Source organism: Megalobrama amblycephala, linkage group LG2 (genome assembly GCF_018812025.1).
Source record: "Megalobrama amblycephala isolate DHTTF-2021 linkage group LG2, ASM1881202v1, whole genome shotgun sequence".
Lineage (NCBI taxonomy): Eukaryota > Metazoa > Chordata > Actinopteri > Cypriniformes > Xenocyprididae > Megalobrama > Megalobrama amblycephala.
This window is the reverse complement of record NC_063045.1, coordinates 44,575,172-44,647,133: the sequence shown is the minus strand read 5'-3', so window position 1 is coordinate 44,647,133 and position 71,962 is coordinate 44,575,172. Positions and strand designations below refer to the sequence as shown.

The following is a 71,962-nucleotide window of genomic DNA, read 5'->3' as shown; positions in this document are numbered from 1 at the left end:
ATTGTCTATTAGTTGTGCTAGTTCTTAAAATACATTTCATTTCAACAAATCATTAGACAAAAACATTGACTTGTAAATAAAAATAAAAAAGCCCAAGAAGATTTTAATGATGCACTTCATCAACACTTAAATGATACTTAAAAAGTAAGTAAATATATAGGTAAATTCAAACATTTGAAGAGTCTAAAAACATCCAGGGGTCACTATAATTTTGAATGTTATTTTAAAGTTACCATCATCATATTCTGCAAGAATCAAGTCATTTGCATGTGGAAAGACCCTTTTCCCTCTTGCATGTAATTACATTGCTTGTAGCACTAAATGACAGCTCTTTGAATCCTTAGTGCAAAGCATGGTGGGTTGGGACTGCAATTTTAGAAGAAGTAAGCGACTAATTTGACATAACGTAGCTCTTTTGCACAAACCATTAGGGAATGTCTCCTTTTTTTGCAGGTCAGCACAGGCTCGTGGTAAGTTACTGCCATCTATGGTCTGAACGGCTCTATTCAATCAAACATGTTCTTTTAGAAGAGTAGTGAAGGTATGAGATTCATGCCTCAAAAAATGCAATATGCATAATAGTACACTTTAAAAATAAAAGACAGGAGATTGTAGAGAGACCACAATGTTTCACCACATCTATAGATTCTATAAATAAAGCATAATGTTGCACCACATTGTTAAGTCATGATGTAAGGAATACCTTTTCTGGGTCTAAGCCTCAACAGCCGTTTATGAGCATTATTTATTCATATCACACCTTTAAGCAAAGCTTTTAAAAACTCATTGTAGTCTCCAGGCTCATGGTGTCCCAGACACCAATTTTTTAATTGATTCATAAAAGATGAATCACAGTCTGAAATTTTGGTATGGAGATAAAGGTTAGGTTATCAAGATTTTTTGGAGTAGAATTACAGCAAACCGTGAATGTATATTAGCACCGTTTGTTGTTTTGCTTTTGGCATCTGATAACGTATTTGGACCTGGAAGCGCTGACACATTGCATCGGACTTAACAAGTGGACGCAGTAGATTCTAAAGAGAAACTTTTTGTTTGCTGTACCACATCTATACAGTCAATCTTAAAAAGAAACCATAACGTTGCACTACATGTTCTAAATCTAGGATGGTCTGTAGGTTTTGTCATATTTCCTCCCTTCTCAAGTGTCTGCAACAGTTATCTGAATTAGAATGACTGGCACACAATTGAGATCCACTCCATTCTAAATTCTCTGTGTCCACCTGCCTAATTTCAGAGGCAGGGGTATCTATCACGCTCCGATAGCATCTACATCCAGCAGGCGTTTATTCTGTCGCTACCACTCTGCAAGCTAATGAATCAGGGGTGGACCAAACTCTACAAAGAGATCCTATCAGGGCCTGCCACAGTGAACACAAGAAAAATGTATGCAGCCTTTTATTATGAGACAACTCAGCGGGGTGATGGATGGTCCAAATTTAGCCTCAGCAAACTTCACTGAGCTTCTGTTGATACTGGCTGATTAATGACTGTGTGATCCGTTCAACAAAGGGAGGAAGGTGGAGGAAGAGGAGGAGGGATGAGATTGAAGGAAATGTCTCCGATATTAAGTTTTATTGACTGAAGCACGCTGCTCGACATGAGGTCTGGAATGCAAACAAGTTGGCTGCTTAGTTAAAATAATTTGCCATTGACATCTGTTGTGTTGCGAGAAGTAGCCTGTCCAGGACAAAAAAGGCAGCCAGGATGATTCTCCAAATGGTGCATTTGGAGCAGGAATGGAGAATAAAAGATCTCCCATGGAAGTGGTCATCTGGAAACTTTTTAAAAATGCTTGGCTGCCCACATCAATCCAAAGAGGTCTATAATACCTGGAGAAAGCCATCCATTAGCATTCCCATTCATCTCAGTGGCAGTCGTTTGGCTGCCGTATGCAGCCCTGGAAGAATCTTTGTTCATTGGTACTAAGTGATGAAATAAAATATACAGTATGATGTGATTAATACATTTTTGTCAGCATAATGGTGTAGTTTTACCAAGGGCTGTCGAGCTAAACACAGACCCATTGAATCAATCATGCTGCATGCTAGTGTGCACTGTCCAACAAATGTCCATTATTTTTCATGGTCTACTAACTATTCAGATTCATATCAAGAGGGATTTTCAAAGGGCATTGAAGTCATCTGAAAGTAATGTTTCGGTAATAGCCTCCCGATGGCCTTTGTAAATATTTATAGAAGATGTCCTATTAAGATCATGAATGGGGGTCCCTAGACCCAGATAATCTGTAAACAGCTCTTGTTTATCCTCAGTAATTTGGTTTCAAAGGTAAAGCCTAAGAGCCTGGAGTGCAACTAGTTAATCTGAGATCTGGTGCACGAATCTCTTCATGGACCAATCAATTCGGTTTCATTGCATCTGATCCAATCAAAGTCTAGACTATTTTACCTAAAGTGCCCATCAAATATCAGCTGACGGTGGTTTTCTGAAAGTCATAGGTAAGCTTATTTCAGCTGCAAAGTTCATAATTGAAAAGCCCTGAATCTTTTACAATTTGATTGTTATGCTGATGTTCTCCATCGTGCCATCGTTTCTTTTGCCATCGCATTTCCATCACCCCCATGTCTCTGATTTATTGCCACTGCTTTATTAATTTCAAGTGCCACCGAACTTCCTGAATGGTGATGGATGTTCTTGATGCATTGTATTGATCTACCCAGAGCTCAAAGACAAAATTGGGCTCTTGGATGTCTTGCAAAGATTGAAAAAATGAATGTCACCAATCTTTTCATCTGTTGCTTATACCTTAATGTATTAAAAAGGAATGGAGAGGATGTATTTTTTTCTGTAAACACATAGTAATCTTGAAAGTCTAAATGATGATCATTTAGAACCTGCTGCTGCGACATAAATTAAGGTTCCTAATGCATGCCAAAGCAGTTGTTAGAGAAATTAGAACAATATAAATGAGGTGCATATAATAATAAAGGGATCTAATAAAAAAAAAAACACTAGCCAAGCACTAATAAATATCCATAGATAAAACACACAGCGAGTTATTAGCACCTTCAGCCATGGATGTACTTGATCAGGTTTCAAGGGGTATTTGGAAAGATTTAAATTTTGTACAACTTATAAAACGGTAAGTATGACTTTAATGTATTATATATTAAACACTATAAAATGCTTAGTTCCTGTCCTTGATTCTGATTGGTCAATAGCTGTGTTTTATTCACAATAAGGGACTATTTTTTCCAGCAGAAGGAAGGCTTTAGTGAAAGTTTACTTCATGAAAGTTGCATTGATGCATATTTTTGGCTTTAATATTTGTATTGTGTGGTAACCGTTTTATAAAAGCAATAAGGTCACGGCTAAAGGGGTTGCAGGGACTCCGCTTCACGCACAGCCTCTCGTACCTTATTGCTTACTTATACACATACTCATATTTTAAATTAGATTTCATGATGATCAAGTTTGTATTACTTCTCAAAGCAACTCCCATTTTACATTTAATGACAGTTGCTTAAAGAATTATAGCAATGTAGTTCAGTATAAAGTTGTGTAAGCTTGTTCTTACAGTCATACTGATCTTCACTTATACACTGCTTGTGCATGCAGTGTGAATGAATAGAAATGAATCATAAAAATACCACTTTTGTCACTTTTTTGCCCTCCAAGCTGTGCGCATATTTTAAGAGATGCCTTACAAAGCATGAAGAGACAGAAATGAAAAATAACTTACAAATGGGTAAAATCTGATGAAAGCATTAGACTTTTCTTACATAATCATCACTTTAAAAGCTTAAAAAGGAGACGAAAGAGTTCGAAGGAATCAAAATCAGGAGAAACTGCAAAATCTAATCCACTTCTTGAAGCTAAGCTGTCAAGTAAGTTCCAGCACAGCACTCCGAACATGCACCGCTCAGCTTTCATAAAGTCCGTTCTCAACCGCGTGCCCATTCGGAGTCAATTAGCATGGGTTTGACTTAACCACCACGGTTGGCCGTCACCGCCACGACAAGTACAACAACCAGGTCTTCCGATGACTGTCGACAATTTTCTCGAACAATTAAAGTACACTGAGTTTCATGTTCTCTTTTCTGGGTTACTGAGCGGGCTGTGTTGCTACTGAAGCCTCTCCCTCCAGGTGTGCTCAAACCTGCCACGGAGCGTGTCAGAGAAAGGAAGCCCATGGGAGACCATTAAGCTGCAGCCTTTCTCCCCACCGAGTGTAACAGCAGGTGGGGGTAAAAATAGTGCACCATCTGTTAAAGCAAGAGAGTCTGAATATCTTTCCCGAGACTCAGCAGGGACTCAATTAAAATGTGCATTTTCCACAGTGGCTAAGGGGAGAAGCGTGGCCACCCCGGTCCGTGCAGGCGCGGAAACGGCTAAAGGCCCCCCAGGCGGAGCGGGGTACACATTTACTGCTCGGGTGACAGAATCACAGAGAACTGGGCCATTTGCTCCTTCAAGCCAATGTCTTTCTGTTTGACTTCCCAGTCCGTCAGACCTCTGAAAAAGGATATGGCTTTTTGCAAAATGGTTAAGTGAAAGTGTTTTAAGGCTCATGACACCTGCGGTTTAACCTCATGTGCATTCTAACTTTATTCCAACTGCCTGAGGAAATCAAATTACATAGCAGCTTGGAAAATCTGGGAAATGGTGTTTGCACACCCTACTTTGCCATGGATAAGGATGTGGATTCATCATAATATAGTTATTAATCACATTTGAATGTGTTGGGAATCGTAGCAGGTGCGGATGTCTGCTCATGCGCATTCACAGTTGCCCCGCAAGGGTCTAACCATTACCCACTCCAAATTCTGAGCCAAATTAGTATGAATGTTCTGGGTACAGGCACAAGTACCACCTGGCATATGGAACAATCAAAGTAGTTAGATGTTTATTCAACAGGCCAACTGCCAGCCAACCATCTCCAGACTCAATTCTTCAACATTTAGTCAAATAATCAAAAAGTCATTGACCTGAACAAGAGCTGAAGCGGGAGTTCAAAATGTTGCCATCACAGTCAATCAGGAACAAAGACATGTTGATGTTAATTGATAGTAAAGTGATCCTTCTTCAGTTCTGGAGAACCGACATTATATATAAGAAGATTCAAGTTTCAGAATTCCTTCTGACTAATTGAATCATTAATGAAATCATTAATGAACTAGAGTTGTTAATCCCCTTGTAATGTCTGGGGTCAACCTGACCCCAAAGCAACTTTGACATATCTGAAAAATATGCTAATTGTATTTATTAGAAGAATTCATAAACATGCACATCTTGTTACAGAGTTTTCAATATGCCTGTACACATTTTCACCCAATCGGTGATGTCTGGGGGCATTTTGACTCCACATAAAAACATTGCTTAAATTTACACATAACAGGAGGGCAAATCTGTATATTTAATCGTGTCAAACCTCTCTAAAGCAGGTAACTGTGTGTTTTATTTATGGATTCTAATCTGTTTAAGAGATTGTATCCATATGATTCTTAAAAACACAAACACTGTCTGCAGTTACAGAACTGACATTGACCAGTGTGGAGTGACACATTAATACAGCTGCTAAACACATCAAAACTTTAATAAAATAATGATAAAATGATTAAAAAAACATTTAGTAACATGCAAAACACCATATTAAATCTAAGAATGTAAAGAAGTTTGGGGGTTTGGGAGAGAAAATCCTCCATTCATGTTAAAAAAGTGCTGAATAAACTTTTTTTTTCATTATACGAGATACTTTACAAAGCCCTTCTCACAGATCCATCTATATTTATAATTACATTGATAATCATACCACCCTGATGAATGAGACACAGCACAGTTCTTTGCTGTACCTCCATTTGGCTTTCGAGGACTCCAGAACCTGAAACTACAGATCAGCATTAGATTTTCAGTGCTGCTTTGATATGATACAGACTATGAGAATCATTTATTAAAGGTGCCCTAGAATTGACATTTTACAAGATGTAATATAAGGTGTCCCCAGAATGTGTCTGTGAAGTTTCAGCACAAAATACCCCATAGATTTTTATTATACCATGTTTTAACTGCCTATTTTGGGGTGGCACATGCTCTGATTTGGGGTGTGTACACTTGAGCCCTGCGCGGGACTGATTTCCTTAACCCGCACCCGCCCGCTCCCGCTGAATGTCTGACCAGGACCGCCCGCTCCCGCAACCCGCGTGTTCCACTCCCGCCCGCGCCCGCAATGTTTGTGTCCAAACCCGCCCGCTCCCGCGGACTTTCTCTCAGAGCTTGTGAAAACAGGCCTAAACAAATACTCTCAGACTAAATTCGTTCAAGTTAACATCCAGAATAACAGACTTTAAACATGATTGCGTTTATAAGAAAGTAGCCGCAAAAACAAAGCACCACACGTGATAAAAACATTGGGAATTTTTCTTTATTAGCGTTATAAAACATTAACCGTTAAAACAAAACCACAACTAGCGGCACCTCAGTTTTTGAACGCAGGCTTAGGCTACTGCATACACACTCACCGAACGATTAACTAAGCAGTTTAAATAACAGTTTAAGTAAATAAGCCAAAGCACAAAACTAAATAACTTTAACTTATTAAATAAACACCTGTACATAGGACTTACAAAGTAGACTAGATGTAGCCTACTTTAAACAAATTAAATATAAAACGAAGTAAATAAAATAAATAGAATGCCTTAACAGGCTATTGCAAAAAAGAAAATAAATAATACTAATAAATAAATAAAAATAACGTAGCCTACTTAAACTAATGATCACTGGGCCTTGCATTAGGCTACTTACTCCAGGAAAAGTATATTGCTGACTGACTGCGGTCGCAGACTTGTGCGTCTTTCTTCCATGATCCGCCCACACACACTGAATGCCCTCTCTGACGGTGCACTAGATCATGCGAGAATGCTCAAAATAAAACGCGCGAATTTTAAGAATTGTTTCCAAGTGTCTGACTTGTCTTGCTTTGCTTTTGTCATTAAAGAGCCGCTTTAATTTTCCTCTCAACTTCATTTGTTGACCGTTTCTATTACTCGCCAAATTCCACCATTCCCCGCGGGTCTCCCGCAAAGTTTTCTGACCGCCCACTCCCGCCCGCAACAAAGGTAAAACCGCCCGCTCCCGCAAGATTTGCGTTGGGTCCCGCGGGAGCCCAAACCCAATGCAGCCCTCTAGTGTACACCTTTAAATGCTTGTGCTCCCCACCCCCAAGCTCATGACGCCATTAAACATTGCATAAACATTACTGAAGTTCACAATATAACTCTCAAAATGGATCTTTACAAACTGTTTGTGATGCAGCATATCAGAACACGTAAGTATGGCATGTATTTTGTGGATGTTTGAAAACATTTGATTCTGAATGAGTTTGATAGTGGCTAACGAGACTCAACAAGAATTAAGATGTGTTTATGAATTATACAGACAACAAGCGTTTTCGGGTTAAAAATGAAAATAACGACGTGGCTCTGTCTCTGTGAATACAGTAAGAAACATGATGAAACATAAATGTGGTAACTTTAACCACATTTAACAGTACATTAGCAACATGCTAACTAAACATTTAGAAAGACAGTTTACAAATATCACTAAATATATCATGATATCATGGATCATGAACATTTATTATGGATCCATCTGCCATTTTCACCATTGTCATTGCTTGCATGCTTCACAATACCTGCAGAACATCTGATGATTCGGCTATGCAGCTCCTCGATGTTAAAGGTGCCTTGAATGAAAAATTGAATTTACCTTGGCATAGATGAATAACAAGAGTTCGGTACATGGAAATGACATACAGTGAGTCTCAAACACCATTGTTTCCTCCTTCTTATGTAAATCTCATTTGTTTAAAAGACCTCTGAGGAACAGGCGAATCTCAACATAACACCGACTGTTACGTAACAGTCGGGATCATTAATATGCACGCCAATATTTGCATATTTGCATATGTCAGCTCATGTTCAAGGCATTACACAAGGGCAGCCAGTATTAACGTCTGGAGCTGCATAGCTGAATCATCAGACTAGGTAAGCAAGCAAGGACAATAGCGAAAAATGGCAGATGGAGCAATAATAACTGACATGATCCATGATATCATGAAATTTTTAGTGATATTTGTAAATTGTCTTTCTAAATGTTTTGTTAGCATGCTGCTAATGTACTGTTAATGTGGTTAAAGTTACAATCGTTTATTACTGTATTGATGGAGACAAGAGCCGCCGCTATTTTCATTTTTAAACACTTGCAGTCTGTATAATGCATAATCACAACTTCATTCTTTATAAATCTCTCCAACAGTGTAGCATTAGCCGTTAGCCACGGAGCACTATCAAACTCATTCAGAATCAAATGTAAACATCCAAATAAATACAATACTCACATGATCCAATGCATGAATGCAGTATGCATGACAAACATTTGGTAAAGATCCATTTGAGGGTTATATTAGCTGTGTGAACTTTGTAAATTCACTGTATTATAGTAGAGAGCTCGGGGGGCAGAGAGCGCGAGGATTTAAAGGGGCCGCACACGCTTAATCGGAGCATATTTAATGATGCTTCAAAATAGGCAGTTAAAAAAATTAATTTAAAAAATCTATGGGGTATTTTGAGCTGAAACTTCACAGACACATTCAGGGGACACCTTAGACTTATATTACATCTTGTAAAAACTGGTTCTAGGGCACCTTTAATACTGCCTTGCCTTGAACATGGGCTGGTATATGCAAATATTGGGGTCGTACATATTAATGATCCCGACTGTTGCGTCACAGTCGGTGTTATGTTGAGATTCGCCTGTTTTTCCATGGTGATTTTCACGCACAAAATTTACATGTGAAGGAGGAAACAACGGTGTTTCAGGTTCACTGTATGTCATTTCCATGTACAGAACTCTTATTATTCAACTATGCCAAGGTAAATTCAATTTTTAATTCTAGGGCACCTTTAAATAATCAGTTCAGTTCTCACCCAGAGATCATGTTGGTGTCATCAACCCATTTCCATTTGTCCTCTTCATTTAGACCAATCCAGAATTCTGTATGACTAGAAATCTCCTAACTGGATGAATCAGGAAGACAGACATTGTTTAATCTCCTAACTTATGCACATACATGTGAACAATATACTTTGTTAGTCCTTTCTCCCTTTTTCTCCACTTTTTTCACTCACTTGTTCCTCTTTGTTGTTTATGATGATCAGATCTGCTCCTCTCTCTGTACAGTATCTTCTGCTCTCAGCCCAGCTCTTCTTCTCATAGGAAATGAAGTAAAAACTGAATTTGTAGTATAACCATCCATCTGTAAACACAGTCAGTTGAACTATTACTTCAATATTCCTACCAACACTGAATGAAGTCTTATTTTTAGTTAGTGTATTGTTTTAGTTGCAGTTCAAGATTACCTGTTTCATTAAGCGTCTTCACCAGTTCATTTCTCTCTTGATTTAACTGATCTCTTTGTTTAGTGAGGTTGTCGTTCTTGGATAATAATCCATCCCTTTTATTTGTCAAGTTTTTGTTCTTGCTGAGTAGCTTGTCTCTCTCTTCTGTCAGGTTAGTAATCTTGGTTAGAAGCTCTCTTTCTTCCATGATGTTTTTGCTCTTGAATTGAAACAGGTCGATGTTTGTAAAGAGTTGGACACACAGCACTATGACTGCAGTCAGCAGAAGAACAAAGAGCAGCATCAAACACACTGCAGCTGCTCTGGAGCTTCTGATCTTCACACAATCACTTCCTGAACACCACAGACATGAATATGTTTAAAAGTACTGGTATGACTAAAATGTTTTTTTAGTTGTTGTAATAAGTCTAAGTCTAAGTCACTGTATGTTGAGGTGTTTGGTTCTTTGTTCTTCTCCTGACATCATGACTCTTTATAGTATCTGCATTGGCATTGCTAGTCATCTCTTCTCTGTCTTCTCCGTCCATTTCATATATTCCATCAGTGTTTACATTGCCATAAATACTCTCTGACATTTTCAGTCTCTTTGAATCAGTCGTGTAAATGATAGAAGCCGTCTGTGTGTGTTTCTGCTCTGTAGACGTCTGCTTTTTGAGACTTTGTTTTCAGCCGATGAGTCCAAGGTGTGACAGTATGTGTGAAGTCAGCCTGTTCATACTAATTAATATGCATAGCTTAGTCAAAAGCGTAAGTCTCGATAAAGGTCAAAGTGGTGATCATGTGATGTGGCGTTGCTCAGTTCAGCACTTCATTGCTCTGTTCCTAGAACTTAAGAGCAATGGAAATTGCTGCCATGTTCAAATTTGCAAAGCAAAATTATATGTGACAGAAAAAAAAAGTCTGAATTCAATTAATTTAAAATTGCTCAGAAAAACATTTAAACTAATCTGCAATACTGTGTCAGTCATTGATTTTGACCAACTTCTTGACATACATGGTGTTAAAGGGATAGAAAAATTCGAATTACCCTCATGTGATTCCAAACCCGTAAGGCTCGCTCATCTTCAGATATTTTTGATGAAATCGGAGAGCTCTCTGACTTCTCCATAGACAGCAACTTGATTACCATACTCAAGGTCCAGAAAAGTAGTAAAAACATAGTTAAAATAGTCCACAAGACTACAGCAGTTCAACCTTAAAGGTGCTAAAGAGGATCTTTTCGTCGACTGAGAAACCAAAGTGTTAGTGAGTTTTGAAATGAGCGCATGTGTAAGAACAACCCCCCTCCTTCACAGCTCATTTCGAGGGAACGCCTCCCAAAACTCGTGCACGAGTATTGGAACACGAGTGTTTACCACCGGCATACGCTGTGTTGTGTTAGTGGATTCATTATGTCGGACTCACCGCAGGTAACTCATAATCTGCAGTTGTTACTCCTGTCTTCTGACAAAAACATTGTATGCGGCGCCTGTAGAGTGTGGAAAGTTACTGGAGCGCGCAGCCGCGCATGTCTCGCACGTCTCGCACAAGGAACGTCATGGCAGTGAGTCAGTGACTGACAAGCCAGAGGGCCAATCCGTGCACGTCTTTCACAAGGAACGTAATGGCAGTGATTGACAAGCCAGAGGGCCAATCGTTTACGCAATCATCGCGTAAACGATTGGCCCTCTGGCTTGTCAATCACTGCCATTACGTTCCTTGTGACTAATTGGCTGATGTTTTTAAGGCCCTACCTCGTGCACAGATGATGTATATTAATATTATTCCTTTCAGTGCACCTAATAAATAGTCTTTTATCAGTTAGTAAAGACAGTTTCAAGTAATATTGCAAAAATGTATAAAACAAAACATCCTCTTTAGCACCTTTAATTTTATGAATAGCTGGATCAAACTAATGCACATGTGCTGTCCTAATTGCGCGTCTGACTGTTTCTATAGGAACTGGAGCTTCTAACGGTAGCTTATGGAGGGCATATATATATATGACTCATAGACTGTAAAAAAATATGGACGTAAGCGTCCGTGACGTCACCCATAGAGTTCTGAACAGCAGTTTTGATGCCTAAATGAGGCCGCGGCCATCTTAGCTGCGCGTCACCGCACGTCACTCCCGGATAACTGAAAATGGGCAAAGAGGCGGGGAGGTGGTTTGAGCTGATATGACTGGTTGCTGAAACCACGCCCGCCTAGCTCGACGCGACCATGTTAGCAGCAAAGGAGCTATCTATCTATCTTAGATACGATCTAAAATATTAATGAAGACAAGTTTTATCATCAGAACGTTCTAAAGGTTTACTGTCAATCTACGGTGTTTTTTAAGATATGATTTTCCAACACCAGTAGTGTTGGTTGTGCAAATAACAACATGGAAAATCAAATGGGACTTCATACCTTTATAATGAAATGATGAGATGAATCCAATCTGTGGCACTTGGGTAAAATATGAGTGTCCATTGCAAAACAAAAAAACATGTCACATTTCTTCTGAATGATCTGCTCATCATCGTTCTTCAAGAAAGGATGCAATCTGAGCAGCCTTTATGTTGTAAAACTGTATACGATCGTATCTAACAAACAAATGAGCCTGTGTCCAAAGTATATATTTTTTCAAAATAGTGCAGCAGTTTTAGTTATAATATCCAAGCAGTGCTGTCGGATTTTGATATCCTCCCGCCATTGTCATTGTAGTAAATCTCACAACCAAAACTTTCAGCCAATGCCACGATCCAACAACGTGTGTTCTGTGTCTCTTCCCCATGCATGCACATCTACACAGACACACATCAGTCTCGAATATTATGCAGCAAGCCATATTTTATAATTGTATAAAAAAATCGAGCACAAATACGGCTGAGATGCCAAATTCAGCGGCAGCTGAGGTAACATGACGGCTCACAGACAGCAGCGCAATCTACCTGTCACTCAAGTGACCACGCCCTTAATTATGCAGAACTTTAAGGCTTAATATAATTTAAACGGATAAGTTATAAAAAAAATTCATGTGAAGTAGAAAAGCTTCTTATGGTCATCACTTTTGACTTTGTCAGTGTCCTTTCCATTTCTTTCCCAAAAGTTCTAAAAGAATCATTAATATAATCATTAACAAACTAGAGTTGTTTAGGGATCTGAATTGGAACCAGAATTGGTAAACTCCTTACACTTCTCATCCCTTTCCATAACACTTCCCGGCTCGTTCTGAATTCTGTAATCTGTGGCACACAGAGACCTTTTATTTCTGTGTAACACAGCAGGACATGATGGCTTACACTTCAGTGCTGTGTTTGTGCACTTGTGAAGCTAAGAGTCTCTGACTATTCCTGAGCCACTGCTTAAGCAGAATCCATAAACACAGCGGAGGCTGCTATCTGTGTCCGGCAGCTGAATATGTGTCCTTACTTAATCCTGCTTTCTGGAAACAGTACCCGTAAATCACCTGTCAATGGTAGCATTACTGCTCGGAGGGCTTCGCAGAACGGGAACCAGGAACTCAAACGGTGCAAGAGAGTTCAGAAAACCGGTAGGACTTTTATTAAAAACATCTTTCTCTCGCAGATAAATGAGATCACCACAGGGGCAGGACAAAAAAAAATAAAAAAAAAATACTGGACCCATTTTGCTACAAAAATAAATAACTGTACCTGTGTGAAATGTGCCAAAAATAAAAGATTAAAAAGCTGTATCAGGCATTTCAGGTTAATCTTTTTTTTTTTTTTTTTTGGCATTTTATTTTTGATATTTTGTAAATATTTTGGTGCCAAAAATGACTGGTGAGTTACTTTTATTATAATTATTTAAAAAGATTAAAAAGTTTTATCAGGTATTTCAGGTAAATCTTTTTTTGGCTCCAAAAATATTGACAAAATACTGCTTATAAAATAAATGGTATGTGAAATTACGCATAACTAATATAATTTTCAAACGATAATGCCAAGGACATTTCGAAAAAGATTTAAGATGTAATGCAAGATCCTATTCTCATAACTCAACAAGCCATTTCATTTGCTGATACAACTTTTTATGGGTACTCTATAGGGTGCCTTATTACAAATGTTAGAAAGTCACCGATGTATTTATTCTTAGCCATGACAATACGATAATTAATGACTTTTAAATTACCCGTCACATAATATATTATCAAAGCTAAACTGAAAAATTAAACATTCCTTTCCTTTATGCATGTGTCTGTTATCTTTCAATTAGAAGTTAGTCTACTAGCTTAGCATAGAGCTGTTTAAAAGAGTTATCAGAACAGTTATAACAAAAGTTATCACAATAATGTGCTGTTTTTGATCAGCCATTAAGGAAAGAGAATAGAATCTTGTACAATAGTGATTAATTCAACACATAGAAATGGAAGGTCAGATTGAACGCATTTCATTATGGGATACAGTCGTTCAAAAGGCTGCATCCAAATATGCATATTTCCCTAGTTGAAAAACAGTATGTATGAAGAATAGTATGTCCAGAGACATTGGTAAGAAAGTAGGCAAAAAGTACCGTATGGCCTACTACTACTTGTAAAATTCTGAAGTGCGCATCCAATGGTAACTTTACTTTACCATGAGACTAAGGGAGAGGATTTGTGAATGACAGTGAAGCAACGCAACTGACATTGTAGGTCACATGAAAATGACAACATGATGGATGTAGTACGACCAGATTACATTCATACAATTTTTTATCCGCTTGTTTATTCGGGTATCGGCAACATGCTCATTGCTTAGGCTTTTCTGATTTTTATTGGCAAGATGCTTGTTGCTTAAAGGTGCCCTAGATTATGTTTTTAAAAGATGTAATATAAGTCTAAGGTGTCCCCTGAATGTGTCTGTGAAGTTTCAGCTCAAAATACCCCATAGACTTTTTTTTATTAATTTTTTTAACTGCCTATTTTGGGGCATCATTATAAACACGCCGATTATATGCTGTGGCCCCTTTAAATCCCGTGCTCTCCGCCCACAGAGCTCGCGCTTGCCTTGAACAGTGCCTTAAAGTTTACACAGCTAATATAACCCTCAAAATGGATCTTCACAAAGTATTCGTCATGCATGCGGCATGCATGCATCGGATTATGTGAGTATTGTATACTGTTATATTGTTTACTTCTGATTTTGAATGAGTTTGATAGTGCTCCGTGGCTAACGGGTAATGCTACACTGTTGGAGAGATTTATAAAGAATGAAGTTGTGTTTATGCATTATACAGACTGCAAGTGTTTAAAAATGAAAATAGCGACGGCTCTTGTCTCCGTGAATACAGTAATAACCGATGGTAACTTTAACCACATTTAACAGTACATTAGCAACATGTTAACGAAACATTTAGAAAGACAGTTTACAAATATCACTAAAAATATCATGTTATCATGGATCATGTCAGTTATTATTGCTCCATCTACCATTTTTCGCTATTGTTCTTGCTTGCTTACCTAGTCTGATGATTTGGTTGTGCACATCCAGACGTTAATACTGGCTGCCCTTGTCTAATGCCTTTTATAACGTTGGGAACATGGGCTGGCATATGCAAATATTGGGGGCGTACACCCCGACTGTTACGCAACAGTCAATGTTATGTTGAGATTCGCCTGTTCTTCGGAGGTCTTTTAAACAAATTAGATTTATATAAAAAGGAGGAAACAATGGAGTTTGAGACTCACTGTATGTCATTTCCATGTACTGAACTCTTGTTATTTAACTATGCCAAGATAAATTCAATTTTTCATTCAAGGGCACCTTTAAGGCTGTCTGGTTATTATTGGCAACATGTTCGTTGCTTAGGCTTTTCTGGTTGTTTTTGGCAACATGTTACTTAAGCTTTTTCAGGTATTGGCAACATGCTTGTTGCCTTAATCTCATTCAGGTAACTGCATTTAAAGGGGTATGCTATTTCAGAGGGACATGCTGCTCATTTCTGAAATGTCCTATTCTTGCCTGTCTTACTTTTTCCAGCATCAGGGCTTGAATTATATCCATATTTGGGTATAGGCCAAAAAAAAAAATGTCACTCAGATTTTTCGCTGTCAGTTTGTGGTTAGGGGATGTCGGCATATGGTTTTGTTTTGGGGGGGTTATCCCTGCACTCCCTGCTCATAGGTTGCATGGATGAACAGGGAGTTCTTGCTTAGAACAGAACCATACCGCCAGTCCAAACTGTATGCTAATTGTCAATCATCTACGATAGTGGTCCTGACAGAACTCTATGTTATAGGCTGCATTTAACTCCCCTTTTAGACATACACTCCCAAACTTCCCTAAGCACATCCCATCGGGGGAATCCCCATCGACATTTTGAAGTGCGTTAATCAAGTGCATGGGCGAGGGAAGTTTATTTGGACATATCCTCGACCCCTAGATATTGACCCCTCAATTTCTACTCGATATGTATGTATAACTTCAGGCAGATCCATAGATCACAATGCAACAAGACTATGACGTCACAGCAGGTCACGCTTAATTTACCCCCACCCTACACAACTGCAGTGTATGATACCAAAGTTATTTTAACATTCAACTGCATAATACTTGTAGTTGACTGTTTTTTAAAACAGTTATAGTTTCTTGTATTGTCATTTAAATTTTTTTAGTATTTTCTCCGAAAGCCTATACATACAGGCCTATAAAATGGTGCGTAAAACAAATTCATAAGGGGAAAAAATTTAGGGCTTTCCATTTAAACCCATTTCAAGGGTTCTGCCAGTAGTGGGCACTCATGCAATGTAAGCAATGACGTAAATCCAAGTGAACTGGACTGAGGGAAGTTAGCAAGGGAAGGGCATAAAAAAATTGGACTTAAGTGTAGCCGTTCACACCTAGAATGATAACTATAAAGATAAATATATAGCTCTAAAAGTCATTCTAAATATAAAAGAATAACACTGTCCACACCACAGCTATAACAATATAGAGAAACTATATTGTTGGGATCATTTTCAGAATGATTTTTTTCCAGCTGTTAAATGATAAAACACTGACAGCCATTCAGAATCCATTCTAATTTAAGGGCTCACGAATTTAAAATAGCAGGCGACATTGCGGAGAAGTTAATCGCTGATGTCCAGAAAAAGCCACCAGTGTTTGACAATTCAAACTCCCTTTTCAAGGCTACTTTAAAGAAAATGGACATACATGTATGGAAAACAATCAGTCATACCCTTGGAATAAATGGTGAGAAGTATTAATGATGAGATCATTATGCCAAGCTATAGCAAACAGTGTAACATAAAGTTACCTCAGGTATCCAGAGCTAGTTTCAACAACATTTTTCCTTTGAAGTTGCAGCTGAAAAGACTAGGCGTTGTTTTTATTCCACTACATTGACTTCGTCAGCTAAATTTACTGTTAGATTAGATTGATTACACTAGCTATTAACTCAAAACATAGCATGCTGAGGACATCTGCTGGTTAAAGCAGTGTAAATGCAACAAGAGCAGCAAAAACATGTTGTCACTGCAGCGAGTGAGCTTAGAATAAACAGACCGTTGTCGTTCGTTGGTGTGGACGCAAATATAGTTATCGTTATAGGTATCTTCATAGTTATCATTCTTCATGTGAACGGCCCTTTAGAGTCAAATGAGCACAATACAATAGGCTGTGATTGGTCTGGCCACCAATGAAAGATCTGAAAGAACCAGTCATTGCATCATTTCACAGTGTGTCGTTCATTGTTTCAGTTCACCCTCTGGCTCTAGCAATTAGATGTCAAATGTGGAAGAAGCACATCATGTTTTGTTCAATAGCTCCAAACAGTTCTAAAATGTGACCACACTACCTGTTCAACCCTGTGCTCACACTTTAATAATAACAGATTGCTTCGATGATACTTTTTCACTCCACTGAGCAAATTATTTATTCCGTTCACACCATATGGGCTGTGAATTTAGGGCCCAGTCCCTGAGGTTTAGACTTTAGAGGCTTGACAACACAGCCATGTGAGAAACGTGTCTGTGTTGTGTGATTGACATCACACAACTAAAGAAAGCACAATGTGATCAGATGGTCCAGAACTCAGCACTTCAACCACAAGAGACGTGAAACATTAGCTGCAAAGCCATGAATTCTCATAGCAGCTGATACCCTGCTAGACAGGAAGTGACTAGAGCTGATGTGCTAGTGACAACTGTAAATCAATGCAGAAGAGCGACTCCCTTTTCAATAATGACTACCAATAAACTGCCTGACTGACACTTTCTCATTCGGTAGAGTCTTGTGCCTGTCTGGCTCCTATCAATCTCGAAGTTACCACTTCGTCCTCCATCTGATTTCTTACTCTGAAAACAGCCAGGTTTCCTGAGCTGAGGGCAATTACCCAAAGTAATATCAGACTGGCTATGAAAGTGAGGCTTTTACGCACAGGTTTCATGAAGCGACTTGCGACACTCTTCCTGCCAACTTCACAACTTTTTGTGTCACTCTGGCATTCTTGACACAGAGGCCAGCTACCTGGGGTTTTAATTACTGTTTTTCAATTAGAGTGAGATTGCAACCACCTGCAGGTGTGTCCACGCTGCCATGGCATAATGGCTTTCCGTTAAAACTAATTATGACCTGGGGAGAGGGACATACCTGGGCAAGGAAACAACTGTTGAGATTCCATGTTCAGGTGTGTGCCAAAGTATGCAGGTCCTCCATGGACTTTTTACTAATTGCATAACTTCAATAAATTCATGTCAGGTAAAAAAAACAAAACAAAAAAAAAACAACCTATTGCATATAAATTACAAGTTACATATGCATAAAAAATATATAGATAAATACCAAAACAAATTGAAGGGTAGGATCAGTAAAGACTTCATTTTTTTATTCCTTTTGTTTAGACAGGGAAAAGAATGGCAAATTTCCCCAAATGTGTTTTTAAACCTAGACTATTTACTAAAAAGTGATGAAAAGAGGCATTGAGAGAGAGAAATAGTTGGATATCTTACAGCTTGAAGGTTGTTTTTGAGCCAGTCATATATCAGCAGAATGAGTTGGCCTGTGACAGAGCTCGGAGCACCTTGGATCTCGACCCAGCGATGGCCGTCCAGATTTCCTGGGCCGCTCGTACACTAAGCATTCCAATAGGATGAGAAATGTTGTTTGCTTTAGGCCACAGTATATCACTCTACGGGCTTGCCACTTGTTGACAACTGTGACCTTGTTAGAATCTATAAGTGAGACATCCACTTTCAAGTTGTAAAAACTGCAAAGCCTTATTACATTTTTCCCCACTAGTTCTACCCTTGAAGAGAGACATATATATATAGAAAGATGAAACCAACCTCAAACTATTATCATACAGGAGGATTTTTGTTAGGGTTTTTTTTTCTGTATTTTTCTGGGGGTTCACCAGAAATTCAAACATTGTTTTGACAAGTTCAGTTAAGTTTGGCAATTCAAGAGATTTCAGTTTGTTATAAAAGACATAATGATTCACCTGTGTAAAACATAACCGTAAAATGAAAATTCTGTCATTAATTACTCGCCCTCACGTCGTTCTAAACCTGTAAGACTTTCGTTCATCTTCGGAACACAAATGAAGATCTTTTTGATGAAATCTGAGAGATGTCTGTCCCTCCACTGACTGCCTTTGCAACTACCACTTTGACGCTTCAAAAAGTTCATAATGAGATCGGAAAACTAATCCATATGAATCGTCCAAATTTTCTCAAGAGACTCGGTTGCTTTTTATGATTAACAGATTTAATTTAGGCTTTTACTCACATGTAAACATTGATAAGCAACAAAATCAAGCAGAAGCTCAACCGAACCTGAATGGCACACAAGAACAAACCTCTTCCGGAAGCTCAAACGTCCTGCGTAACACACAAGAATTAACCTCATTGGTTACGCAGCACATTTGAGCTTCTGGAAGTTTGAGTTTTCTGATCTCTTTAAGAACTATTTAAAGCGTCAAAGTGGTAGTTGCAAAGGCAGTCAATGGAGGGACACACTCGCTCACATTTAATCAAAAAGATCTTCATTTGTGTTCCGAAGATGAAAGAAAGTTTTGCGAGTTTGGAACGGCATGAGGGTGAGTAATTAAATGACATAATTTTCATTTTGGGGTGAACTAACCCTTTAATGAATCCACCAGAATCTACTTTGACTTCCTATTTCTGGGTGTTTAACACCAACAAAAATGTGCCAAACCAAAAAGACACCTCATTCTTTTTTAAGAAAGCAATTTCCATGTTCAATTACCAATGCGCCATTAAATGGACTCTTGAGGAGCGTTTTAGATTATAAATCAAGGTAATTGGCAATTAGGATTTGCTTAATGGTATAGAACAAAAACAAAGTTACTTAGATTACCCTAATAATTCTCATTTCATAATAAAAAAACCACCCCCCACCCCAGCCGTCTTGCTATCTTTGATTGTAGCATCTCATAAGATACGTACTCCAACCGTCTCGACAGCAAACAGCCTTTCTGCCACTGAGCATGTCATAAACAGGGCCTTATAAAAATTGTTTTCAGCATTACTGTCATGTAAGACACTCTCTCCCTTCAGCTCCCCGTGAGGCGGCCGCCTCGGGCTCCTGCTCCATGCTGAGCCTCTCTGATCTCAAGACCTAGAGGCTATGACCTCATTAGCATACTCCCATAAACAGACTACGCTTTCCGTAAACAACAGCCCGGCTCGACACAAACAACGGAAGATACGGGCAGAGGTCGTCCTCACCCGCTGAAAGCCGAGCGGCACCGACGTTCTGCTTGTAATGAATAGAGGTTCGAATAAGGGGACCATGGTCGGTCTGGGGCTGGTTTTCTGTTTACAAATCCGCTAGGGTAAGTAATGATGCATTTGCCTTAGATGCATTGTTACAGCCTATCCTCTCCCGCCCGTGGCCATTCCTTCACGTGGCAGGCCGCTCGAGCTTGTGTAGTAGAGGACTGGCGTTAATGGCCCCTCTCTTAAAAGGCTCTTAGCTGAGTCGCAGTCCTAAGCCTCTCCCTGGGCTCTCCATTTGTTCTACCTCTGCAGCCCAGTCACGGCAAATAAACAACCTGAAGCATGGAGAATGGCAGCTCCTCTCTCCTCTCCTCTCTAATTTAGATATCCCGGCTTCACAGCTGAGGGAGATTAAAGAGTGTGGCACATGGGAGTCGGCCTACAGCCACAGTGAGAAGCCATCTGGGTTCATATCGCAGCCTCTCCACCCGGTTTCCTCCCGCCCTCCAGTCAGAAGAAAGGAGATGGGCTGCATGTACTGAAAAGGATGTCTGCAATGAGGGCTGAGTTTGGCAGAATGCATGCAGAATTTAAAGACAACTGTAATAAAGCAATAAGACATGGAATGCAGGGTCAGTTAAGTGGGGTTGGAAAACGCTATGAAAATACAGCAGAAAAGACTCAACATAGGCAAAATGTACTGTACATACAATTCTCTGCAGTTTAGCTCTAGCTGAAATGAACACTAGAGTGAAACATCGACAACTTTCATTCCTTTTTCGTGATCTTTCTTTTATGATTTCAAAGGCAAATCATCAAAAAATAAGGATTTTATTTTCATTGTACAACACTGTGTTATGACTTCAAAACACTACTAACACAAATTTATTCGGCCGCTCACCTGGAACCACGTTGCACTTGTGATGCAGAGCGCTCGGGTTTGAATCCCATGAGACACAATAAAAGAGCTCAAAGACTAATAAGCAAGCTGAAATTACATGGTTGCTTCTGAAAATGCTTTTTATCTCAGGTTTGATTTTGTTAATACTATCGGTTATAGGGTCAGGTTTAGTGTAGGTGGTACTTTTTCAATTTTCAAACATGACAGCGCTTTAACCTTTTAGTTTCACAAAATTTATGTACAACAATCAGCGCAATTAAACATTTCAAGATTCACGTTCATCTGTTTCAGATACAACTGAACACGCTTTTACACACCACTCGAACATTTCAATTTGAAAGTGCTGCAAAACACTTTCAAGAAGCCAAATTGGTCTGATCATTTAGAAAATGGCAGTGGATTCAGCAGTAAAATGTGGTTAGTTATTTCATAATATTTTTGTTTAATAACTGTCTTCTTATTTGTGTAAGAATCTGAAAATAAATAAAAGACAAACAATACAATGTAGCAGAGTTGAAAAATGAATAACTATAAAATAATTAAGTTTATTAATAAGGCATTTACATTAGGCCTACTTGTAGTATTGTGGTTCTGTCTATCGATTACATTACATTTATTTTGGTGTTAACACTGTTGTCATAACAAATGTGTAATTCTCAGAGTCAGAAGACGTGAACAGCTCTGAGTAGAATGTCCCGACTGGCATTTACTATCTACGGTAGCCTATATATAATTGACATGGAGTGAATGCGGCAAAACCTAATAAGTGCATGACCGTTCATGAATGGCTGATCCAATCAGATTTAAGAGCTAGAGCCACGTGACTGCATGACATGTTGAAAAGCTTTTATTCATCATTAAATATTCATGACTTACTGCATTTGTGTTTTATATATATATATATATATATATATATATATATATTTTATATAACTCCTCTGATTTTTGAATTTTTTTGATATGCAGTAAATCAATTTAGTGCAAAAGTGAAAGTGTTCCTAGTGGCTAATTCTTGTCAATAGCCAAACTCCTAAATGATATTGGATAAATCCTCCCCTGCCAGTGGGTAGGGGGAAAAATTGTGAGTGGAAAAATGACCTCCTCGTCAAACAAGGGCATTTTCTAATATAGCCAAGTGTGGAACTAGACAAAAAAAACAAAAAAAACAAAGGAAAGCCAGAACAGCAGAGCTGGTCTCCACTAGGGGTCAGCCAAACCACTGGCCATGCAAATTGGCTACTTTAATGGCAATAATGAAAGTGGAAAGAAGGCGGAGGAGAGCTGGCCTGGTTTCATTGTGCTGGCAGAGCAGCAGTGACATGCTGCTATTTAGAGAGCTGAAAAGAAGCCTACAGCACTGAACTGAGGCGTGACAACTCTGGAAGTACCAGCAGTCCTCAAATGGGTCAGGATGGACTGAATATTAACTAGGCCCTGCACACTAGTTCTTGCAGCAGCATTATGCTGAAAATTGGAACATGCAGCTCTGGCCCTGCCTACGCTTTCTGTAACTCAGACACACACACACACAATATGAAAAGGCAGGAAGAACACTGATTGCATTAAGATTATAAGAATATCCTGTAGGAAAGAGAGAATTTTCTGAGACCTTGTGGCTTTAAAAAAAAAAGAAAAAAAAAGAGAGAGTTTTTGAACCATAGTGCAACAATAAGGAACAATATGAACCTGAGTGTGTTCCACCCACATTCAGATATACTGTCAGCATATAAAATCACATCTATCTAGCTACCTATCTATCTATCTATCTATCTATCTATCTATCTATCTATCTATCTATCTATCTATCTATCTATCTATCTATCTATCTATCTATCTATCTACCTATCTACCTATCTATCTATCTACCTATCTACCTATCTATCTATCTACCTATCTCTCTCAATATAAGTCGTTAATCTGGCATTGGGGATACAATGAATTACATTTGGCTGATGGCTTTGGTTAGACCATTTTTAGAGCAATAACCCTCTCTTGACACTGAGCGAATTGAATAAAACGTCTCTGAAAAAGGATTTTAAAAAGCATCAAATCCTAAACAAACTTACATTGACACCATCCAATGCTGCCACCTAGTGGTTCACATTTATCCATAGCTGCCTTGTGGAAATATCAACAGCGAGTTCAACACTTGAAGCTTATAAACCATGATGGGCCAGTTTTTAAAGCATCAAGGACCTAAAACACCACATCGTCTCAGACCACATCTGTCATGTTTAATTACCTAATGACTTCTAAACAAGCGTGTAATTGAATCAAAGCCTCCATTACAACAATAAATGACTCAAATGCCAATGAGACAGACCTGAGACCTGATAGCCACTGCCATTTTGGCACCAGCAGCTGCTGTCTAATTGGTCCCGTTTCCAAGAACTAGCAGCTACCGTGATAGCATTTTACAGTAAGACGGAAATCGCTACTGACATCCTGGGCCTAATAAATCCAATAAAAGGCTTTTGCGAGAGGAAATCAGGAGAGGTTGTTGTGACTGCTCATTATATGTGTGAACTCTGCGAAACTTTCTCCGCAAATTCTAGAATGTTGACCTTTTCTCGTCTTCTTCTCATTCCAGTCTTTTTTCCCACCGACTTTTCTCTGACACGTTGTTAACCATTAAAGCAGTCCTATTACCACAAAAGAGGGACAAAAACGTATGTGTTTCCTCGCGTAATATATCCTGAGCCTTCCGACAATCCCGTCTCCCCAGTGCTCATTGTAGTCTTTACCGCTATTGATTTTTATCATAGATAAGGCAGCTAAATCTCCCTGAGAGCTCTAAATCCTTCGTCTCTGCACCCAGAAGCATTAGCTTCTTCCTCATGCAACAGAAAATGATCTTTTCTTTCTGGTTTTGGGGGACCTCTGCTCCATCCTCTCTCAGGAGAAAAGCCTCAGTCACGGCTTATAGGGCAACAGATGCAGGCAACAATACAAAATGAGGATGACTGATAGCAGCTATAGTGCAGGCTTTGCATTTGAGACATACATGGGAATACTTGTGTTATTATTCTGTACATGGATATACACACATACATATATAACACTGTAATTACATTAATCTATATATGTATATATGCACATATTGATTATTGCAATGCAATTACACAGTTGTAAGACTGTTATAACAAAACTCCTAATCTGCAATGCAAAATATGCCAGTAAAAAGTCATGTGGTGGTTTGACAAAATGTATAAACCGCTTGGTCACACTGGTTGTGTTGAGGAAATCCACAACCATATGGGATTGAAGATCAAAGGCATTTCCTGTCCTGCTTATCATATACTTACAGAAGCTTCAATAACATGAACGAGTTAAAATTTAAACATGGCCAGAGGAGACACATGGTTTTGTTCATATTTGTTTCAAGCAGTGTTCTGCATCATGCAATACATGTAGCTCTTCGTTGGGAACCTCTATTAAATATTAATAGCTGAGCAACAGATGGATTTAAAGTGCTTTGATCATCAACCTTTTTTGCCTCTGAAATGATTCTTCAATGCATGACTTCCCTGCATAAATGCAAACTGCAGCTAACCCCAAAGCTTCAATAGGTAATTTACCATGACTCTGAGAACAGAGAAACGCACAGATAATGTGACAGAGTGACTGACAGAAGCAGATTACGTAAAATGACGTACGATTAACAGTAAGGTTGAAGGTATGATAAACATCTGTATTTCAGGACCACAGATTGTGTCAACTAAAGATCAAAGTAAACAGAAATTTCTGCAGCATACAGCATTATGTGTCATTACACAAAATATAATTAAGCTAAGATTATAAGATAAAACTCTGTCCATTAATTATAAACAACTCATCCATATGGTCCCACATTTACCAGAGCAAAATACACTGTTTTCCACATTAGTAGAAGCTATGGACAGTTTGGTTTCACCAGATGATCTATCTAATGACAGGAGGATGAGTAAATAATGACAAAATGTCAATTTTTGAGTGAACTTTTCCTTTAAGGCCCTGAATGCGTTTGTTCATCCTTTATTGTCCTATCCAACTGTCTTCAATTCAGTCCGGCACTTTGTTTTCTGGAATTCCAACTGTTTGTTCATTCACTTCGTTGTTTGTGATGGATGTTGTTGGGTGCGTCTTCAGAGTCAAAAACTAAAAGGCCACAGTATTTTGCAGCACTGCAAAAATCATATGTACAAACAAATGAAAAGAACATTTCTTTCTGAGTCAGCTGTTCGCCAAGGACGTCATTCACCTATTATTTGTGTCCATGGAGACAGAGCTTAGAAGAACATCTCTCTGCACAGAGGACACGTGGATTTGTTGCTAGATGTGAACCATTTATACTGTGGAATGAAAGAAAATGGAAACAACCGGTCAGTGAGGAAGGAGAAGCGCTCGAGAACATTCAAGGCTGCACATTTTGCTGATTCTGAAATATCCGCAGAAATGGAGTAATAAATAGAGACAGATTGAGAACTTCACTGCGGTGTTGAACTGATTCAATTTCAAGCGCACTGGTGACCTATTAGGGTTTTAAACCTCTGATATGAAAGGGATGCAGTCACACTACCAATAATCTATTTTTTTAAACATTTTTAAGAACAAAATTGCGACTATTTACTTTCTGAATTTCCTTTGTGATTCAGAAATACATCAGATTACAGAAGTAAAATAGGTTTCATGTTGACTTTAACCTACAGATATTATAGATACTGATGTAAATTTGTTTATTCGTAAAGGATTACCAGGATTAGGCTTTAGTTCAATTAGGACATTTAATTAGCTTTTATAAACATGCCTTAGAAAAAAAACATTACTGGTGTGCTTCTTGAGACAAAACAATGACTCTGACATAAGATTTGAGTTGTTTTCAGATAAAAACAGCTCAAACATGTATTTTAGTCTGAGACTAGGCTTAAGCCTTGTCTGTGAAACCAGGGGTCAGTGTTTATAAAAACATTCATCTAAAAATAACTATAATAGAAGAGCAAGAGATGGTGTATGCAGCACTCACCAGACAGGCAGAGTGGAACTTCTTTTTGCAGGTACGGCAAGCTTTCTTTGGCAGCGAGTAATTGGATCCATGAATGACAGAGAAGCAGATCATACAGTCCTCCACCCCCTCAAAACGCTTGTCAACATTGTTCTTCCACAGTGACAGACCCTCCAAAATACTGCCATTCTACCAAACACAACACATCATCTAAATTAGTTTGGGCATTTTTAGTTATTATTCATATATTAAGCAAAAAATCACTCAGGGTATTACTGTTACTCTAATAAACCAGTTCAATTGGGCCAATTACAACCTAAAAAGATGAGGCAACATTTACAGTGGCTTTAAAAAGTATTTGGACACTTCTAGACAAATTTTCAACAACAACAACAACAAAAAAAAAAAAAGTGTCTTAGTTGTCCAAATACTTTTAACAATTTTAGCTTCTCTGTTACAGCACTGCTTTGTAGTATGACAGTGTTTTAGTGGCAGTTTTTTTTAAACAAGATTTTCAGAATCAAATTGTAAAATTAGGAAACCGAAAGTGTAATTTTGCATGAAAGACAATATTCTGAAATAATATTAATAATCTTGATTTATTTTCTTTTATATACCATGTTCAAATGTTTGGTGTCATTACGATTTTTTAAGAATTAATAATATTTATTCAGCAAGGATGCAGGAAATTGATCAAAAATTGAATTTAAATTTAAATTGCATATTTCTTTCAAATAAATGCTCTACAGTTTCCATAAAAATATTAAGCAGCATAACTGTTTTCAACATTGATAATAATGTTTTTTGAGCAGCAAATCAGCATATTAAATGGATTTCTGAAGGATCATGTGACACTGAAGACTGGAGTAATGATGCTGAAAATTCAGCTTTGCATCACAGGAATAAATTACATTTTTTAAATATATTAAAAGAGAAAGCAGTTCTTTTAAATTGTAATAATATTTCACAATATTGCTATTTCACTGCATTTTTGATAAAATAAATGCAAAAGAAAATCTTACTGACCCCAAACTTTCCAATGGTAGTCTTTAAATGTTTATTTTTTATTAAACTAAATGTTATTACATTTTAAAAGGTTTAGCCAGAGAACATTTATACATCCTGTACCTGGTGTGTGAGGTACGTGCTGAGCTGAAGCATCCAATTGCGCCACTGCTGAACGGACACACCCACTCTCCGCCCACTTTCCACTGAGATAGACCCAAGGGGATAATTCTGAGGCAGCTGAATCACCAGCTCTATGAAGATATCGTCGACAGAGTAAGTTGCAATCACCTCCCGCGTGGCAGAACGCGCTTTCACCTGTGAGTCAAAACACATCAAATCACAATGCAAAAAAAGCACAGAGCACATAAACTAAACTTTCCACCCTGGCTCACCATCATGTTCTCAAAAGTCTGGGTGCTGGACTGCACAGAGGCAATCTCCTGCGCAGACAAAACGCCGCTGACGTACTTGCTGGTGAATTTATCCACCGTGCTGAAGACGCGTTTCTCTTGGCTGTTCCACCACAGACGCACCATTGCAGGCAAGTCCTTCAGCGCACCATAGTACACGGAGCACGCCAGATGGGGAACCTCAAACTGCAGACCTTCAGTTTCTAAAACACACACAATTAGTGAGATGATCTCAGATATGAGAGAAATGCATACGCATTATAAATCATTGGATGTCAAATGATGAGTAGTTTGGTAGTGAGAACCACAGTTATTAATGATCTACAACATACTCTGGGGGGAGAGAGACAAACTCTCAGTGAAGAAGGTTTTAGGTTCTTTGCTTGAGGGTTCAGCTAGTTGTCCGGGCACTGATGGGTTCTCTGGCATCAGACGGAACAGGTGGAGCAGAAGTTTATGAAGAGAACGAGTCTTTTTCAAGTGCAGAGAGTACTGAGCTCGCAGCTGAAACACAAAGATAGCCGTTTTCGCTACGCATAAGATGTGTTATCTTGCTTGCATTACAAATAAGTACTGTGGCCTTTCTTCACATTTACTCAGGATCAGAAAGGGCTGGGGAGATGAAAGCTGTGACATTATGACTCGATATTTCGGTCACAATGAAATGGACGTCTGACAGACCATTTAAGAATGTCTCTGTTAGAAGTGTATCAGAAAGGATGAGGCAATGACTGACAGCTTTCCAGAGCATTATGACTGATAATTTACTCACATGAGATGAAGAAGCCTTGAAGAAGGTAAATAGGAGTTTCCAGGACAGAAGATATCCCAGAATGCAGCAGTGCTCCATACTGAGGGCCTGTACCACTGCAAACTCGCCCACTTGCACACCACCTAGAATATTCTCCAGTAGCTCTTCTGTGGCAGAAAGGATGCTCATCAACGCTGCCGGAGGAGACCTGCAGGAAGTGCACACAGTAAGTCTCCTAGATGCTGGACACGTCCAACCATAAAATTTGGGGATGGAGGGACAGATTGGATAAATTAATAATTACATAAGACAATAAATAACAAATAATTAAAAAAATATTATATAAAAACATATTTACAGAAAAAAAACACTGAAAGGATAGAGGACAGATAGACAAATTGGATAAATAAATTATTACATAATGCAATAAATAAAAAAATAAAATAAATAATAATTATATAAAACAAATTTACAGTGAAAAACAGTAAAAGGACATTCCCAGATAGCTGGTTTATATAAATAACTTTACATAAATATTTTATAATTGTTATCATTAATGTACATTAGGGTGTTGTGTTATTTAGATAATGTTTATTGCATTATTTTATATATTTTACAATTTAGTTAATACAATAATTAAATAATAAATAAATAAACAAATATATATATATATATATATATATATATATATATGGGGACAAAATGTCTGCCACAAAGATGGCAAATATCCAAAATCCTTGTCCTTGTGGGAACATTTTTTGGTCCCCATGAGGAAAACAGCTTATAAATCATATGGAATGATATTTTTTGAAAATGCAAAAATGCAAAGTTTTCTATGATGGTTAGGGGACAGAATATACAGTTTGTACAGTATAAAAATGATGTCTATGGAAAGTCCCCATGAAACATGAAAATCCAATGTGTGTATGTGTGTGTGTGTAAGTGCATCTTTTTGTGTCTTACAAGCATGGTTCCTCTCCATCTTCATCCTCAGATTTAGCGCTGGCACTCTCGCTGTCACTTTCTGGCAACAAAGGCATCACCCTGTAAGACACGAACACATCACTCACATTTCTCCTGAGACGACTTGACGTCATCGCTGAGGCTCATTCAAAGGCTTGTAATGGACATAGCATTACAGCAACAGCACAGAGAAGATCTCAGCTAACCCCGTGGAATGTAAAACTGTTTCTCTCCCAGAGGCTTGTGCTCTCAATGAAGCATATTTAATTAAAGCCAAAGCGGAACGCATTGTGGATTAAACTTCTTACGTACAATATGACCTTAAGGCTAAGCAAAAAACTATCCGTCCCTTGGAGTATTCATTTCAATTACATTTACAATTATGTTCTCGACAGACACTTTCCCACCAAAGCAACTTACAGGAAAGTCCATTATAGTGTTTCTGCAGACGCTGCAGAACAGGTAGAAAACAAAGATAATGTCTAGGTGGTAAGACACATGCTGACTCCTTAATGCGGTGTTCTGCACTTAGCATTTTATTTTTTTCCCCCCTAAAGTTCAATTACAATGTTAAACAAGTTTTCTTACACCACAAACAGTTGTAATTTAGTTTAACATGCCCTCTCACCGACCCAGGTTGTTTTTGCTACTGTACCTTCAAGACTTTGGACATATGTTAATGTGCTCATGGTAGCTGATCATGTAAAAGGGTATATCTACATATTATGTTGAACTTAAAACAGTAAGTCTTCCATTATATGACACATTTAAATGTCTGTATTGTGGAGCTGGAGTAAGGAAAGAGTTAAAGAAGGTAATAGAGTCTGTACTTGTGCAGGATGTGGTAGACAGCGAGCTGTAACGGGCGGGCTTTGAAGAGCAGCAGGGGCGAGAGGGTATTCAGCAGGGTCTGGAGGGGCTCCGGCAAACTGCTCCTCTGGTCAGCTACAAACCGAGGTGGGAGTTTATTCTGTGTGAGCAGCTCCACAGGGATGTAGGTAAGAGCCTCCCCCACCGCCCTCAACACCGGCAGGGGGAACAAAGGGTCATCTGGCTCTGTAAAGTCCGCTGAGACAAAAGTGTGACATTTCAAGGAGTCTGTTAACCAAAAGGCATCATATGTCCATTATATATCAAAAGTGAAAATGGGTTTTAATTACACTGTATAAAATGCTTGCAATTTTTATATAAGAATAAACTAAAAATTCTACAGAATAAAAATCTTAATTGTTTAACTGTAGGTTACCTAACCATATACTGTATGGTGAAAAACTGTAAATGGTTTATTATAACATTATATGTCATTTTCTGTAAAATACTGTCAAATTTATAGTTTTTGCAAGTAAAAACTATGAATAAACATACAATTTATGTTAAAAAAAAAGAAGTAAAAGGACATTCCCAGAATTAGGGTGTTTTGTGTTATTTAGGTTATATTTACTGCCGGTCACACTTTAGATTAGGGTCCAGTTCTCACTATTAACTAACTATTAAGTATGACTTTTGCTTCAATAAACTCCTTATTACTGCTTATTCACAGTTAGTAAGGTGGTTAAGATTAGGTATTGGGTAGGATTAGGGGATATAAAATATAGTCATGCAGAATCAGGCATTAATATGTGCTTTATAATTACTAATGAACAGCTAATATCCTAGCAATATGCATGCTAATAATGTTAGTAAATAAAAATGTTTATGTTCGTTCACAGTCCATTAACTAATGGTAACATATACAAATTTTGATCCTAAAACTGTATGTTGAGATTTACATTAACTAAGATGAATAAATGCTGTAGAAATATTGTTGATTGTTAATTCATGGTAACTAATGTAGTTAAATAATGTTAACAAATGAAACCTTATTGTAAAAGTGTTACCACCATGTTTTATGGAAAGACCACTTGCGATTCATCATGTGGCTTTCTATTGTTCCACCTGTATTGCTATCAGTACATTTGAAGGTAAAAACCAGATTATGATAGTTCAAGTAGAGTGGTATGTTCATATTTTATCATTTAATGAAATATACAGTTATAGGCTGTAAAATATACAGGCACCAATATGCCAACCTGTAATAATGGAAAGATAGTCACCATATTTTTTATATGGTAGCAATAACAGTTTTTCTTACTGTAAATTTAACAGGATACTATTAACTAACTATTAACTATGACTTCTGCCTCAAACTCCAAATTACCACTTATTAATAGTTAGTACGGTAGTTGTAAAGTTTAGGTATTGGGTAGAATTAAGGGATGTAGAATAAAGTCATGCAGAATAAGGCATTAATATGTGCTTTATAAGTACTAATAAACGGCCAAAATCCTAGTAATATGCATGCTATTAAGCAACTAGTTAATACTGAGAATTGGACCATAAACTAAAGTTGCTGTGCTGTGCTGTGCTTTAGCTGTTAGACAGTTTGGACGGTTAAATGGAAAAACTGCATCTTTTTCTGTTTGTTTTTTTTCCCCCCAGAGTCATGGTTTTTGAAACACTTAAATTTACACTACAATTCAAAAGTTTGGTAAGATTTTTCATATAATATATCAGTTTCCACAAAAATATGTTCTATTATTATTATTATCAGTGCTGAAAATATCAGTTTTCAACATTGATAATAATAATAAAAAATGTTTTTGAAGCATAAAATCAGCATATTAGACCAATTTTTTAGGCATCATGTGACAATGAAGACACTTAATATATAAAACAGTTAAATTAAATTATATAAGTCAAATTAAATTATAATAATACTTCACAATATAAATGTTTTTATAAACTTTTAAATGGTAGCATAAACATATAAAAAAAAAATAATAATTAAACCACAAACCACACATGAATGTTCTTGTTAAGGTGACTCACTGGGAATCTTAATAAGCAGTGGGAGCAGAAGGTTGTGAATTCCCTCCAAAAAGAACTCCTTCCACTCTGAGGTCAAGTCTGGAAGAAGTTGCTCCACACCAGCAGGGGGTGATGTGAAAAACTCACTCAGCCTCACAATCAGCTCACAGTTTGCACACACAAACAGCTGTACCCAAGGATTCCAGAATACAGTGCTGTTCTCACTGGCGGTCTGCAAAAAAGACACAAACGACATTTGCTTAGATTGTTGTCTGTATGCAGCACGGTTCTCAGAGTAGGCATGATTATTTATTGGATCAGCCATATGTGTAAAGCATCTCAGATCTCATTTACACCTGGTGTTAAAATAAGATCTGTTTAAAATGCAGATTTGATTGTGCACTGGGGTAGAAATATCTGGAAGGGACAGATAGTGTGTCACTCTGTCTACTGCATATAAACAGTGAATGAAGATGGAAAGAGAAATAACACCTCAAGCCATGCCAGCATTGAGCAGAGCAGGAGATCCCAATGAGTGTTTCCCAAGACTGTGGGAGAATGATCCACCATCCAGCACAGGAAGCGCATCATTTCTACTGCCAATGACAGCCCTGCAGCAGGAACCTTTCCAAGGTCACTGCAAATGGACACAAAGAAAGGAGAGGGAGATTATTAGGCCTTGCGTTATTTAAGTGAATGGATATAAAATAATACTGTAAAAACAATGAACTTTAATCATTTTTGTTGTTTTTTGGCATTTATTGTATACTTTATTATTAATTTTATATTAAGGTATAGAAAAGAGGGGATAGGAAATAGCTTTTGTTGATTTGTCTGTTTTTTTTTCTTCTTCTTCTTCTTATAAAAGCATTCTAAGCCAAATGTTTATATTTTGTTATGTATTTCAAGGTGCTTCACATTTTTGATGAGAGCTATTATTTTTTATTATTACGCATTATTAATTTTATATTTTGCATTCTTTATTTGAAAGATATAGTAAAGTTTTTGTTGATTTTTCAGTTTTTCAGCATTAAATGTTATTCTTTTGAAAGCATTCTGTTTCATTTTTATGCATTATTTCAAGTTGCTTCACATTTTTGATAATCTAAAATTATGATAGCTTTTTTATTACATATTATTAATATAATTAACACACACACACATATATATATATATATATATATATATATATATATATATATATATATATATATATATATATATATATATATATATATATATATATATATATATATATATATATATATATGATTAATTTAATATTTTATATTCTTTATTTTAAAGATTTTGACATATAAAAGATATTTGAACCATTAAAACTTTCAGCAAGTTTCATAACTTAAAATGTATTTAAACGCATTTATTTAATCAAGTTCCAAAAACAGCTTGTTTTGATATTGGGTGACCTGTGACGTCACATGGGCAAATACATTTGCATATGCCTACCTCCTGAGCAAGACATCGACAAATTGTTTTACATCATTGCACCACAAGCTGCATATATATCTGCTTTTTTTGTGCAAAAATTACCTTTTATACATTAACATTATAAGTGGAATTCAAGGAACATCCAAATCCATGTCATGACCCCTTTAAAGATATATATTTTTATTATTACTCTACTGTGCAATTTTTTCTTCTACTGGAAGGATTAAATAGAGTGGGCAAATAAAAAGATGTGGAAAGAAGAGCAGAAAGGGACCGAGTCTTGAATCCCGCATCACCCACGAGCATCACGGCCACAGCTCTGACATAATAAATACGACATGCCACTGCAGTCTTCCTCATTACAGAGATACACATAGCAGAAGCATGGATTCACCTGTTGAAGAGGAACCACTCCTCTCTACTGTTCCTCCATTCAGCTATCGTGGCTATGACAGCCAGCAAGATCTCATCCTCCACAGCCGTGTCGGCCTGTAGACAGCAGAGCAGCACGGCCAGACAGCCTCGGACACCTACACACACAACATTATTCTTTCACATAAGTTAAGTGAGTGAGATTGGTGTTGCTCTGCCTATGTGACTCATCATGTGCTGTATGGATATGATTTGAATCTCACTATCGATGCAGTCCTGCTCTCTGTCCTGCCAGTTAAGCAGCTCTGCAACACACAAGGCGACGAGGGATTCTCTCTCTTCACTGTCTAGAAATGGACACAGCGCCTGCACCGTATTCACACTGTGTTCTGAGAGGGGAAAGAAACTGACACACACAAACAAGCCACAGAATTAGCAGGAACGTCACAACCACCTCACTGGTTAGGCTGACATTTCTCACCAAAATACTGTGCTGATAGCCAGCTGTAATCATGTGTATCTGTATAAGCTGACTGACTGAGGTTCCTCTGGGTCACATTCACACATTTCTTACATCAGCATATGCTGTTTAACAGATTACTGCTGCTGCTGCAGCAGCCTAGAGAAACTACTAGAATTATCTCAGAGGCCAGTGCAATGAGTTTTAAATCAGCTATTACAGTTACATACACTACAAATTTTTTTTTTTAAAGAAATTAGTACTTTTATTCACCAAGGATGCATTAAATTGACTAAAAGTAACAGTAAAGACATTTATAATGTTGAAACGATTTCTATTTCAAATAAATGCTGTTCTTTTGAACTTTCTATTCAAAGAAACCTGAAAAAATGTATCACGGTTTGCACAAAAATATTAATCAGCACAACTCTCAACATTGATAATAATAAGAAATGTTTCTTGAGCACAAACTCAGCACATTAAAATGATTTCTAAAGGATCATGTGACACTGAAGACTAGAGAAATAATGGTGAAAATTAAGTTTTGCATCACAGGAATAAATTACGTTTTAAAATATATTCAAATATAAAACAGTTATTTTATATTATAATAATACTTCACAATATTACTACTGTTTTATTGTATTTTTGATCAAATAAATGCAGCCTTGGTGACCATAAGGACTTCAAAAAAAAAAAAAAAAAATCCTACCTTTCTACATTGCCATATAAGCCCTTGATGTCACTTGGGTCCATTTTGTTGTTCTGCATATATCTTGCCAGAGATAGTGACCAGAGAGAGCCCTCTTCTTGTGACCTGTGATTAAAAAGAAGGGTCTATAAATTATGCTTATTAAAAACAAATTAAACATATTTATACAAAATCTAGGCCATTACTAATGAAAATTCACATTTCTGGAAAAAAAAAAAAAATGAATGAGTTAACCTTGTGAAAAGCGTGTCTATAAGAGTGGTTTTGATCAAGCTGTTGTTGTGGATTCTTTGCTCTAAACTCCAGGAATGCAGCAGTTTATGATATTCAGACACCATGAGGGGTGAGAGCTCCATTTCTGCACACCACTGAAGTCCATAGATAATCTCTGAAACTACATAAGAACAAATATTTGTAAAAATTACCAAAAAAAAAAAAAGGAAAAGAAACGTAACTGCTTACATGAATTCTTGTGTCCAAAAATGTTTTTATTATTTTATAAATTAATTGTTTACAAGAAAGAAAGAAAGAAAGAAAGAAAGAAAGAAAGAAAGAAAGAAAGAAAGAAAGACTTTTATTCAGCAAGGGGGACGCATCAAATCAGCATATTAGAATGACTTCTGAAGGATCATGTGACACTGAAAACTGGAGAATTGAAGCTGAAAATTCAACTTTGCCATTGCAGGAATATATTGCATTTTAAAATATATATATACACTTTTATTATACAAAATCAATGCTACTAATAGCTAGATGAAAAAATGAGTCTCACCTATGTTTTTGAGATCAGGAGTTTCGGAGAAGTCTGCCTCCACCTGCTGGTCATCAGGTGAAGATGCAGTGAGGATGATTCTGCCCAGTAATGCAATTACACACAGGTGTGCGGGAAGCCGGTTAGACGGCCTGAGCTTCCACACATCCATGCTGAGGTTTTCACCTGTGACTCTGAGATGACCACACAGCAGAGGGTATCTCACCCACTGCAGAAATGCACAAAGAAAGTTACTTAAAAACAATGACAAAATAGTATGTATGAAGTCTATACTTCCTATACTTCTATACTTCAATTATTTCCTCTTAAAAAGTGTGAATTCCATTTGTGATTAGCTGAGGACCTGAGGGGGAAGGGCCCGTCTAATGCGGCTCCACTCCTCTTCAGAAGGAGTAAGACAGCAGATAAACTGAGACAGGAGACAGGTGGTCTTCTGGGCCGAGGCGATGGTCTGAGCCAGACTTTCTACAGCCTGCACCAGAACCTGCAGACTGACATCAATAAGAGAAGAGATTTAGACAAGCTGCTACAATTTATTCAGCCAAACTTTTTAAAAAACAAAAAAGTAACAGCTTTTGGCAAAAGCACATTCATCTAAAGATGGTTAGAGAAGGCCAAACCTTTTGACAGTCAGTGGAGTGGTGAGCAGCTGACTTTTAACCCAGAGAGCAATGTTGTGGAGGAGGGTGCCCTTTGTGACCCCTGCACCCAGGTGAGCGATGAGTGATTGAATGCCAGCAGTGTAGGCGTGCTGAAGCTTCAGGAGAAGAGCATCTGCCAGAAAACACCACGCATGCATTTAATAGAAGTACGCACACAACATTGTGTCATATTTAAAGGTATTTAGAATTAATTCAAATATTCAGAAACTGTTAAAGCTGGTTTTTCACACAAACTAGAATTAAACACTTTCCGTAGAGAGGAGTTCTCTTCACCTGAGAGGTGAGTGATGGTTTGGTCTTGTGCACAAAGCTGGAAAACAGTCATAAGCAGTTCCTCTGCAGACGCCAGCAGCAGGCAGCCCTTAACCGAAGAAAAGAAGGTGGCAGCCACATCAGAGATGAAAGTGACCAGCGGCTCTGTGTTTCCGGCGTCAGACATGCCCTTTGCTTCTGACAGGGTGGCGTGAAGCTTGTCAATGATCTGCTCGACATACACCTTACCAATAAGAGGCTCTGCAGAGAGAGAAATAGGGTGAGACAGTATTATTTGCTTTATTTGATTTTTAACAAATTTAACTCCCATAATGAGATATACATAACTGTTCAAAACTTTGGGGTCAGTAAGTATTTTTAATACTTTTATTCAGAAAAGATGCATTAAATTGATCAAAAATGACAGTAAAGACATTTATAATGTTACAAAATTCTGTCCTTTTGAATTTTCTATCAAGAAAGAATTCAAACAATTAAGACTGAATCCTATTCAGAGAATCCTGAAAAAAAGTATCATAGTTTCCACAAAAATATTAAGCAGCACAACTGTTTTCAACATTGATAATATTAAGACATTTTTCTTAAGCAGCAAATCATCATATTAGCATGATTTCTGAAGAATCATGTGACACTGAAGACTGGAGTAATGATGCTGAAAATTCAGTCATCGCAGGAATAAATTACATTTAAATTATTTACATTTATATTAAAACAGAAAACAGTTATTATAAATTGTAATAATATTTCATAATATTTCTGCTTTAATGTATTTTTGATCAAATATATGCAGCCTTGGTGAGCTTAAGAGACTGCTTTCAAAAATATTACAAAAAATATTACCAACCCCAAACTTTTGGTAGTATTTCTAGTAAATAAAGTAAAGGTAAATTTTGTCTTTAACTCCAGTTGTTGAGCAGTAATGATATAGAGACTTACCATTATTGTGCTGCTGTGACAGAGCGAGGCTGATGAGAGGCCAGCCATGTGCATGTTGGGATGATGAAGAAGGGGATCCAAGCAGACCCATCGCACACAGTTCTCCAGCCAAACCCACCAACCTCTCCCCTAGCACAGAACCCCTCAGCCAGCCAATACACACCTCCAAACGGACAGGATCTGCACATGACTGGTGTCATGAAAGTCAAGAGAATATTTAGTTCATATTTTTTAATAATAAAAAACACTGTTAAATGTAAAGCTAAATGTAACCTAATTGAAAAGCCCTTTTAATAAAAAAACAAGTACCTTTTCAATAAGTTGAAGAGTCACGTTCCAATTCAAATCCCTCTGTTATGAAGAGACAAATAATTGATTATTGATGTGTTACATGTATGTACATAAGAGAAAATATCAGTAACACTTTATTTTAGGGTTCAATTTTGAATTTTAACTAGTTGTTTATTAGCTTTCATATTACTAGTATATTGGTTGTTTATTAGTACTTATAAAGCACATATTAATGCTTGTTATAAATATTGTTATAAATATTATTAAAATAACTAGTTTGTATTTGAATATATAGAAAAGAGTCTAAATTCGTTGATGAATAGAAAGTATCTTTTGAATATAAAAATCTTTTGTAACATTATAAATATCTTGTCATTATAAAATATTATTATAAATAACTGTCACTTTCTTGCTGAATTAAAGTACTAATTTATTTTTTAAATCTTACTGACTCCAAACTTTTTTAACAGCAATGTAAATATAATTTTTTATTTTTAGTAAAGTCTAGTTAAGCAGAAAAAAGCCATACAGTTAAGCCCTTTGTATAATTGTCTAATGCTATATTATATTATATTATATTATATTATATTATATTATATTATATTATATTATATTATACAGTATTTCATATTATAATTTTTTTAATAACTCACATTATTATTAGTAGTAGTAGTAGTAGTAATAAATATAATTCTTTACTGAACACCAGTGTGTTTTATCATGCTGGTGCTGTTACTTAAACCCCTTAAATGTGGTAAAACACTGTAACGTGGCCTCTTGTGGGCTATCACTTTAATGTATCCCTGTAGCATCCCAATCCCCCCAACCATGTGGGTGTCTTACACTGATGTGGTTAAGGATCAGTGTCTTGTCATCACTTGAGCCGCAGCACTGCAGGGAACTGAAAACCATGTCCACCAGGAAGTCAGTGTCCTTTCTGCTGTCCTGTTTTAACCATACAGCCACTCTCTGCAGGAGGAAGTGGACAGCTGCGTTCTCAGCAAGTGGCCTGAGCTCTGACCCCATTTCAGGCATCATTTCCTCTGGCTTCAGCAGCACCTGGAACACCTGAGGGTTCGGGAACACCCGGAGCAGCTGAGACAAAAACCGCAGGTGCCTTTCCGACTCTTGTTTGCTCACGTACGCCATGTTGAGGTCCGCCAGCTGGCACACCAAATCCAGCAGGTGTCCATTTCTCAAGGGACGGTCTTGTTCCTCCACCGCTGGAGTTTCTCTCTGAGGTTCCTCCCCTTGTCCTCTTTCTTCCTGGTCTGTGAAGCAAATTTTCACAGTTTTCTTCTTCTTGGTCTGTTTACTGGCAATGTTCGGGTTATGCATAATCTGCAGAAGCGATGCAATGCCCTCAAGGGCGGTTCGCTCAGCCTCCTCGCAGTCCACGCAAGTTGTGCACAAACGACTCAGACCCTCCCAAAAGTCTGACAGCAGTCTTTGAAAGGTGGAAGTTTCTTTTCCAGCTGTCCGCTTTTCCCAGGAAAGGAGCATATCTGAGACTTGAGGGAACAGAGGACCCGTCTGCAGCGATGGGTTTCCCAGAGCTCTGTCAATCAATGGCAGGAGCTGTGGAGAAAGAGATCAATGCATAAGATATCAGCACGTTTAGAGAGATCTTTTCCTTTTGAACCACAGACCTGTTCTGAGATGAGCATGTTCTGGATGCTTCTCTGCTCTTGCTCGTCTCCGGCGTTCTGCAGCATGATAAACCGCAGACACTCCATCGTGGCAAAAATGATGGCTGCACTCTCTGAGGGACTGGAGGTGGCACGCTCACTCGACAATCTGGACCAAACATAGCAGAATAAATAATAACTGAGCGTAAAGATAATAAAAAGCAGGAAGCAGGAAATGCTAGGAATAATGAATTAAAAACATTCTGAATTCATAAAACTAAACCATCCTGTTTAATTCTAAGGATCACAGGAGGATATATACACTGCGTTTCAAATTATTATGCAAGTGACATATCAGTAAGATTTCACTAGAATGAACATTCAGATTTTAGTTTTTCTAAGAAAATGTTTGTTTGTTTATTAATCCACGTCTTTTTAGGTAACTGGTATCAATCTCAAACAAAATAATTTGCCAGATCTATGGAAACCCTACTTTGAGGTTGCTCCACGTTATTAAGCAAGTCACAGTTCTCATGCAATATGGGGAGGATGAAAGATCTTTCTGAAGATGAAAAGCATGAAATGGTCCAATGTTGTGCAAAAGGCATGAAAACAACTAATATTGTGTAAAAACTGAATGGAGATTATTAAATTATTATGAGATTTGTGAGTGATTTAGAGCACAGCAGAACTCGGTCAGATAAAGGCTTATTAATGAAAGTTCCTGTCAAAAAATGTATTGTATTAAAAGGGCAGCTACAAAAAAAGCCAGTGTTGAGCAGCAAACAGGTATTTGAAGCTGCTGGTGTCTCTGGAGTCTCAAGAAGCTCTCCATGCAGGCTGGCAGTTGTGCGTAAAGATGCATTTTAGCCACCATTAACCAAACCTCACAAAGAGAAACATTTGCAGTGGGTGTAGAAATACATTTTCAAACAGTTTTAGTGCTGTGGTGTTATTTTGCAGCATGGGATAGTGCATAGTGCATTGTATTTCAGAAGGCACTATCCTCCTTTTTATACCATAACTGAAAATGGCCAATTATGAACTCCACATATCTTGCAAAAGTCATTTTAATACCCTCAGAGACCCTAAGGGGACCTTCCATCTCACTTCCCAATATTCCAGCCCAAATCATCACCCACCAGCTCCCTGCTGACATCTTGTTGGAAAATGGTGACCATTCACCAACTATCCAAAAATCCATCCATCTAGACCATCCATTGTAGTACGGCATTCGTCAGTGAATAAAACTATTTAAAAATGAGTTTTCATGTATTTCTAAACCCACTGTAAATGTTTCTTTTTGTGAGCTTTGGTTTGGAGTGGCTGAAATGCATCTTTACGCACAACTGCCAGCCAGCATGGAGAGCTTCTTGAGACACCAGAAGCTTCAAATACCTGTTTGCTGCTCAACACTGGCTTTTTTATAGCTGCCCTTTTAATACAATTAATTTTTTTGACAGGAACTTTCATTAATAAGCCTTTATCTGACCGAGTTCTGATGTGCTCTAATCACTCACAAATCTTATGATAATTTGATAATCTCCATTCAGTTTCACACAATATTAGTTGTTTTCATGCCTTTTGCACAACATTGCACCATTTCATGGTTTTCATCTTCAGAAAGATCTTTCATCCTCCTCATATTGCATGAGAACTGTGACTTGCTTAATAATGTGGAATAATGTGGAATCTGAGATTGATACCAGTTATCGAAAAAGACATGGATAAATAAACAAACATTTTCTTAGAAAAACTAAAATCTGAATGTTTATTCTGCTGAAATCTTACTGATATGTCACTTATAATAATAAGTGGAATAATAATAATAATTTGGAACGCGATGTAATTTAAGCAGACCATTGAAATGCAAGTACATGAATGAATGACAATACAAACAAGAATATGACATTCTTTACCCCTGAATGACAGATGTGAGGAATGTCCTCGAAAACTCCAGGTCGGGCTGTGTGACTTCTGCTGGCAGTTTGCTTATAAATGGCAGCAGGTTTGGATGCAGAGATGTTGCAAGACCTCGACCTCCTTCTTTAAGAAGCACCCAGAGCTTCGGCATCACGCCTTTCCTGGCACTGACATGGGTCCAACAGTTCTGCACAGAGTTCACATGATGACAGTGAATTAGAATCAATAGACAATAGACAACAGATAAAGGTGCAAAAAAATTCCTATTAGAATGAAAAAGATTAACACAGTAATTTTAGAATGAATGTGGGTTTATGATAGATCTGTAAAATGTGAGATTTGTCTTTGTTATATTACACAGAATTTTTGTTATTTATAATTTAAAATAAATGTTTATATAAATATAATTTATTTACGCTACCGTTCAAAATTTGGGGGTTGGTAAGATTTTTTAATGTTTTTAAAAGTCTCTTACGTTCACCAACCATGCATTTATTTTATCAAAAGTTCAGTAAAAACAGTAATAGTGTGAAAAGTTATTACAATTTAAAATAACTTTTCTATTTTAATATATTTTAAAATGTAATTTATTCCTGTGATGGCAAAGTTGAATTTCCAGCATCATTACTCCAGTGTTTAGTGTCACATGATCCTTCAGAAATAATTTTAATATGCTGATTTGCTGCTCAAGAAACATTTCTTATTAATATCAAATTGCATGTTATTTTTTATTTAGTACTGTCCTGAATAAAGTATTTCACATAACAGATGTTTAAATAAAGTCCACAAGATAAAAAAAAAAAAAGCTGAATTTATATAACCCAGTTCAAAATTTGACATACCCTTGATTCTTAATTCTGTGTGTGGTTACCTGGATGATCCACTACTGTTTTTTTGTTTTGTGATGGTTGTTCATGAGTCCCTTGTTTGTCCTGAGCAGTTAAACTGGGCTTTGTTCTTCAGAAAAATCCTTCAGGTCCTGCATGATCTTTGATTTTCCAACATCTTTTGCATAATTTAACCCTTTCCAGCAGTGACTGAATGATTTTGAGATCCATCTTTTCACACTGAGGACAACTGAGGGACTCAAACACAACTATTAAAACTATTTTAAAAACTATTAAAAAAAACATTCACTGATGCTCCAGAAGGAAACACGATGCATTAAGAGCCAGGGGGTGAAAACGTTTTGGAATTGGATTTTTTTTCTTCAGGTAAACATTCAATAATCTTCTGTTGCTTCCAAAGGGCAGTACTAACTGAAAAAAGTATGATCTTTAAACAAAATAAGAAAAACTTGCACATCATCTTCTTGTTCAAAAGTTTTCACCCCCCGGCTCTTAATGCATCCATGTTTCCTTCTGGAGTATCAATGAATGGTTGAACCTTTTTTAATAGTTGTGTTTGAGTCCCTCAATTATCCTCAGTGTGAAAAGATGGATCTCAAAATCATTCAGCAACTGCTGTAAAGGGTTGAAATATGCAAAAGATGGTGAAAAACTGAAGAATCTGCAGGACTTGGAGAATTTTTCTGCAGAACAGAGCTCAGTTTAACTTCTCAGAAGAAACAAGTGACTTGTGAACAATCATCACAAAACAAACAAACAGTCGTAGATCGTCCAGGTAACCACACACAGTATTAAGAATCAAGGATATTTAAACTTTTGAACTAGGTCATTTTTATAAATTCAGCTATTTTTTTTTTATCTTGTGGACTTAATGTAAACATCTGTTATGGGAAATACTATTCAGGACAATACTAAATAAAAAATAACATGCAATTTTCATGATCCTTCTTATTTTGTTGATCCTTCAGAAATCATTCTAATATGCTGATCTGCTGCTCCAGAAACATTTAATGTGTACAATTGTACAAAATATTTGTGTACAATATTTTTTTTAGGATTATTTGATGAATAGAAAGTTCAAAAGAACAGTGTTTATCTGAAATCTAATCTTTTGTAACATTATAAATGTCTTTACTGCCACTTTTGATTGATTTAATGCATCCTTGCTGAATAAAAGTATTCATTTCTTTAATTTCTTTTCAAAAAAATAAAAATAAAAATTCTTACTGACCCCAAACTTTTGAACAGGTAGTGTATAATGCTACAGAAGCTTTGTATTTCAGATAAATGCTGTTCTTTTGAACTTTCTATTCATCAAGGAATCCTGAAAAAAAAAATACACAACTGTTTTCAACATTGAAAATAATCATAAATGTTTATTGAGCAGCAAATCAGCATATTAGAATGATTTCTGAAGGATCATGTGACACTGAAGACTGGAGTAATGATGCTGAAAATTCAGCTTTGCATCACAGGAATAAATTACTTTGTCAAATATATTTAAATAGTACACAGTTATTTTAAATTGTAATAATATTTCACAATATTACTGTTTTTTACTGTATTTTTAATTAAATAAATGTAGCCTTGGTGAGCAGACGAAACTTCTTTTAAAAACATTAAAAATCTTAGTGGTTCCAAACTTTTGGACTGTACTGTATATATATATATATATATATATATATATATATATATATTTTTTTTTTTTTTTTTTTTTTTTTTTTTTTTTTTTTTTTTTTTTTTTTTTATTCTTTGATGAACAGAAAATTCAAAAGATAACATCTTATATTTGAAATAGAAATATTCTACAATAACATTTTTATTGTCTTTACTGTCACTTTGTGATCAAATCAATGGATCAAAGCTGAATAAAATTTAATTTTTCTTTTTTTTATTTATATATCTAACCCCAAATTATTGAATGGTAGTGTATATAATAGTTTTATTGTATTAGTCTCACATCAACGCAGGACAGAATATGGAGGACCGCCTCCCACAGAGGGGGCAGAACCACCGGGTCTGTGTCGTCAATTAACAACAGCACAGCAGAACACGCTCGGGCCGCTTCTGCCTGGATCAGCTGGGGTGTGTGTTCACACATGGAGGTAATCAGCTCAAAGTACGCCCCTCGAACCTAGAACATACAAAAGACAACTATGAATCCTATTAAAACTCCTGATGTGAATCAAAGAAAACAGCTAACAAATAGTACAAAGTGTATTGGTTGAAATTCTTTGGTATATCTATCAATATTTTAATAACATTGCACTCTTCATTTTTCGGTCCTCAATGAAAACAAAAGCGTGGGCATGGCAGGAATAAAATCTGTTTTAATAACCATTCAGAGCATATTTTGTTGTTTAATATACAGCTATGTTGAGGGAGAGTTTGGGCCAGTGAGATTTTAATGTAAGTGTAAATTATCATAAATAAAAACTAAATAACCAACAAAATGTATCGTCACATGTCGCTTGTCACGTTCGCAGCTGTTTAAGATATACCCTACACAAACTAAACATGCAGCTCACTTGTGGGCTCTTGTGTTTGCTGTACTTCCAGAATTTGCTCTGTGTGATGAGTTGGGTCAGCCGCTCGTTTAGCAGTTCTCTGTCCTGTTCAGGTAAAACGCTCAAAAGTCTCTTCAGGGCCAGCAGAGAGCTGGTCAACAGACGGATGTACTTAGCCTCTCGCTCCTCCTCTGGCACACTCCTGCACAAAAAAAAAACAATAAAATGAATATCACAGAAAATCACATATTTGAACATAATTAACATATATATTCGACATATAAACTAAAACTTAAATTATTCATGAGGCACACATGGCATTTGTATTAAAATATCATAAAATGACCAAGAAAAGCAAAACCAATGCCACATCAGGTTATTTCAGTACATATCATACACTTACTGAGGGTCACTGAGAGTGTTAGCCGTTTCTTTCAGCAAATTGTCTTGGAGAACCTGAGAGTCACAGAGGACATATGTAAAAACTGTAGCTAAGCAATGATAACAAGTACCAAAAATGTTGCAGGTTGTCATTTTGTCTCACTATGAGCATAAGAAGAACTCTCTTACATTTAGGACTTCATCTTTACAGAAGCTGATGGCCTCTGGTTGTTTGTTCAGGGGAAATGCGGCCTGGAAAGCAGCGCTGGCAGCTGAGGCAGCAGGAGAGTATGTGTCACACTGACAGATGAGCCAGTGACCCATGATGCTCTTCAGGTAGGGGGCCAGATTCCTCTTTACTTTTAAAACCAGCTGCTCAAATGCCTGCTGTGTGGCCTCTCGTACACGGCGATCATGGTCCTGATGAAAAATAAATAAATAAATATATGTATTTAGCAAACAGATGACAAAATAAAACATTTTTATTTAATACAAAAGCTTTTATTCAATTATATATTTAATTACATAATTAACCTTACAATTTGCACAAATAAAAAATAAAATAAAATTACATAAATAAATAAATATAACATAAATATTATTTATTTATTACATAAATAAATCTATAAATATATAAAACAAATTATATATACATACATAAAACAACAGGATTGTCATTCTTCTCTTACCACTGATATTCGGCAGTATATCCGAGGCCAGTATGGGAGGACACCTTTTACAACATCAGGCTGTCGTTCTTGACACATTGCTCCAAACTCCTGTACTGCCTGAAAATACACATTTACCAGCATTTATGAGCCATTTAGTGAAATGAAATGTTTTATATACATATGTTTTGTTTTCTGTTTTTTTCTAGATATATATATATATACAGTACAGTCCAAAAGTTTGGAACCACTAAGATTTGTAATGTTTTTAAAAGAAGTTTCGTCTGCTCACCAAGGCTACATTTATTTAATTAAAAATACAGTAAAAAACAGTAATATTGTGAAATATTATTACAATTTAAAATAACTGTTTTCTATTTGAATATATTTCACAAAGTAATTTATTCCTGTGATGGCAAAGCTGAATTTTCAGCATCATTACTCCAGTCTTCAGTGTCACATGATCCTTCAGAAATCATTCTAATATGCTGATCTGCTGCTCAAGAAACATTTAATGTTTACAATTGCACAAAATATTTGTGTACAATATTTTTTTTCAGGATTATTTGATGAATAGAAAGTTCAAAAGAACAGTGTTTATCTGAAATCTAATCTTTTGTAACATTATAAATGTCTTTACTGCCACTTTTGATTGATTTAATGCATCCTTGCTGAATAAAAGTATTCATTTCTTTAATTTCTTTTCAAAAAAATAAAAATAAAAATTCTTACTGACCCCAAACTTTTGAACAGTAGTGTATAATGCTACAGAAGCTTTGTATTTCAGATAAATGCTGTTCTTTTGAACTTTCTATTCATCAAGGAATCCTGAAAAAAAAAATACACAACTGTTTTCAACATTGAAAATAATCATAAATGTTTATTGAGCAGCAAATCAGCATATTAGAATGATTTCTGAAGGATCATGTGACACTGAAGACTGGAGTAACGATGCTGAAAATTCAGCTTTGCATCACAGGAATAAATTACTTTGTCAAATATATTTAAATAGTACACAGTTATTTTAAATTGTAATAATATTTCACAATATTACTGTTTTTTACTGTATTTTTAATTAAATAAATGTAGCCTTGGTGAGCAGACGAAACTTCTTTTAAAAACATTAAAAATCTTAGTGGTTCCAAACTTTTGGACTGTACTGTGATATATATATATATATATATATATATATATATATATATATACATATATATATATATAACGAATGTAGCGGTTATTACTAAATTTATGGATGAAATATGAATATAATAATTCATAAGGTTATGAATAAATTATGATTCATATATCGACCCAACGGGGAATTAAACATATATTGTGAATCAATTACAACGAATTATAATCAATTACATATATGATTAGTTCTGGTTTAATAATTATTTGGAGAAACTGTTCGTTTGTCCAGCAAACTAAGTCCCTCACAGAATATTATAAACAGAGTTATTCTCTGGCCATGAAAATAACTAAAGCATAAAGCGATCGAAAAACGTTAAAGTGACTTGGTCTTCAGTTGAAAGAACGAACAGAACAATCGAGCATGAATTATAGTGTTTAATATATGCAGCTATGACTGAGATTATACATCTAAAATATATACAAAGGTATACACATATATATACACAAGAGTGAAAATGAAGAAAAGACATGGAAAGAAAGATGATCAAAGGATGGCAAATTCTTTGTTAAACCTTTTTGAGAGAGAGCCAGCACAGAAATCAATTTAGACAAATTCAGATAAATGTAATACTTGCTTATTGGTTCAAGTCCGTGTGTAGCAGTTTCAATGCGCCTGGCTGGGTTGGTCCTTTCAGAGAGGGTTTCTCCGGCGGGGTTTTCAAAAGAGGTTTAAGCTTAAGTAACTTAACCGAAGAGAGAGAAAGTCTAAGGAAGTGGTCCTCCCGAACTGCGCGCGTGGTTGGGAAGCGCGGTCACCTGAGGCGTCCGTGCACGAGGTGCTCGTGAGTCAGTCGGGAGACAAAGGAGAAGAAGAAGAGAGCGAGCGAAGGTGTGTGTCGTTGTCTTTATGGAAACCCAAGCTAACACACCTCCTGAATTGTAGCGGCCAATAGAGGCGCAGCACTATTTGGCGGGCAAAGTTCCTTGGCTTGGTCTCCTAGATGAATTTGCATACTTAATGGCTATCAGCCCGGATTTCGAGATCGAGTGCTTTCTTCACAGTATCATTAAACACATAGAAAAATGCATATGTCAGCCATGTGACCCACCTCAGTGAATAGCTCGAGTCCGGAGCTTTACGGAGAGATCAAACTCGACAGATCAGAAAGGCATAGACAAGAAGTTATGGTTTACAGACAGGATTCCCCTATTAAAATGCGCACTAGCACAAATACACTCATTTAAACACTAGGAAACATGCATAGGCTCTAAAATATATCATATATATATTCCAGCATAGTGGTAGTTCACATATACAGTTAAAAATGTATGATTGTGTGTTTCTGTATGTGTCTGTGTGTGTGTTTTTATGTGTCGCTGTGTGTGTGGGGTGTTGGAATGTGGATCTGGTCAGTCTCTGGGGGGGGTGCTCCTTTTGAAGTCACCAAAGTGAGGAAGTTGCACTTTCTGTTTACCCTCGCAGGTCCACAAAAGTGTCAAGTGGGCTCATCTTTGGCAGATCTGTTCAGAGCCGGGATGGTTTTACAACCCAGTCCAGCATGCTAAAAGCGTTCTGAACATTCCAAAGTTTATTGATTATCCTGATACGTGTGCATACGCTACATATATATATATATATATATATATATATATATATATATATATATATATATATATACATCCCCATACTATTTATTTTTCCTACTATGGTAGTCAGTGGGGGATGAGATATGTTTGGTTACTGACATTCTTTCAAATATCTTCCTTTGTGTTCAGCAGAACAAAGTTATTTATATAGGTTTGGAACAACCTGAGGATGAGAAAATGATGACAGAATTTTCATTTTTGGGTGAACTATCCCTTTAACCTGTTAAAGGAGCAGTAAAAGCGATTTCTGAGAAACGCTGTTGAAAGCATGTCAGACCGAGAACCACAACACACTTGTAGCCAATCAGCAGTAGTTGGTGTATACATTCATGATGGGTGATGAGAGACAGTGAGCAAGAGGGAGATTTGAAGAAAGACTGTAGACAGAGAGATGACTGAGAGACATTACAAAAGAAAAAAGGTGAGAGGAATATCACTGGGAAAAGAAGGGTTATGATCAGGCAAGAGCTTTAGAACCCATGTTAATATTACAAACCCGATTCCAAAAAAGTTGGGACACTGTACAAATTGTGAATAAAAAAGGAATGCAATAATTTGCAAATCTCATAAACTTATATTTTATTCACAATAGAATATAGATAACATATCAAATGTTGAAAGTGAGACATTCTGAAATGTCATGCCAAATATTGGCTCATTTTGAATTTCATGAGAGCTACACATTCCAAAAAAGTTGGGAAAGGTAGCAATAAGAGGCCGGAAAAGTTAAATGTACATATAAGGAACAGCTGGAGGACCAATTTGCAACTTATTAGGTCAGTTGGCAACATGATTGGGTATAAAAAGAGCCTCTCAGAGTGGCAGTGTCTCTCGGAAGTCAAGATGGGCAGAGGATCACCAATTCCCCCAATGCTGCGGCGAAAAATAGTGGAGCAATATCAGAAAGTTTCTCAGAGAAAAATTGCAAAGAGTTTGAAGTTATCACCATCTACAGTGCATAATATCATCCAAAGATTCAGAGAATCTGGAACAATCTCTGCGTAAGGGTCAATGCCGGAAAACCATACTGGATGCCCGTGATCTTCGGGCCCTTAGACGGCACTGCATCACATACAGGAATGCTACTGTAATGGAAATCACAACATGGGCTCAGGAATACTTCCAGAAAACATTGTCGGTGAACACAATCCACCGTGCCATTCGCCGTTGTTGGCTAAAGCTCTATAGGTCAAAAAAGAAGCCATATCTAAACATGATCCAGAAGCGCAGGCGTTTTCTCTGGGCCGAGGCTCATTTAAAATGGACTGTGGCAAAGTGGAAAACTGTTCTGTGGTCAGACGAATCAAAATTTGAAGTTCTTTTTGGAAAACTGGGATGCCATGTCATCTGGACTAAAGAAGATAGTGGTAAACATGGCCTTGTCCCAACTTTTTTGAGATGTGTTGATGCCATGAAATTTAAAATCAACTTATTTTTCCCTTAAAATCATACATCTTCTCAGTTTAAACATTTGATATATCATCTATCATCATCTGTTGTGTTCTGAATAAAATATTGAAATTTGAAACTTCCACATCATTGCATTCTGTTTTTATTCACAATTTGTACAGTGTCCCAACTTTTTTGGAATCGGGTTTGTAGAAAAGCTTTCCAGCACTGGAGAGACTTAAGCGGGAAGGCCTGAAAATGGACGCCAAGGTTGCATTGTTTCTGCTCCATACATGAGTAACATTGGTTTCGCTATGTTTCACAGAACCAAGATATGTTGTTGTTATAATTTTAGCCATAGTAGTAACATAACAGAGCGCTTACACAGATACACACGGGAGCGTTTGAAAGCAAGTGTCTATCACCAGATCCCTAATATATAAAATAAAATTGCTACAACATCAAAGCCATATCTCTAACCAAGATGTTTCAAATTTGAAGTTTATATCACAAAACTGAGCCTGCTATAAGGTTGTAAAGTACCTTTTCCAATAGTATTGCAATGTTCAATTTCAAAATGGTTATCACAGGATGAATTTTGAGTGTTTAAGTTTTCAAATAATAAATAAGGGTGCTAACTGTCCCACTACAAGGACACTGAGAGGTAAATAAATGTGTGGAGATCCTGACAGTGCTTAGTGATCCACATTTTTTTAAATGTTATTCATCAATGACCAAACACTGACCAAACATTTGCCATCTAGGCAATATGTATTTGTAACACTGGACTGTGAAACGGAGCTCCAATCAATCACAAAAAACGATACCTTCAATTTTGTGACTGTATCTCTCTTGGACAATTTCCGTAGAACCATGCGGAAGTCTGCATCAACTAGATTGTCTATCTCCTCAGCCCCCTGTACTGCAGGTACATATCCTGGATCACTGGAGGTCGAGACACCGAATCCCACAAACCCAGGTACCACACCACTCTCCCTGGCCAACAGGTCAGCAGCTCTGCCACTGCTGGATGGCTGAAAGAGAGAAAACACAGGGCTGTAATTGCACATTCATGACCATTTCAAATCAGGATGATTATGGGCCTATGGTAGTCAGGTTATCGCCATCACATTAGGTTGCTCAACTAATGCACTTTCTTATGTTTATTAATTAAGAAAACCAAAAACATTACAACAAGGCACAGGGATATTAATAAAATATATATAGCTTGCCTATCTTCTTTATCACCTTTTACGTCTCTTTTGAAAGCTCACCTGTTCTCCTTAGATTTCAACACATGTTAATGTGGCTCTCAGTATATGTTTTAATTTTGGTATTTGTATCTGTGTTTGTAATGCTCCAGTCCTTTGGTCAGTCTAGGTTTTAAATGTGCATTATAAATAAAGAACTAAAAGAACTAGAACTTAACTAAGCCCAGCAGAATCCCAGCTTTTTTGTTTTAGACAGGACTTTTAAATATTGTATCAAATAGTTACCAAATAAGACTACAAACAGGGAACTAATAAACTTTGTCTGATTACACAACAAACTCGTGATGTGAAGACTACAAGAAGGTTTACATAACAGACACAACAAAAAAAACTTCCTAAATCAAATGTTTCATAAACATTGATTTTATACAATAAGTGAAAGCAAGTACATAATAGCGATTTGTTGTAGCGAGCTAACGTACAGTTTGTCATGCTGTCATAGTTTACAACACCGGCCTGTTATTCTGTCAACGACACTGCCTTTAGATATTTTCAACGAGTTGACTTGTAGCTAGAAAATATTAGTAATCGAATAATTTTCATTTGTCTTACTCGAACATTTCCCTTCGTTCTCTGTTTATTTTTGCCACCCATTCTTGTGTCGGCTGAGCGTCTGCTTTTCCGACTTCAGTACAGTCACACTAGACGCGCGGTTATGATGTCACGCATACGCGATTTTCGTGCGTCCAAAATACTGCTGGCTGCACGCGTGAAGTGAACTGTGATCAATAAAGACAGGTATTTCTGTTTTTACTATATGGATAGTCTTGTGTTCTGTATACATATGGAATTCCTGTTTATTTCTTTAATTTTTAATAATTATACTGGCAGATATTTGATTAAAAAAGCTTGTTCCACACTTTCGTGCCTCACGTGCTTTAAAACTGATAGAGTTTATTTTAATGTGTTTGTCGTTTAAAGGGAAGGATGAGCGTGGACGTGGAGCGCGTGTTGATCCAGCTCCAGGATGAGAGCGGTGAGGTGCTGGGATCCCCCTTCGATGTGCCGCTGGACATCAGCCCGGAAAAACTGCAACTGGTCTGCAACGCACTGTTACAGAAGGTAGGAATGATATTATGATGGACTGGCGTATGTGCTTCATCCAGCTGTCAGAGCACATGATGTACTGAACTGTAGTGCCTAGTATCTATCTATTTTTTTCTAAAACTCTTTTCTCATACTTTTATAACAAAATCTGAAAGATTTTTTTTAGAAATATGAGAAAAGAATGTTGGTAACACTTTACAATAAGGTTCATTAGTTAAACATTAGTTAATGTATTAACTAACATGAACTAACCATGAGCAATACATTTGTTACTGTATTTACTAATCTTCATTAACGTAAGCTAATGAAAATACAGCCGTTCATAGTTTGTTCATGTTAGTTCACAGTGCTTTAACTAATGTTAACAAGATTTTAATAACGTATTCGTAAATGTTGAAATTAACATGAACAAAGAAAGATTAATAAATGCTGTGTAAGTGCAGTTCATTATTAGTTAATTTAAACTAATGTAGTTAACTAATGTTAACTAATGAACCTTATGTTTTTGAAAGAAGTCTCTTATTCTTCCCAAAGCTGCATTTATTTGATCAAAAATACAGTAAAAATTTGACATTTTATTACAATTTAAAAAAAAAAAAAACGTTTATATTTTAATATATTTTAAAATGTATTTCTGTGATGCCAAAGCTGAATTTTCATAATTTCTCCAGTCTTCGATTTTCAGAAATCATTATAATATGCTGATTTGGTGCTCAAATAAAATGTATTATTATTATCAATGTTAAGAACAGCTGTGCTGTTTAATAGTTTTGTGGAAACCATTATACTTTTTTAGGACTCTGAAATAGAAATCTTTTGTAACATTAAAAATGTCTTCAGTGTCACTTTTGAGCAATATAATGCACCCATTCTAAATAGAAATATTAAATTATTGGTAACACATATACAATAAGGTCTCAATTGTTAACATTAGTTAATTTACTAACATGAACTAACAATGAGCAATAAATGTATTACTGTATTTATTTATTACTGTATTTATTTATATCTTTGTTAATGTTCGTTAATAAAAATATAACTAATGTTAACAAATAAAACAATTTTTGTATAGTAAATAATGTAATCTTTATAATTATGTTTGATTACATAACATTTTATGTTTTAATATATACTCCAAGTAACTAATTAATATAGTCTCTTTGAACTATTTGAGTAAACTGCAAAAAAAACAAAAAGTAAATGTAATGTATAAATGTAAAAGAAACTGTGACCAGCACCTAAAATGCCTTTTTTTCCTACATTTTAAAGTTGAAATGGAAGTTGTGATAGTTTCTTCCCTATTGTGACATATATAGGGAAAAGGCTTCTCGAACAAAAAAAAATGTAGGGCGATACTTGATCTCGTCCATCAGGAGTTGATTGGATGGTTGTGGTTTGCTATTGCTGTGATGTGAACTATGAGTGACAGGTTGCCCCTGCAAGAGGGAGGGGATTCGATTTTTTTAAAAAAATTAATGTCCATGAATAACATTTAGAATAAGTACTGCAATAAAAAAATTATGAGCTACCAATTTAAATCAACAACGCATTGTTTAATAACCATGCTGTTGCACAGTGTATTCTGTACATTAAAATGGAGTTATGAATGATGAACTGCAGGTTTTATCACTTCATAACCCCTATCTTTTTGTCTGTCTACAGGAGGAGCCTGTGCCATTCCTGTTCTTTGTTAAAGATGCAGAGGTGGTGTCGTCCCTGGGCACTTGTGTGCAGACGTTGGGCCTGGAGACTGAGCAGGTGCTACCAGTTGTGTACCAGCCGCAGGCCGTATTCCGTGTGCGAGCCGTGGCTCGATGCACCAGCTCTTTGGAGGGCCACACAGAGGCAGTCATCTCTGTGGCATTTAGCCCTACAGGAAAGTAAGTGGATTAAACAGTAACATTACATGCTAATTTATATAAACGTATAACATATCAGACTGTATGCATCCAGATAAAGCTTTTTTTTTATTATTTTGATATTACTCAGATATCTGGCCAGTGGATCTGGGGACACAACAGTGAGGTTCTGGGATCTGAACACAGAAACACCACACCACACTGCTAGGGGTCAGTTTATCGCATAGCCTTTAAGTGTTATTAAATAGAGTGCATATGTAAGTTAAACCAACCATCTGACATTCTGTCCATCATGTTTTATAAGGCCACACACACTGGGTTTTATCCATTGCCTGGTCTCCAGATGGCAAGAAATTAGCATCAGGGTGCAAAAACAGTCAGGTGAGCATGTCATGTTCATTATAAGTCACTGAAATTTCAGTGTACAATAAGTTCTTTGGGTCTAAATAATTGTTTTGTATCTGCTGTGTTCTTTGCAGATCTTCTTGTGGGATCCGATAACAGGAAGTCAGATTTCAAAGACCTTAACGGGACATACAAAGTGGATAACCTGGCTGTGCTGGGAACCTCTCCACCTGTGAGTTTTGAAAAATAATTTAGGACTGCTATATATCACCAAGACCGATATATCCGCATCGGCCAATGAGATTTTTTGTTTGGCCAATGTGCCCGAAGCAGAACTTTTATTTTGACAGCAACGTAAGAGTGCTGAGAACGCCAGTATGTCCAAGCTCCCATTCTCTGTCTTCATTAATTTACTGTCTCTGTCTAGCAATGAATTATTAGACCGGGCTTTAAAAACAAAGACAGTAAATGGTATGTGTAATAGAAGTGAAGAAGTGTACATTTGTTTTCATATTAATTTTCAAATGATTTATTTCGAATTTAGTAACTATTATTTAAAATACTTATTCATTTAATTTTAGCAATTGTTATGCATGTGATTTTAGTATCTTTAAATTAAATAGTGTGATATAATATTTATCGTCCATCAAATAATCACTATCGGTCAAGCACTACTTATACTTTGACTACTTACTAATCAAAGTATTAATTCATGTTTTATTTGTTAATTTGTATGTGTTCACTTTATTTTAGCTCTACAGTGAATTAATTCAAATTTATTATAAATTAAAATAATGCATTAACTTATTTTTGTTTTTTGTATTTAATTTTGTTATAATTTAATAATGTGTTTAAATTACTAAATTATTGTTTATTATTTAAAAATTGTTTAATTCAATTATAATTCAGAAAATCTTATAATGAAATAACAACAGCTAATTTCATTCCATCACAGAAACCCAGAGTGTCGGTATTTGGCTAGCACCAGTAAAGACTGTTCGATTCGGATATGGGATACGGTTTTGGGCCGCTGTGATAAGATCCTGACCGGCCACACACAGTCTGTGACGTGTGTAAAATGGGGAGGTGATGGTCTCCTGTACACCTCATCTCAGGACAGAACCATTAAAGTCTGGAGAGCAAAAGATGTAAGATGTGTCCACTCATAATGGATCGAATATAACTTGAAACCATGTTTGACTGAATTATGGTGTGAATATCTGCTCTCATCTCTGCCGTAGGGGGTTCAGTGTCGTACATTGCAAGGTCATGCTCACTGGGTCAACACATTGGCCCTCAGCACCGACTACGTTCTGCGCACAGGAGCGTTCGAACCAGCTACAGCGACCATAAACCCTCAGGATCTCACTGGATCATGTATGTTTCAGCACAAACCTGCAATGGATTTATTATTGTACACTACTGTTCAAAAGTTTGCGGTTGGTATGATTTCTGAAAGATGTGCATTAAGGCTGCATTTATTTGATCAAATATATAGTAAAACAGTAATATTGTGAAATAGTATTACAATTTAAAATAATTGTTTTCTATTCTACTAAATTTTATATACGGAAGAGGATTAGGGCCAAGCAAAAATAAAACCATCTCGAGATTAAAGTTGTTAAATTTCAAGAAAAAACTCATTAAATTAAATTTTCTCGTTAAGAAAAAAGTCGAGATAAAATGTTGAGAAAAAAGTCATTAAATTATGAGAAAAAAAGTCGTTAAATTACGAGAACAAATTCGTTAACGACTTTTTTTCTCGAAATTTAACAACTTTTTTCTCGTAATTTAATTACTTTATTCTCAACATTTTATCTCGTCTTTTTTTCTTGAAATTTAACGACTTTTTTTCTCATAATTTAACGAATTTGTTCTCGTAATCGAATGACTTTTTTCTCGTAATTTAATGACTTTATTCTTAACATTTTATCTCGACTTTTTTCTCGAAATTTAACGAGTTTTTTCTCGTAATTTAATGACTTTATTCTTAACATTTTATCTCGACTTTTTTCTCGAAATTTAACGAGTTTTTTCTCGTAATTTAATGACTTTATTCTTAACATTTTATCTCGACTTTTTTCTCGAAATTTAACGAGTTTTTTCTCGTAATTTAATGACTTTATTCTCAACATTTTATCTCGACTTTTTTTCTTGAAATTTAACGACTTTTTTCTCATAATTTAACGAATTTGTTCTCGTAATCTAATGACTTTTTTCTCGTAATTTAATGACTTTATTCTCAACATTTTATCTCGACTTTTTTCTCGAAATTTAATGACTTTTTTCTCGTAATTTAATGACTTTATTCTCAACATTTTATCTCGACTTTTTTTCTTGAAATTTAACGACTTTTTTCTCATAATTTAACGAATTTGTTCTCGTAATCTAATGACTTTTTTCTCGTAATTTAATGACTTTATTCTCAACATTTTATCGACCTTTTTTTCTTGAAATTTAACGACTTTTTTCTCATAATTTAACAAATTTGTTCTCATAATCTAATGACTTTTTTCTCGTAATTTAATGACTTTATTCTCAACATTTTATCTCGACTTTTTTTCTTGAAATTTAATGACTTTTTTCTCATAATTTAACGAATTTGTTCTCGTAATCTAATGACTTTTTTCTCGTAATTTAATGACTTTATTCTCAACATTTTATCTCGACTTTTTTCTCGAAATTTAATGACTTTTTTCTCGTAATTTAATGACTTTATTCTCAACATTTTATCTCGACTTTTTTTCTTGAAATTTAACGACTTTTTTCTCATAATTTAACGAATTTGTTCTCGTAATCTAATGACTTTTTTCTCGTAATTTAATGACTTTATTCTCAACATTTTATCGACCTTTTTTTCTTGAAATTTAACGACTTTTTTCTCATAATTTAACAAATTTGTTCTCGTAATCTAATGACTTTTTTCTCGTAATTTAATGACTTTATTCTCAACATTTTATCTCGACTTTTTTTCTTGAAATTTAACGACTTTTTTCTCATAATTTAACAAATTTGTTCTCGTAATCTAATGACTTTTTTCTCGTAATTTAATGACTTTATTCTCAACATTTTATCTCGACTTTTTTTCTTGAAATTTAACGACTTTTTTCTCATAATTTAACAAATTTGTTCTCGTAATCTAATGACTTTTTTCTCGTAATTTAATGACTTTATTCTTAACATTTTATCTCGACTTTTTTCTCGTAATTTAATGACTTTATTCTCAACATTTTATCTCGACTATTTTTCTTGAAATTTAACGACTTTTTTCTCATAATTTAACGAATTTGTTCTCGTAATCTAATGACTTTTTTCTCGTAATTTAATGACTTTATTCTCAACATTTTATCTCAACCTTTTTTTCTTGAAATTTAACGACTTTTTTCTCATAATTTAACAAATTTGTTCTCGTAATCTAATGACTTTTTTCTCGTAATTTAATGACTTTATTCTTAACATTTTATCTCGACTTTTTTCTCGAAATTTAACGACTTTTTTCTCGTAATTTAATGACTTTATTCTGAACATTTTATCTCGACTTTTTTTCTTGAAATTTAACGACTTTTTTCTCATAATTTAACGAATTTGTTCTCGTAATCTAATGACTTTTTTCTCGTAATTTAATGACTTTATTCTCAACATTTTATCTCGACTTTTTTTTCTTGAAATTTAACGACTTTTTTCTCATAATTTAACGAATTTGTTCTCGTAATCTAATGACTTTTTTCTCGTAATTTAATGACTTTATTCTCAACATTTTATCTCGACTTTTTTTCTTGAAATTTAACGACTTTTTTCTCATAATTTAACGAATTTGTTCTCGTAATCTAATGACTTTTTTCTCGTAATTTAATGACTTTATTCTCAACATTTTATCTCGACTTTTTTCTCATAATTTAATGAATTTGTTCTCGTAATCTAATGACTTTTTTCTCGTAATTTAATGACTTTATTCTTAACATTTTATCTCGACTTTTTTCTCGAAATTTAACGACTTTTTTCTCGTAATTTAATGACTTTATTCTCAACATTTTATCTCGACTTTTTTTCTTGAAATTTAACGACTTTTTTCTCATAATTTAACGAATTTGTTCTCGTAATCTAATTACTTTTTTCTCGTAATTTAATGACTTTATTCTCAACATTTTATCTCGACTTTTTTTCTTGAAATTTAATGACTTTTTTCTCATAATTTAATGAATTTGTTCTCGTAATCTAATGACTTTTTTCTCGTAATTTAATGACTTTATTCTTAACATTTTATCTCGACTTTTTTCTTGAAATTTAATGAGTTTTTTTCTCGTAATTTAACGAGTTTATTCTCAACATTTTATCTCGACTTTTTTCTTGAAATTTAACGAGTTTTTTCTCATAATTTAATGAGTTTGTTATCAACACTGATAATAAATGTTTCTTGAGCAGCAAATCAGCATATTAGAATGATTTCTGAAGGATCATGTGACACTGAATAAATCAAATTACATTTTAATGAACTACATTTTAAAATTACGGAAGAGGATTAGGGCCAAGCAATAATAAAAAAATAAAACCATCTCGAGATTAAAGTTGTTAAATTTCGAGAAAAAAGTTTAAATAAAATGTTGACGGAAGAGGATTAGGGCCAAGCAAAAATAAAACCATCTCGAGATTAAAGTTGTTAAATTTCGAGAAAAAACTCATTAAATTAAATTTTCTCAAAGTCGTGCTGCTTAATATTTTGTGGAAACTGTTTAAAAAAGTTTAAAAGAACAGAATTAATTTCAAATAGAAAGCTTTTGTAACATTAGAAATGTCTTTACTGTCACTTTTGATTTTTTTTTTTTTGCATCCTTGCTGAAAAAGTATTAATTTATAAAAAAAAAAAAAAAAAGAAAAAAAAAAAAATCTTACTGACCCCAAACTTTTGAATGGAAGTGTTAGTGTATGTAATAAGGATCATTTAGTAAATATAACTAAATTTTCCACAGTGGACGAAATCAAGGAAAAGGCTCTGAAGCGCTACAACAATGTCAGAGTGAGTGAGACTAGTCTATATACAGTGTCAACTTGTGAAAGATGGGATTTATGTATAAAAAAACGGAACATTTGGTCTTCTAAAGGGTGAAGGTCAAGAGAGACTGGTGTCAGGATCAGATGACTTCACAATGTTCTTATGGAACCCAGCAGAGGAGAAGAAGCCAGTGGCACGTTTGACGGGTCACCAAGCGCTGGTCAACGAGGTGCTATTCTCCCCGGACACACGACTGATCGCCAGCGCTTCCTTCGATAAGTCTATAAAGATCTGGGATGGAAAGACAGGGAAGTAAGTAGGGTGGTTACAGATCCCTGATTGATTTTGATACCATATTACTATATTATACTATATTACTATATTTTGTAAGAATACTAATATTAGTATATACAGTAGTATGTAAAGCATGTGCATAGAATGCGAGTAGTCTATATGCCAAGAATTCCAAGATGACGTACTAAATTAGACAGAAATGTGCTGTATATAGCAGAGAACACTTCACTGGGTATCCCACAGTGCAATGCACTTTCGAAGGTAAAGACATTTTTAAATAATAGTATTTATTTCTGCAATGAAAGCTGTTAAATTACACATGTAACAAAATGTTTGCTACTGTTTGAAATGCTTATTGTGGCATATCAACTATTGTTTCACATGTTATTTTACATTATAGTATGCAGTAAGTTTGTATTCCATTCCAAACAGCCTGAAGCTGCGTCTGAAATCGCATTCTTTCTGAGTAGGTACTTTTGAGTAATTAAAGGGGCAGTTCACCCAAAAGTGAAAATTCTGTCATTATTTACTTACTATCATGTGGTTCCAAACCTGTATGAGTTTCATTCTTCTGTTGAACACAAAGTAAGATATTTTAAAGAATGTTGGTAACCAGACCAACTATGAAAGTCAATGGGTGCCGTCAACTGTTTGATTACCAATATTCTTTAAAATATCTTTTGTGTTCAACAGAAAAAAGAAGTTCATGTTTGGAACAACTTGAGGGTGAGTAAGGAATGAAAAAATTTTCATCCCTTTAATTACTTTGTGACATTTAAAAAAAAAAAAAAAAAAGTATTTGTGAATGTGTGTAGTATGAATGTAATCTGGACATAGTACGTCATGTGACATATCAGCGTCAGTTGCGTTGATTCACTGCTATTTAAAACTCCTCTCCCGTGGCCTCATGGGAAAGTATAGTTTCTATTGGATACAAACTTCAGAATTTCGTCAGAAATAGTAAATCATTCTTTTACTTTCTGGCTTTTGTTTTATAAATACTGTGAATTCTGACATGCTACTCTTCACATACTGTTTTTCTCCTACTATATAGTGTGGAAGTATGTGATTTTTGGATGCAGCTTTTGTCTCATGTAAATGGAGTCATGGTGACACAGACCCGTAGTGTACTTCCACTAGTGAACACTTGGAGGCACTCAAATCACATCAGCAAATTACAGCATATTTTGCTCCTTTGCACATGGCAACAACACAGCTAGTTTCTTAAAATATGACATGCACAGCCAATATGTTTTCTCTGACAATGTGAAAGTGTATTTAAGGACTTTGCTGTTTTTTTAATGTTTCCAGGTACCTGACTTCCCTTCGCGGTCATGTCGGGCCAGTGTACCAGGTGGCGTGGTCTGCAGACAGCCGTCTGTTGGTCAGTGGCAGCAGTGACAGCACTCTGAAGGTGTGGGACGTCAAGACAGGCAAACTGAATGCTGATCTGCCTGGCCACGCTGATGAGGTAAGACAGTGAATGGATTTAGTTCAGAGGTTAGAGTCTTACACGAGGACCAGGGATTTAGAATGACTTTTATTCAGTACACCCACATCAGTGTTGTTTTAGCATTATTTATTTATTATACTATTATAGTATTTATAGAGTATTTTGAATTGGCTTTTATTTTTATATTTTTGGTTTTTATTTTCATTTTTTTTTGTTTTTTAATTTTAGTAGGTTTGTTATGCTTTTGTCATTTTTATTTTATTTTTTTATAGTTTTTTTTAAATATTTCTATATAGCTCTAATTTATTTTTGTTTTAGGAATTTTAGTACTTAAACTAAATTTCACTTCACAAGGCAAAAATGTCTAATTTTCATTTAGGTTTTCATCTAAAGTTTATATCAGCTTTATTTAAATTACTGAAAATTATTTTTAATAGTTTGTTAACATAACAAAACTGACCCACATATGTTTTTTTTTTTTTCTAAAACTAGTTTTAAAATGAAATATTAGGATTCTCACAGTTCAGACCAGAAAAAAATAGGGAATTTTACAATTATGATTTACACAATATTGGATGAATTTTTATTTTTTTATAAAATGCATGGAAAAGTTAATAAATTTTTATAGTAAATATAAAGGAATACATTTTTGTCATTATCAATAAAGTGTATAAATTGCTTCTTTTATCTAAACCATATATATTAACATAGTTTACAGTAATTTTCCACATCTAGAGATGACTTTATCTTGGGCCTCTAAGCAGTCACATAGCAACTACGCAGAACACCCTAGCAACCACATAACATGCCAAAAACGTCAATACCTTAGCAGCATAGCAACACCTTGGCAACCACCCTTGTGTTATAGCAGCATGTTTTGCATGGACAAACACAACTAATCTAGTTTTCGTTTATTGCTCAGGTTTTTGCAGTTGATTGGAGTCCCGATGGACAGAGAGTAGCCAGCGGTGGGAAAGACAAGTGTTTAAGGATGTAAGTGACCCCTATATCCTGCACAGATTATTTATTTCCATGCCCGCACAATTCGGTGTGCGACACCACCTGGTAGGAACACCTGGCATGTCTTATCTTCTTTTCTCCTTTAGATGGAGGAAGTAACCCGGAGAAACCGGCGGCCCCTGGCTCTGCATGCAACAGCCAATCAGGCGTCTCGAAGCATCACCCCACAGGACAGTGAACAGCAGTGTCGGAGCATTAAGCCTTAGCCTATTTGTCCAACGAAACCGCTTCGACAGCCTCACAATAGCTGACATATAATGCTCTCTGATGTTGTCAGGCCAGATAGCGGGAAGATAAAACACCCGATACCCCACTCAAATGAGCAACTGCCCTGTGGAAGTGCGGGCGATCTGACCCAGTCTAATCTGTGTAATCTTTCTCACACACATTCTTTGTAATTAACTTAATCCCTAATGCTGTGATACAGGCAGCATTAACTGGGTCTGTTCCAGCGCCGAGAGATAACCAGCGTCGTCACAGTGGACCGTACTACGTCAGCAGAGACATTTTCTCATTAAACAAGCAGTAAAAGGATTTTTATGGGGTCTTGTGTGTGTGTGGCTTTCTTATCTTGAATTAACAACTGTAGAGCATCAAAAGCAGTTTGTTATCGCACAACACAAAGATGACGTTAAGAGCCTTAAGCTGGAATTAAAAGAGTTTGGATCGATTGATCAATGTTAGCTACTCAATAAGGTCACAGGGACAGGAAACTGAGCCTATTTGGTTTATTGAATATTTGTGACGTATTCAGAATCTGTTTTGAAGAAGCACTGCTTATATATCGGACACAAAAGTAGCGTAACTAATACAGAACAGGCAACCTTGTTAATGACCAAAAAAGCTTATAAACAAATTGTGCAACTAAAAAAAGCTGCCATTTACATTTTATAAAAAACACAAACAAAACATGAGCGTTGTATTGACTCGGTAATCGAGCTTGAATATCCTGGTCTTGATGCCATTCACGCATGCAAATTTAATATCAACAGGAACGTCTTGGCCTCTACCAGTTTTTAGATGTATGACAACATCAAGATACAAGCTCTTACAAAAGCACATTTAAACCATTTCCAGTGTAACTATACACGTAAACTAGGGCAAAAGAACATGTGCATTACATTGATGTCTCTGTGTACTTGGTTGTGCTATTTTGTTTTCATGCCACATGAATGGATTGTCTCATGACAACCTCTATAAAAGCATGGTGGTGGTGAGAAAACACTTGCACGATTTTACCTAAGAGTGCAAATTGATGATATGCTTTTCATTCATCAATATTTTTGTGCATCAATAAATATACTGTAAGCTACAGGTTCCTTCTCATGGCTCAAGGTCCTGGCTTCAACTATATAGACACAGATACATGGTTTAAATTCTCTGGGCCAGAGGTCACAGTTCAAGTCTGGATCTTTAAACTTGATTGACGTGGCCAACTGTGTTTGGATAGTTCAGTCTGTCTCGATCAGTTCTGCACCCTGATCCATCTTCAGTCCGTTCTCCAGACGTTGTTCAGTAGCTTCACCACTTCCTCGTAGAGAACAAAGACAATGGCCACGTCCAGACACACTCGGCCCAATCGTGGGACTGTGCCTTTGTAGAACCTGCAATTCAAAGCATGAAAGTGTAAAGAGAAAGAAAAGAAAATGTTAAAAAAGAAATAATAATTACGAGGAAACGCATACGCTTGAGGGCCTTCGTTCTTCAAAATCTGGAATGCGCAATCCATGGTGCTCTTGTAGCGATGAGCCTCCAAACCCTAAAACAAATGGATTATATAATATATCAACAAGTGGTATTTAAAAGAAGTTTTCTTTAAAAATAACAAATATATTCATTTTAATGTATTATTTGATAAGCATCAGCCTCTGCTAACCTGCATTCGCGTCTTCACCACATCAAGGGGCGTATTCCCGAAAACACTCGCCGCCCCAGCTGTCGCTCCGAACATCGCTGTAACAAGCGGGTGCATGTCACGACCGGGGTCATCACCTGAAGATCAAGGAAGGAGGATCAGTTTTGTTAAACGCCCATACTTAAATTAATTTCAGGGTATTATTGTTGAATCTCATCCTCACCTTTGTACCAGTTGCGCAACAAGTTCATAACATAAAAGCGTATCGCCTGGTTGCTACCCTGCTTCAGAAGTGTAGCAGTCAGTCCTTGATATGTCCCTCGAACACCTAAACAGAGACATTTTTTCAAAAACTTATTTTTTTTAATATTTTATTTTATATTACATAAATATGTTAATATTTTTCAAAAAACTTTTTTTTTTTAAATCAAAAACTAAATTTTATTTTACATTTTATGCATTTTAATTTTTTGTGTGACGTTATTTATATTTTATTTTTTAAAAACTGATTTTATTTTTCTTAAATGAATAATGATATTAAGTAAAAATTGAATTCATTATTATTATTTTTATTAAATGTTTTAATTTTAAATGTTTTATCGTTCCAAAACTATTATTTTATTCTATATTTTAATAGTTTTTTTTTTTTTTTTTAAACGGTTTTTTTTTTTCATATTAATTTTTTTTTGTTTTTGTTTTCTACAGCCCTCATAAAATTTTCTACGAGTGGACCGTCTCCTCCTACTGTCTCTATTAATACATAAGTTTGTATGGGTCTCATATTAGTACCTTGATCTCTGATGATTTCCCGTACACCGTGGAAGAACCCTCGGTAGCGTGGCCTCAGAGAGCACTGGTCATGAATGAACTTCACCTGAAAATAATACAGACAGGAAATATTTTGAGTAAGATATGATTCAGAATATACATCATGATGTATAACCAAAATAACCAGTTAGTCCCACCTTGACAGTCTCCATTGGACAGACCACCAACACTGCCTCTGCAATTCCCGCTCCAAGCCCACACAGTAAACTTCCTTTATTGTCAAGCCGACCTGTGGCATCCCTCATTGGGTTACTAAGAACCTCGAATGTTCCAAACCTGCCATGTCAAAAACAAAGCGTAAGCAAAAGACACATCGCATATGAAGACCAATGACATGTAAAGACCAATGTTTCTTACCGTACTGCAGATTTTGGGATGGATCCATAAAGCAGTGAACTAAGCCCTCTATATAGACCTCTCAACCCATGATCTTGCACTGTCAGCTTAACACAGTCACCTGCACAAAAACCCAGGTTAAACAATTTTATTTAACCTGTTAAGGCCCTGATATACGTCAAACGAAATCAAAGAAGGAACAGTTGTGATGTTATTTTGAACGAAATCAGGCCAAGACGACGTTCGTTTTTGAGTTCAGTTTGCCAATGTGAACTTTCTGGAAAGGTTTGCTCCAGCTGGTAAACACCTTCAAACCACTATTGCTCCATGACGATTACATAATAGGTAGGTGTGGCTCTGGGGCTCCACCATCTTTGATGTAAAAATCTTTTCCAGTTAATTTTTCTGTTCAGTCTGTCGAGGTCAGTCATGAATAAAAAAAATCAACACACTGGAGAGCTCCTTTATGGCAGATATTAAAGTTTTAATTCTAAAAGACACTGGCATTGTTTTTCCATGTAATGCTGGTTGCTTTAAAGCAATCTATTGTAAAGTGCTATATAAAACGTGACTTGACTGGAGTGCCATGCAAACAACACAAAACAACACATCCCTATGGTCAGATGCTTTCTCACCACTGTCATTTTTGTTGTGTTTATTTTGTTACTGAAAGGAAATCACACAGCACAAATTTACATATTCATCTAAATATCGCTGTGTGTGGTGCAGTTGGGATGTTCTTAAACAGTATAACGCTGCAAAGGTATTTCGAACTTCGCCATGAGAATATCGAGGCCGTTAGAGTAGATGTCGACCATTTGATTGGTTTTGCCAATTAATCGGTTATCGGCAAAATCCATACCAATAGTTTTTCCAGGTTGCGTCTGTTGCTGGAGCGGCTGAGAAGGGTGCGCTGAGATTATACAGTACGAGAGCGGCCTCTAGAGGTCAAATAAAAACTATCACTGACGCCTCGCTGTGTTTGTTTTGACACATGAGGCTGCGCACTGCATGGAGCAGGACACTTCAGATGCAGATTTAAAATGGTATGTTATACAGAACACTAAAGTATGTGTTTTGATATCATTATAAACTAATTCATTTGTTGAGTAGATGCTGCATTAGTGGAGAACAGCAGTATGTTTGTCTAACTAACATGAATAATCAAGGTATAATAATAATACATTTTTTATATTTAAAAAGTAAAGTATATTTACATGGTTCAGTATTGTTTTTCAATTTTGTAAAAGTTTAGCACTAGTTTATGAGTTATGTTTGTTTTCATTCAGTATCCATTTTAAAAACTATCAGTTGATTAATCGATTATCGGCCAGCATGGGCCAACCTAGTTATCATTATCGGTAAAATCCACTATCGGGCAACCTCTACTTTAGAGTTGCAATAAAACAAAAGTAGCAACAGATCTTTTCTTCTGTATTGTGACGTACATCTGAGTGAAACGGATTAGCAAAAATCGTAAAAAACGAGAACTTGGTTAAATTCATCAGTTGATTGGATGTTGAGATGTGGGTGTTGCACTCAAAAGTGGAGGCAGATGAACAGGAGCTTGCAGGGTTAATTATTGGAGAAGTTCTGCATTAGTCACAAGAGTCGTTTTAACCGAAAAGTCTAGTTATGACATTTTGATTAAACATTAGGAGAACAAAAAGAAACACACCAATGAGCCAAAACATTATGACCACCTGCCTAATATGCTGTTGGTCCACCACGTGCTGCCAAACAGCACTGACACGCCGAGGCATGGACTCTACAAGACCCCTGAAGGTGTCCTGTGGTATCTGGCACCAAGATGTTAGCAGCAGATCCTTTAAGTCCTGTAGGCTGCAAGGTGGATCAAACTTGTTGGTCCAGTACATCCACAGATGCTCAACTGGATTGAGATCTGGGGAATTTGAAGATCAGGGCAACACCTTGAACTCTTCATCATGTTCCTCAAACCATTCCTGAACAATGTGTGCAGTGTGGCAGAGTGCCTTATCCTGCTGAAAGAGGCCACTTCCACCAGGGAACATCATTGTCATGAAGGGGTGAACCTGATCTGCAACAATGTTTAAGTAGGTGGCTTTTGTCAAATTTACATTCACATGAATCACCGGACACAAGAACGAGACTAATTGGACTAATTCTTTCACTCCTCCAAGGTCCAGTTCTAGCTTCATGTATCCACTGTTTGCACTTTCGACAGTGGACAGGGGTCATCACAGTGACTCTGATTGGTCTCCGGCTACATATGCAACAGAGTGAGATGTACTGTGTTGTGACATATTCCTACCATAACAATCATTAACATTTTGTGTGACTTGTGCCACAGTAGAACTGCTGTTTGCTCGGACCAGACGGGACAGCCTTCATTGCCCTTGTGCATCAATGATCCTTGGACGCCCAACACCCATCGCCCGTTTGTGGTTTGTGGCATCCCACAAGCTTTGCCGTTTCAGAGATACTCTGACCCAGTCGCCTTGCCATAACAATCTGGACCTTGTCAAAGTCACTCAGATCTTTATTCCTGCCCATTTTTCCTGCATCCAACACGTTGATTACGAGAACTGATTGCTTATCACCTAATCTACCCAGACCTGTATATGTGACCTTGTTAGGAGATGATGAACAATATTCGCTTCACCTGTGAATAGTCAGAATGTTTTGGCTTATCAGTGAATACACAGATAAATTGTATATAACATGCATTTAGAAATTAGATGATTTTTCATTCCATGCCGATTTTAATAAATGTTGCCCTCACCTATGCCTCGGTACCGAGGAGGGTTTGCTCTTTCATCTAATTGTAGTTGGGTCTTCACATACTCCGTTGGAAATGTGATGCAGATTTCAATGCCTCCTGCAATGCCACCTGGGTAAAAATAAAATCATCAGTAAATAAGGAGTGCCTAAATGGCATTCAGTGACATCAGCGGCAACCTATGTGATTCATTTAAGCTTACAGCTGTTTAACTTCTATCAAGGACAAGTCAGTTTCATACAAGGTCATTTTGTTTTAGTTGTATTTGGTTGTTTAAAACACAATTGCATACACCACTGCAACCAAAACAGTTTTGTTGGAATGTTGGAATATGGTTAAGTAGTTAAATTGACATTTATATTAATAAAGCACAATGGTTTAAGTGTCCAACCCTGTATAAACAGCGGAGTCAACAAATGAAATTTCTGGAAGTTACCATGTGGTTGACCCAGCAAAGACATGCAGGACATGGACTGACAGTGAGTTTCAGAGTAATGGCTGGAAGGGTTATGAAAGGGGACGTGCAAGCGTCGTCACGCATGACTGTTGTTGTGGGCTCGCGCATAATAGGGTATCGCGTGAATCACCAAAACATTAGCGCTTGTGTGCTTCTAACACAAACACAAATACGAATACGCATGTACCTGCAAGAATAGCCTTCCATGGATGGGTGATTTTTCTCCCTCCGATTGCAGCGGCCGCTAGATTTCTCTGGCCTGGATAAATGTTGGGAATTGGGGTAAAAGTGCGCGTCGAGCCCCCGCCAGCGGAGGGAATCCGGGTCAGCGTTGCATGATGCTGTTGCGGTGTGCATCCTCGTCTCAGTATCGCATCTTTGCACGGTCCCTCCGAAACAGAAAACGGTTTATACAAAGACGACATGATTTAAGGATGTTTTACGCGCAAAGTGAAAATCTGTACTGTTGACAACACGCAAGATGCGTCTGCCCAATAGGACGAAGACAACACAATCACAGGAAGACCACTCCGAGGCGTGGCGGCGAGGAGCTCATGAATATTAATATAGAGGTCATCAGCGAGCTCTATCATTGGTCGGTTGTAAACACTTGATTAATTTATTACCTACTCGTCTTATGTAATATTAATTAGGTGAATTAGATGATACAATTTTACTTCATATAATAATAATGGATGTTTGATTAGAAAATGTATGTTTACTGTAGCAAGCAGGACATCCAATATAGATATGCACAGTTATACATATGTAACTGCATGGGCGTACGGGACACCCCCGCAGCCCCCGCAGTGTGTGGGGGCCCCCACCCTATGATGGGCCCCGTCGCAGATTCACCTATTTACTATGTAGCCTTTGCTTTTTTAGAACTGAACTCAGTTGACTATAAATATGAAAATAAAGCATCCAAGTGAAGCCCAAAAATGCAAGCAGAAGATCATAGAAAATAGTGGTAAATTACCACAAAAGGGGGAAAAATTCACTGTTGCAGCGTTTTGTAAGGTAGCCAAGACAACAACAAGCTTTGATGCGCTGTGTGCCGAGACAAATAAATATGTTCGGTCTTTGCTGAGACATTATTATTGTTATTGTTTTTATTATTATATATTGCCCAAACGTATTTACCCCATCGCCAGCTCTGCTAGGTAATGGTCATTTACCGGAATGTCTGAACTTCTTTTCCAAATGTAGCCTAGCCAATAAGTCTAGAGTTATTTCTTTATTCTTTTACTGTAAATACATGAATTTAGTTTAGGCCTAGCCTATATCATTTGATGCACCGATCGAAATTACTGAAAATTTGCGGCCAAAACAGCAATTGACGCGCTTGTCTAGAAGGGAAACTTATATAGCCTATACGCAAACTTGTGTCTAACTTAGAATTTAGACCAAAAATATCTTATCAATTAATTAAGTAATAAAGACATGTAATAAAGTAATGAATAAATTAAATAAAAACAGAAAGACGTCTATTGCTTTAGCCTAATTCAAAGGCCGCGGAAACATGGGTTCGTTTGTTACACATTCAATCCATTCCACACCCGACATTGTTGGTTTTCTTCCTATTTATTAAATATAGGCAATTGGTTGATGAAACATTGATTGAAATTAAGATACAATTTCTACAAAACGAAATTCACTTTAAAGAAAGACTTAGCCTACTATAAAACATAACTTAATGAAGTGGTCAAACTCATGTCTAACCCACTGCATGTCTCCCGACATTACGCATCCGTCATTCTATTCACTTTTCATAATCAACATAGGTGAAATAAAAAAAAAATAAATAAATAATATTAGGCTATAGCCCAATATTTAAATATAAATATGAAACTAAATTGGTTACATTTTTATCCCTCTGGCCGACGAAAGCGCCGGCGCGTTCTGATGGATTTTTCCTCATGACAGCTGAAGCAACTTAAAACAGGCTTTCCGTCATTTTTCGCGATAGCCTACAGATTGGTGCAACTTGGGCGTAGATTTGGTTTCAACATTGGGGGGGGTTGAACGTTGGTATGCTGTCTATTATTTATTTTTATTTTTTTTATGAAAAAAATAATAATCTGTTTTGTGTGTAACGTTTATTGGATAATTTATTTCTTATCTATCTATCTATCTGTCTATCTATCTATCTATCTATCTATCATAACTTTATGAAATTTATGTATAATCATTCATCAAATTCTAACATAACTGAGTGATTCTAAAAAGAAAGAAATGATGTTAAATATTGAAACTGCCAGTAGGCGGCAGCGATTCGCTTTTTTTATTGAGTCAGTCACTTAAATCGTTCATTTAGCCAATTCGTTCAAAAGTCAGATTAATTCAGGAAGAAAACAAACACCGATATGAATACTTTTGTCGTTGATAAATACAGACACTATTAAAACATGAACTAACAAAACAGACGGCTGTTTTTGGTAACCGGTTGCAGTTACACTGTTAGTTATGGCTGAATTGCAATGGATTAGCTAGCTAAAATATATGTGGAGTGTACTTAGCTATTACAACATTCTCATACCTCCTTCTCAGTACATGCTTTATTCTTTTTAACGTCTCTCTTTGACCAAACTCTCATTCAAACAGTAGAGCGCCACTCGCGTTGTTTTGGTGAAAGTGCGACGCGCATTGGTTGGACGTTACCAATCGGTTCAATGGAGGGGGAGTATTTTTTTCTCTAATTTATTATGACAAACTCATATTTGAATACAAACAAAATTATTGCTTCAAAATAAATTAATTCTACATATTTTTCATCTGATCTACTGTGATTTTTATGTTGAAATATTGGGGGGGTTGTAACTGAAGCATTTGAATATTGGGGGGGGTTACCTCCCCCCCATCCCCCCCACAAACTACGCCCCTGGGTGCAAGACTATAAGTTGTCTACTTTTATTTGTGTACGCTCACAATAACAACAAAACCTTGTACTTTTGTAAAATAAAATAAATAAAAAAACAGGGTGTGCTTTCAGCTGTCTCTGCGAGAAACTGAAACGTCTCAAAAATGAACTTAAACAGAGCGAATAATTGTACCTAAAAAGAAAGAAATATCTCAATTAGATAATAAATTCGTAGGTCTGTGTTAAATAAGAGGCTATCTATCCGCTGGAATGTGTTGTTTCTGAAATCATGGCCAGTGCTCGTTGCTGCTGTTATCAGTTCTCTTGGCGCTCGTGCACATGCGCAGTCTTCACACAGACAATCGAGCGTTTCGTTCTGGTAAAAGCACAAAACAAAATGAACACAACGTGTCCTTGCTCTTGATGTACAATCACTGATGAACACCTTTGGTTTTAATGAGGAAATTAGCCTAAATATTTATTCCTGCCAGTATTTTAATCTGCGATATCAAAATCACTAAACATTAGCCTATATATATATATATATATATATATATATATATATATATATATATATATATATATAATATTATTCAATAATAACATCAAATGAATCAATGCAATGATAAT

General features: G+C 36.3%; 3 protein-coding genes across 3 annotated transcripts; 1 reads left to right on the top strand and 2 right to left on the bottom strand.

Annotated features, from left to right (window-relative positions):
- Nucleotides 1-24,614: 24,614 nt before the first annotated feature.
- Nucleotides 24,615-51,930, bottom strand: ltn1 (listerin E3 ubiquitin protein ligase 1). The gene is made up of 30 exons (XM_048178437.1): nucleotides 51,780-51,930; nucleotides 50,784-50,990; nucleotides 45,808-45,906; nucleotides 45,308-45,538; nucleotides 45,141-45,193; nucleotides 44,759-44,939; nucleotides 44,191-44,364; nucleotides 41,379-41,569; nucleotides 39,481-39,628; nucleotides 38,675-39,409; nucleotides 37,850-37,891; nucleotides 37,541-37,730; nucleotides 36,605-36,844; nucleotides 36,290-36,443; nucleotides 36,013-36,160; nucleotides 35,670-35,877; nucleotides 35,132-35,291; nucleotides 34,898-35,002; nucleotides 33,989-34,131; nucleotides 33,748-33,883; nucleotides 32,397-32,541; nucleotides 31,926-32,136; nucleotides 29,888-30,125; nucleotides 29,058-29,138; nucleotides 28,116-28,302; nucleotides 27,676-27,847; nucleotides 27,326-27,546; nucleotides 27,054-27,248; nucleotides 25,947-26,114; nucleotides 24,615-25,275 (listed from the first exon to the last, which is right to left on the bottom strand). Exons 1-30 carry the CDS (start codon nucleotides 51,819-51,821, stop codon nucleotides 25,213-25,215), a joined length of 5,268 nt encoding a protein of 1,755 aa, XP_048034394.1. The 5' UTR covers nucleotides 51,822-51,930; the 3' UTR covers nucleotides 24,615-25,212.
- nle1 (notchless homolog 1 (Drosophila)) lies at nucleotides 51,843-62,780 on the top strand. Its single transcript, XM_048178444.1, has 13 exons — nucleotides 51,843-51,965; nucleotides 52,149-52,289; nucleotides 53,937-54,154; nucleotides 54,264-54,343; nucleotides 54,438-54,514; nucleotides 54,613-54,710; nucleotides 55,434-55,626; nucleotides 55,720-55,855; nucleotides 59,446-59,492; nucleotides 59,578-59,780; nucleotides 61,074-61,233; nucleotides 62,138-62,208; nucleotides 62,322-62,780. Exons 2-13 carry the CDS (start codon nucleotides 52,155-52,157, stop codon nucleotides 62,332-62,334), a joined length of 1,431 nt encoding a protein of 476 aa, XP_048034401.1. The 5' UTR covers nucleotides 51,843-51,965; nucleotides 52,149-52,154; the 3' UTR covers nucleotides 62,335-62,780.
- Nucleotides 62,781-62,949: 169 nt separating this feature from the next.
- Nucleotides 62,950-69,037, bottom strand: slc25a1a (solute carrier family 25 member 1a). Its single transcript, XM_048178454.1, has 9 exons — nucleotides 68,660-69,037; nucleotides 68,019-68,126; nucleotides 65,276-65,375; nucleotides 65,056-65,194; nucleotides 64,880-64,964; nucleotides 64,314-64,418; nucleotides 64,112-64,227; nucleotides 63,921-63,994; nucleotides 62,950-63,839 (listed from the first exon to the last, which is right to left on the bottom strand). Exons 1-9 carry the CDS (start codon nucleotides 68,895-68,897, stop codon nucleotides 63,725-63,727), a joined length of 1,080 nt encoding a protein of 359 aa, XP_048034411.1. The 5' UTR covers nucleotides 68,898-69,037; the 3' UTR covers nucleotides 62,950-63,724.
- Between the last annotated feature and the right edge of the window lie 2,925 nt (nucleotides 69,038-71,962).

Coding starts and splice junctions, on each gene's coding strand:
- ltn1 (XM_048178437.1), bottom strand. CDS start 51,821: ATGGGTGGCAAAAATAAACAGAGAACGAAGGGAAATGTTCGA. Junction 35,292..35,669: donor TCCTGATCTCAAAAACATAG/GTGAGACTCATT, acceptor GTTCTTATGTAG/TTTCAGAGATTATCTATGGA. Junction 25,276..25,946: donor AGTTCCACTCTGCCTGTCTG/GTGAGTGCTGCA, acceptor TTCATTCCACAG/TATAAATGGTTCACATCTAG.
- nle1 (XM_048178444.1), top strand. CDS start 52,155: ATGAGCGTGGACGTGGAGCGCGTGTTGATCCAGCTCCAGGATGAGAGC. Junction 54,711..55,433: donor TGCTGGGAACCTCTCCACCT/GTGAGTTTTGAA, acceptor ATTCCATCACAG/AAACCCAGAGTGTCGGTATT. Junction 61,234..62,137: donor TGCCTGGCCACGCTGATGAG/GTAAGACAGTGA, acceptor TTTATTGCTCAG/GTTTTTGCAGTTGATTGGAG.
- slc25a1a (XM_048178454.1), bottom strand. CDS start 68,897: ATGTCGTCTTTGTATAAACCGTTTTCTGTTTCGGAGGGACCGTGCAAA. Junction 68,127..68,659: donor ATGGAAGGCTATTCTTGCAG/GTACATGCGTAT, acceptor ATTTTTACCCAG/GTGGCATTGCAGGAGGCATT. Junction 65,195..65,275: donor ATCCCAAAATCTGCAGTACG/GTAAGAAACATT, acceptor TTGACATGGCAG/GTTTGGAACATTCGAGGTTC.